The sequence below is a fragment of the Pecten maximus genome, chromosome 15 (assembly GCF_902652985.1).
Source record: "Pecten maximus chromosome 15, xPecMax1.1, whole genome shotgun sequence".
In the NCBI taxonomy this organism is placed as follows: Eukaryota; Metazoa; Mollusca; class Bivalvia; order Pectinida; family Pectinidae; genus Pecten; species Pecten maximus.
Window position 1 is genome coordinate 19110788 of NC_047029.1, and position 72089 is coordinate 19182876.

Here is a 72089-nt window from a genome sequence, read left to right on the forward strand (position 1 = left end):
ACTTCTCTTGGAATTGGTGTACACGTTAAAACAAAGGATTCTGTGTTACCTGGAGAGGAGAATACATTCTGGGAATCAGGAGTGTTTAATTTCAATACGGCGGAAGGTTTATCAAATGAAGTATTTTTTTTACAACTGCAAGGCATTCGGAATTAGAGGCATGGAGGAGCACAAAAACTTGGAAGCGGAACATTTCAAAATTGAAACGGATCGTGAAAACGGACAGGAATACATTCTTTACGAATCCAGAGTAACCAAAAGTACTCAAGGGGGACTGAACCACCGGAAAGTAGCACCAAAAAAGGTCAAACATTTTGCTAGTCCAGAAAATCCTAGGTGTTTGGTAAAATTGTACTCATTATACCTGTCCCTTATTCCTGGAAAAAGGAAACTTTTACAAGAAACCATTACCATTGTCTGACAAATACAGATATCCTCGATTTGGTGCCGCAGATATTCCCGAGAAAGACATGAGAAATATAATGAAAAAATTCTACAATGAGGCCGGTATTGATACAAGTGGTAGATATATTTCCAATCATAGCGGACGTGTCACATGTTGTACTACACTCTATAACCAGGGGTTTGATGATAAAGCTGTAACTTCAAGATCCTGGCACCGCATCTCTGCTGTAAATCTATACCAGCGCGAACTCACGCATATGCTCAAGGATATCAGTAACTCTCTGAATCCCCCTGTTAGAAACACAGAAAACCAGAATATTGAAAACTCTGTTGCTTTACAATCAAGTTCAAGTACAGGTGCTACCCCTAGTTACTCCTCAGCGATAAAGAACCCGGACGAAGGATCTAAGGAAAATATGTTTGAAAATGCAGTGCTAGTGAACTCGAACGACTCTTTAACCATTCATGTTCCGGACAGTGTCGGTATGGTCATCGTCGTAAAGAACGGCAAAAAGGTTAAGATTGAAATGTAAGTGTATGTATTTGTAAAATAAAGTTGACCTGTGTGAAAAAAAGTTTTTGTGTATTTTTATCGTCATGATTAAGATTTGTTTTAAATGTGGAAACCCTTTTCATACGAAAGAAATACCAGGGACTTGGCGCGATTTCTTAGCCTACAATATTGTTTTAACACGCATGTATGGATCGTAAGCTGGGAAATTATGTCCCTGTGAAAGAAATCTGAGCGTCTGCTCGACTGTGATTGGGCTTTTACACCAGCCAATCACAATCGAGAACTCCACCTTTGTATGAAGAAGTTTCCTCATGGTTAAGACTAATCTTCGTCATGAAGATCACTTTCTATAAGATTATATTTGGACCAATACTTGGCTCCGATTGGCTAATATACCAGAAATTTTCCAAATCGCCGTCTAAACCTAGCTACAAATGTATATAAAGAACGCCAGGTAATCTTCTCGACATACATTACAGTACATATATTATTCCCGCATTATTTTATGTCAAATTGTTGTGTCTGTTTAATGAATTTGACTTACGTCAACTCAACTTGTCATGATGTTGTAGAATTTCTCGAAATGTCAAACTCGAATCGTTGATATAGTTGTTGTAAAAACGATTCCACGTTACTCGAATAGCCATATTGCAAGACGATTTCTCGACATCACACATCTTGATGAAACTAAATATGTCACGAAAACTCGATAAAAAGATTCAACTTCAGGGAAAATATATATACAGGTCGATTTCGGTAAAATTAACATATTAGATATAATGCAACAAGTCAAGATAGTGTTATAAGGACTTATACTGACATTATGTATATCGATATATGTTTACTCTAGATAGATGCTTTTATATGTATAAGTTGGATTATTTAACTGTAAAATGTGAAGATAAAGTATGTTATGTCGACATATCTATATCAAGATAACAGTAAATATGTGTGTAAAACGGGATATGATAACTATACATAATGTATTATAAATAAGTATGTCGTGTCCCCTATACGCTTCCGTAAATATCAGTTTAAACATTGTAAATGTGATATCTTGATTTGAGTTGTAAAATACAACTGCGGATAACATTTCTTTACTTATTATCTAAGATAATATATACTGTTAGATATATCTCAAAAGTACAGATATACTATCTATAGTTAATATACTTATAAATGCTTAAATACACTTAATTATCCGATGATATTTGTTAATATGCATTAAGAACAGATATCATGACTGTAGTTTTTTTTAGATATAAGTATATAATTGATGGCGGTAATGCTCTTCCGTACTAAACAAATATATATAGTACTGCTGATGTTACTTCTTGGCAAACAGTTGTAACTTATCAATCCTTATCATAAATCTTGTACTTACATTAATCGTCTCAGAGCCGGAAGAGTCATAAAAGAAATTAGCTATGTCGTAATAACGACTTAGTATCTCGTAATAACGACTTAGCTATGTCGTAATAACGACTTAGTATCTCGTAATAACGACTTAGTATCTCGTAATAACGACTTAGCTATGTCGTAATAACGACTTAGTATCTCGTAATAACGACTTAGCTATGTCGTAATAACGACTTAGTATCTCGTAATAACGACTTAGCTATGTCGTTATAACGTCTTAGTATCTCGTAATAACGACTTAGCTATGTCGTAATAACGACTTAGTATCTCGTAATAACGACTTAGCTATGTCGTAATAACGACATAGTATCTCGTAATAACGACTTAGCTATGTCGTAATAACGACATAGTATCTCGTAATAACGACATAGTATCTCGTAATAACGACTTAGCTATGTCTTAACTTGCAGCAAGTCATCTGTTGGGACATGTGACTTCATTGGATTGATCAGTTTCAGCTTTTGATTGCTTATTATCAGAAAATATTGCACATAACTTTTTCAAATCCCATTTTAATTTAGTTGTACATTCTAATGTAGTAGAATCTAGTCCTTGTGCATTTTACTGTTTGGGACTGACCAGAATCACAATATCGCCACCAAGAGGCCATCTCGGGTTTTAAGAGTACACAAAAACTAGTAATGTTAAACTGGACTCTACAAGTTTGGTACATTATATGCATGCATTAAAAGTTCATCTTGGAATATTGCAGCGCAGTGTAAAATATGGCTTAGTAAGTCATTTAGTATCTAAATATTATATACGTTGTTGGCATTTTGGCAAGGAACAATTTGAAAGATCATAATTGGTGAGAGGTAAAGGTGAAGCTCTTTGTTCCAGTGCCACTTTCAGACATGATTTTAGGTTGCCCTTTGTCCATCGTTTTCCTTTGTGCGTTTGTAAACAATTTACCTGCGACAAAATTCGATGAATGTTCAACCAAAACTGTGAAATATGTGGCCCTCACCACCAGGAAGCCTGAGAGGCGTTGCCAGAAAAGGTCAAAATGACATATATTTCAAAAATCTTGTACAAACTTGTTATGACAAAATATGTAACTACATTTTGTATTGTGTTCCTTATTTCTTTCAAAATGTAACAGTTAGTTACTGTAGCATCAACTTGATCGGTTTAATGCAAACATCGTTGAATTTGTAAAATGTTTACACACTAATAGCTACAACCACTTGACTCGAGCAAACGTTTTGTGAAACGGCTCTTACTCTTTGAACATGGATTGAGTAATGCAACAATGAGACCGGTGTTTGGGACTCACGATGAATGCACTTGACTATAAAGTGATTGAACTATCATTGTTTAAATTTACGTGAAATCAACGAAATGATTAAAAGTAAGAAATACATGTTAGCTTGATGTTCATTATTGGTATTGCTAAGCATGGGATTGCGTACTTCAATAAGTTTGTACTATGGTGTTCATGGTAAGCACACTCAGAAATGAGTAGAACGAACATATTGCAACTGTTGAGACATGAATTCTGCTTAGCACCGACAACAGTGTTACTCACCACCTACTATTTCGATGGTTTTACACAGCAAGTGTATTAAAATAGATTATACGTACAGCCATAAATATGAGTTTCAAGGTATTATCATTGTCGGTAAGTATTTCATGGTCCTCATTAAACCAAGACGGTCACGAAGACCCGAAGTTTTTAACCTGTTACCTGTATCTTAATGTTTTGACTTTTTGTATGGCAAGTCAAGTTGTCATCCAATAATCAACCAAATCACTGCATTTCAATCAAACTTCACCTATCTAAATTTTATCGAATTTTTGTTGTATGCATGTTGCTACATTAAAAAACTACGTATCTAAATGTAAACTATGTTTATCTTGTTCAGTTATTACGCGAATATTCTGTTAATATGTTTAAATGAAAGCATTATTAGACATACATACATACATTTGTTCATGTATGCTCGATATGTGAACGGCCATGTGTGTAATTTATGTGCAGTGCACGTTGTTATACAGATGTAGTAGCCTCGTTCTCGGCTCCGTGACAAATCTCGCGATAAATATTTTGATACACTGATGTCTCAAGGACTCCCCCGGTCAAGCGTCCAGGCCAGTGGTCATTTTAATGTTAGGAGAGAGTGAATGAGCATCTTGGAATGCTATTAATACATGTGTGCAACTAGAATTTTAGATTGTTTGGGAGTATGTTGCTTTAACCCCAGTCGTTGTTGATCTGTTGTATATTTGTACACGCAATAATACCACACATGACTTGCTCCAAGTTAAGACATAGCTAAGTCGTTATTACGACATAGCTAAGTCGTTATTACGAGATACTAAGTCGTTATTACGACATAGCTAAGTCGTTATTACGAGATACTAAGTCGTTATTACGACATAGCTAAGTCGTTATTACGAGATACTAAGTCGTTATTACGACATAGCTAAGTCGTTATTACGAGATACTAAGTCGTTATTACGAGATACTAAGTCGTTATTACGACATAGCTAAGTCGTTATTACGAGATACTAAGTCGTTATTACGACATAGCTAAGTCGTTATTACGACATAGTTAAGTCGTTATTACGAGATACTACGTCGTTATTACGACATAGTAAAGTCGTTATTACGACATAGCTAAGTCGTTATTACGAGATACTATGTCGTTATTACGACATAGCTAAGACGTTATTACGAGATACTAAGTCGTTATTACGACATAGCTAAGTCGTTATTACGAGATACTAAGTCGTTATTACGACAAAGCTAAGTCGTTATTACGACATAGCTAAGTCGTTATTACGAGATACTATGTCGTTATTACGACATAGCTTAGTCGTTATTACGAGATACTATGTTGTTATTACGACATAACATATTTTTTCGCTGTGACCCTAACTGGCTTCCGTATGTCGGTATGAAAACCCTCTTCAGTCCGTAGACTCGAAGACCATATTTAGCTTAATGAAAGACAATGTTCTATTCTCTATAATCTGTTTTAACTTGCCTTACCATAGTTTATGTTATATGTATCACATATTTAGCATCATCTATTTGTTATCTTTTTTGATAATTTAACCCCATTTTTCATTTTAATTGTCTGACTGCCTTCAAAAAAGGGAACTTTTTATCTGATTTTGTCTGCCCTAACCACTTGCATGTGTGTCTTCAAGAGCATCTGTACATTATTGTGGTTCGCTTGACAAATATCGACTGTTACAAGAGCAATGCGGTATTTTGGTTGTCAACAGTAAATCATTGACGGATATTCATGCGATGAAATATCAAGTCCTTCCTAAAAAAATATTTGCCTTTCCACACCGATGCATCTTTAAGCAGTAGTACGATACAATTTCATTTATTTGGCAATAATGTATAGCATTATGAAAGTGCTTCATTCTCGATACCTTGGTTGCGTTTTGTTCATCCCGAGGACACTTGACGATACTGCATCGACTGTTGGTTTCTGAGCATATTCAATCAGACATAACACATTTGAAACAAATTATAGAGCAACAAGAATGTGTTAGTTATATTATAACATTTTATATACAAACATTATACATGGAATACAAGGAAACAATACACGAACAGTATCATGAAAATAAGGAAAATGAAAATTGTAAAGTAGTGTAATGATATACAAATATACCAAGGATAGCCCAGAATATTTGACACGATGTACTGGTAATCGACCGAGGGCAATAGAGCAGCGGTCGATTACCAGTACCGAGGATCAAATATTCTGGACTATTGCACAGACACCAATGATATACTTGTCTTATTACATAATCACCAAAACACACTTAAAATCACTGAAATCTCGACATTCCTGTAGGCCTAAAAGTCACTGTGACTATCGCCTGGCAGTGTTGACATCTGGGTGACAAAGACGCTGGAAAGGGTATGATTAAATTCCGAAACGTCATAGGTGTTCAATAGTTCGCACGTGACCGTGCAATAGTCGTTTTGGCCATGGAATAGTACATGATATACCATACGCGTATAGTTAAGGAAAATCAAACGCATTATGTAATAAATATACTTATTGAATATGTATTATACTTTTGTGTCCTTATCTTTTCTGCAGTTTTCCCCCTTAAACAATGCTCTTACTCCTTCAAATCAAATGCAATGGCAGCCTTATACATATTAATGTGTTCGTGTTCTTTTGGAAGTGTTTTGTCCTTTAAAACATCAAATTTGTAAGTGATTTTCTGAAAGAATTTCAGTAATTATTCATAGAATTTATTTTTGCTCATTCCCAGTTTATACATATTCAGACTGTTATACAACACCCGGAATTCCAAGTGGAAGCGTTGTTTCTACAGACTCTTACATTACTGTCATAGATTTATTTACATTCATGCAACAAGTTATGCAGTAAATCGTTCGATGCATACATAATCCATGGAAATATCCAAAAACATAACTCTCACAGCATACATCTTTCATGAGTAAAATCGAAGAAATTGTAAATTTGAAGGCATTTGTTTCTGACAATCAAAATTATCTATAATTATGATAATAAGTGTGCGTGTATTATATGTATTAAGTTCCAAATAAAAAGTTCTTGATACATATATGCATCCATGTGTGTTTTGTATATTCAATCTAACACCATGGTGACTAGTATTAAGGAAATGGATGTAGTTATTTTTTCTCTCATAGGTCAATTGTAATTCTATCATATATTGTACCTGTAGCGGATTGTATTTGAAGCATGTTAATGAAAAATTATTTCTACTGCAAAAAGGGATTATATCAAAAATGTTATTTACAAGGAATGTAATGCTGTGTATTTGCGGGTTGTGATACATATTCAACAGAAATCCGCAAGGTGATACATTGCCACATATAGTTCAAACATGACGTATTGAGTTGAGAATTGCACTTGATCAAAATCGGAAGTAATCAGAAAACAGCGTTGTAGTATTATATGATACATTACATACAAATACAGGTAGGTACACTGACAATCGATGTTTAAGTACAATCATTTAAGTAAATGCCATTTAAAAGGTAAAATGTGCACAATGTAGTATACTTCACATCAGCGTGGTAATTAACTGTTCGGGGCAGCCGTCGTCTACCTTTTTCATTTCATAAAGTAGACATGCAACAAATATGTGTATATGAACACGATGAAAATGACATAAAATAAGGATAAATAGAGTCTATATTGACGTCAACATTTATATACATAATAGATGCATAACACGGTTATACCTTCCTAGACCCTGTAGAAACACGTATAGTTTATCTTCCCTCCGCAACATTATCGTCGTAGTAGAAGGTGCCATACTGCATCTCCTTTCGTACTCTTAACATACCACCATTCACCAATAATCTATCTCTGTTTTTTTAAACCAAGATCTGATGTTTCAAGTTTTTTTTCTAGTTTTGCTATTTTGGCTCACCTTTCTTGAATAAAGAATATGAACTGCGAATCACTTAAAACACGACAATATATATATATATATATATATTTATAATTTAAAAGAACGACACAATGCAAAAATTGCACGGTAGGCACATTCAATGAAGACAATACATCGTATGTTTTACCTCCATAAAGGTATGAAATAACTCATCAGCACAATGCGTGCAGCGGCTAAAATCTCAAATTCAAGAGCTTATGTACTGGCAAAGTATTTACGGTTATCTCTACACAATTTCACCCCTCATTGAATATCGCTTCTGAATTAAATATGACGTCACAAAAATGGCATGCCATATTTGGAAAACGTCATATATTTGGATTACACACAGCATTGGAGCATTTACACCAGGATGGCTGTCATTATTAGTAGAGATAATACGACAAGGTTGCCTCCCTTTATCTGTTCTCCAGCTCCGAATTCATTTCTTTTATACATGACGCTTACTTGAGTTAATGACGTCAGTGGCTGATGAGTATGTCTTTCCATTTTCCCTCCTAAAAAGAAATATTTTTAGAATAAAACAAAACATGTTCAAAGGAGTAACAATTACATAAAGGTTAGATATTAGTTTATGCTTAAATATAGTAAAACAACAAAAACCTATCGACAGACTTACTATATATTTTATCAACCTGTGCTGAACTCGTCAGGTTAGGTTAATGACGTCATAAGTATAGGTCGTCACACTACGTTAGCGCCACAATGTACAGCGGACATAGATTTTATTGTAGCCTGTTGAGAGCATGTTTCTATTATCATAAATGATCTTGTTTACTTTCATTTTACACATTGTCATATGATTGTAATTCATAAAAAGGTAATACAATGTATTGATCACCACTTGAAATCATCGTCATTTAAACAATATATTCTATGTCATAACACTATAATGAAATGGTTATTAATAGTAGCAGAAAATAAAGAAATCTGTTCTTGCTGTTTGTCCCTTAAGAAGTGGAGAACTTGAAAACAGAAACTTGATCTAGACAATAACAATGCTGCACTTCTCAATTGTCCAACTTTATCTCGGCCCCTGCAACATTCACAGTAAATTGGGCCTATATATCTTGGGTCCCTAAGGACGTTCCTACTAGTAAGTGCAATTGACATATGCGGGAAAGAAACAAAGACGAGGGTTTAATCTAAAGGATTTCAACGGCAGCAGGGAGTAAACATATCATACAATAGCTTATACTTGTGTAAAGCACGCAATATTTGTTTCCGATATTCTATATGTCTAAGTCTGTAGTTACGTACCTGTTCCAACGTTTCCCCATGCATAGAGCTGGTACCAGTCGTTGCTGAGGTCTACGTAATTACCTGAGCGTTGTTTGAACGGAACCTGAATATAACAATAGAAATATCCGTCTACCTCTTCGAACCGGGTCAGGTTAGAGAAACTCTCCTTTTCTGTTGGGGTATCATGGTAATAAGAAGTACTGAAAGCTGCTGCTCTGAATTCTGACGAGGCGACGTCCTTTCGAATGCATGCAATGATGTCGGCTCCACCCTTAAGACAAAAAATATACATTATACACACTGGTTGCATTTGTACCATGAGGATTTACAATATCCAAACTATCTAGATATGGACTTATCCTTGTAAGAATGTTATACACCTACAGACATTGTATCAGGAATTGCCACAGGAGAACACCGCTGTAATTTGTATTGTCTGGGGTCTAATTGGTTTACGCGTGTTGCCTTTGTTTCGGGCTCTGGATTTTCGTACCAATGTACAGAGTTATGGTTGCTGGCAAAATAGGAAATACAGTGTTGAAGTGGATTTGTAATGTTTTTTATTGAATTTATCTTTGTCCTTGCAACAACCAAGATACCGAAACTATACTTTGTCCGAGGCTTCCAGTTATCAAAATATTTACTCTTTGACTGTCGCTATCTGAATATTTGACAACATAACAATCAATAACATCCTTCCATCACAAACAACAACAACAATAGTCTTGTTTATAGTGACACCTACATATGGGAAATGTTAGATATGGAAAGATCTAACATTATTTCATCCCTTTTTCCATATACTCGATTCTTCCATATGCTCGATCACATACGTGCTAATGTTTAACAGAAAATGAAGCTGTTTATACTCACGAACTACCGCCTCATTTTTCATTATCATTTTTTAATGATATACCAATCACATTTACGAATGTAACAGCTGGAAATCAGCCAATCTACACGTGACAGATGAATTTTGAAAAAAATAGGCTGTTCCATTTGTCGAACCCCATTGACAAAGTCGCTGAATATTGTTTTTATCGATGTATGTCATATTGTTATAACTGTCATATATCCTATTGTTATAACTGTCATATATCATATTGTTGTAACTGTCATATATCCTAATGTTATATCTGTCATAGAGCATATTGATATATCTGTGATATATCCTAATGTTATATCTGTCATATATCCTATTGTTATATCTGTCATATATCCTAATGTTATAACTGTCATATATCCTATTGTTATATGTCATATATCCTATTGTTATAACTGTCATATATCCTATTGTTATAACTGTCATATATTTTATGGTTATATCTGTCATATAGCCTACTTTTATATCTGTCATATATCCTATTGTTATATCTGTCATATATCTTATCGTTATAACTGTCATATCCTTTATATATCCTATTGTTATAACTGTCATATATCCTATTGTTATAACTGTCATATATCTTATTGTTATAACTGTCATATATCCTGTTGGGATAATTGTCGTATATCATCGTTCTTACTCTCATATATCCTAGTTTTATTAATATCATAAATCCGATTGTAAATATCGAACATGTATATCATATTGTTATATCTGTCTTATTATTATTGCAATCATATATCCTATTGTTATTGTTCTCAAATATCGTATTGTTAATACTCTCATACATTATATCCTATTGTTATTTATATCATTTTAAAATACACTTTGTCAAGTCATTGACAACAACATGTACATTACATGCGAAGGCTGTCGAAATTTATATTTGCAGTTCTCGCTCAATCAACCCTACCTATCAATTGGGGTAACATTTATCATTTTAAAACTAACCATTTTGTTGTCGGAGGAGAACCCCATTGCTAGCCATCCTTGTGCCTTGCCGCTGACTTCCAGATGAATAGTCCTGCGGTTAACAATGTCGTCAACTCGATAGGAGACGAAGTATGTACATTCCATGTGTTGACATGATGATTCTCCGTACCTGTAATATACATCAACTTTATCCTGTCGCTGTCTGTGCTTGTTGATTCATTTTATTTCATAAACCATACTTTCTTACCACCATCCGCTTTCTATTTGATATATAATATATAATGAGTGTTTTATACAGAGTATAATATATAATGAGTCTTATATATAGCATATGCTGAGTGTTTATATAACATTTAATATTTACATTTTCACTTCGCTCCGCCTCAATGAACATAGTAAACTCAGATCACTTCATTTCCCGTTGAAGATTTTGGGTCGCGTGCTTCTGTTCTGAGAGACGAATCACTTTCTTGCCGGCGTGTGAATACATTCACTGAGTTTACAATGGCGATCGAGTTCTGTACCGCCTCAGACTTGAATGCACTTTCATGTTGTGAATTGTGTAACATTGTTATAAACGTATATGAACACAAGTGGAATAGCCGCTTTATGTGCTAATAAAAATGCCAGTATAATGCAGACAGTTTAGAAAACAGGATCTGACAGAACACTGACACTCTCGATAGCACCGAGCTCATGACCTACGTAGCGCAGTAGGTCTAACGTTAGCTGTATCTCGAATGCCATGCTTAATACCATTTCAGTGGTCATAGAAAATAAACCTAAATTTAAACACTATTTAACAACACAAAACAGACTGGTAGCAGAAGTATGCTATATCGAGAACAGGGACACATTATTGTCGTAATTTGACTCAATCTAAACATATGGAGGACACAAGTTTCCGGCCGTCGAATACCGCCAATTTTCAAATCAATGTTTCTTTACTTACTATTATCAGAATTTACATCCCAAAACGCCAGTGCGACAATGAAATCCAATATTTCAAGAACACCATGTACATCACCAGCTAACCTGCGACTAAAATCCACATTGTTACACTTTTTCTCGAGCTCCGAATATCCCGGCTAGACTGCATCACATCATTTTTTTAACCGAGTCCCTGTGTCTCGAGTGACCAAATCACACACATACTATACTGTCAACACTGCACTTAAAATTCGTATCTATATGGGTATTGCTAAGTTTGTATTATACAATATCATAAATATTTGTTATAAATGAATATTTTACCTTGAAAATATCGTATCTATGTGTATCAACATCGTAATAATCAAAACGTGTATGGCACTATATTTTGTGTTGCCTTGGCGACGAGAATAGTTGACTGTCTGCTGTTCCACTACTGTGCACACATGTACGATAAGTATAACAATGTTACAAAGTGACGCACTTACGTCACACTGTTGCGACCGAATTTTGCAATCTGGTGGCGAAGTTTTAAATTTGGTTAACGTAAATATAAGGATTGACTGTCAATTTTGTTGCTTGCATGGACTGATGAAGGGAAGTGAACCTCGTGCAAATGGTACATGAACTGCTTCGCAGTTCACTTCATTTGCACGAGGTTCACTTCCCTTCATCATGGACTGATGAAGGGAAGTGAACCTCGTGCAAATGGTACATGAACTGCTTCGCAGTTCACTTCATTTGCACGAGGTTCACTTCCCTTCATCAGTCCATGCAAGCAACAAAATTGACAATCAATCCTTAAATGACTGTTATATATAACATATAATGACTGTTATATACAACATATCATGACTGTTATATATAACATATGAGTGTCATATATAATATATGAGTGTTATATATAACATATACTGACTGTTATATACAACATTTAATGACTGTTATATATAACATATGAGTGTCATATATAATATATGAGTGTTATATATAACATATACTGACTGTTATATACAACATTTAATGACTGTTATATATAACATATAATGACTGTTATATACAACATATAATGAATGTTATATACAACATATTATGACTGTTATATATAACATATGAGTGTCATATATAATATATGAGTGTTATATTTGACATATACTGACTGTTATATATAACATATACTGACTGTTATATATAACATATAATGACTGTTATATACAACATGTAATGACTGTTATATACAACATATAATGACTGTTATATACAACATATAATGACTGTTATATATAACATTTAATGACTGTTATATACAACATATAATGACTGTTATATACAACATATAATGACTGTTATATACAACATATTATGACTGTTATATACAACATAGTATGACTGTTATATATAACATATGAGTGTTATATTTGACATATACTGACTGTTATATACAACATTTAATGACTGTTATATATAACATATAATGACTGTTATATACAACATATAATGACTGTTATATACAACATATTATGACTGTTATATATAACATATGAGTGTCATATATAATATATGAGTGTTATATTTGACATATACTGACTGTTATATATAACATATACCGACTGTTATATATAACATATAATGACTGTTATATACCACATATAATGACTGTAACATATAACATATGAGTGTCATATATAATATATGAGTGTTATATATAATATATACTGACTTTTATAGATAACATATACTGACTGTTATATATAACATATGAGTGTCATATATAATATATGAGTGTTATATATAACATATACTGACTGTTATATATATATAACATATACTGACTGTTATATATAACATATAATGACTGTTATATACAACATGTAATGACTGTTATATACAACATATAATGACTGTTACATATAACATATGAGTGTCATATATAATATATGAGTGTTATATATAATATATACTGACTTTTATAGATAACATATACTGACTGTTATATATAACATTTAATGACTGTTATATATAACATTTAATGACTGGTATAGATAACATTTAATGACTTTTATATATAACATATACTGAATGTTATATATTACATATGAGTGTTATATATAACATATACTGACTGTTATATATAACATATGAGTGTTATATATAACATATACTGACTGTTATATATAACATATGAGTGTTATATATAACAAATACTGACTTTTTTATGTAACATATAATGACTGCTATACATAAGATATGCTGACTGTAATATTTAACATATAATGACTGGTCAAAATTTCCTTATGTTAGGAACCTTGCCCTTAATTCAACCCAAAAACATAGTTATCAGTATATGAAAAAGACTAGCAATGCCAAACGATGATAACAATTAGAATACATTATACGTACCGGAAACAGCTATGAGTTTCTCCGCACATGGCTTGATCTGTAATATTATAATAAAGTATTCTTTTACAAAACGTTCCATCATTACTTTTTTAAATTAAATGCAATAACAGCATGTGTATACATGATATGCCCCCTACAAAACCTTCAGACCAGATTAATTCCGAAAAAAATGGTACACTCGCTGACTATATGTGAGTGTGTATAAGCATCGATCATAAATGATACCTGATAATGTGACATATAGTCGCTTTCATGTAAACACAAAAAGGTACATACTTTGTCGGTTGTGATATAATGAGATTCAGTTATTATAGAAAACTAGCCATATATAACCCATTACCTACAATATTCAGAGATTAAGTCATTGTAGAAAACTAGATATATATTACCCATAAACTACAGTATTCCGAGATTCAGTCATTGAAGAAAACTAGATATATATTACCCATAACCTACAGTATTCAGAGATTCAGTCATTGTAGAAAACTAGATATACATTTGTATATTACCCATAACCTACAATATTCAGAGATTCAGTCATTAAAGAAAACTAGATATATATTACCCATAACCTACAGTATTCAAGATCCATTCATTGAAGAAAACAAAATATGTATTACCCATAACCTACAATATTCAGAGATTCAGTCATTGAAGAAAACTAGATATATATTACCCATAACCTACAGTATTCCGAGATCCAGCCATTGTAGAAAATTAGATATATATTACCAATAACATACAATATTCAGTGATTCAGTAAATGTAGAAAATAAACAAGTAACAGATAACAGTTTGAGTCCCAGCACGGAGGCTTTTTTTGTTTCCTTGAACAGGAGACTTTTCTTCATTGTGCCCCAGTCGACTCAGCTGTAAATGAGTAGGTGGTAGGGCCAGTGCAAGAATCGTCGTAAGTAAGCTGGAATTGGTAGCTCGGACTATATACCTCATAGGGAGTTTAGAAAGACATTGGCTGCTAAAGGACCAATAACCATTGATAATGATTTGTGAGCCGCTTTCAGGCAGTTATGTTCCTGTAATATTGTCAGCTACTTTAATATGTTGAGTATGAAACTTAAACAAGAGCAGTTGGAATACAACCTTGATTATTGGTATCAAAAAATAGGAATTATAGTTTGTTTAACGTCCTCTCAACAACAACAAGGGTCATAGGAGAACAGGTTTCAAGGAGACACTAATAGGCTCATATGAGAACTGGTTGTCAAGAGAGACACATATAGCATAAAATACAGAGCAGACACTAAGAAGATAGAACAAAAGTGGAGGAGATAAAAAAATAACCCACAAATATTGGAATGGGGAGAGTAGTCTATTCTGGTCGCTCCAATGTTCCCTGCAATAGAAGACATCACCGACGAACTTTCCCGATTATTAGGTCTCCCAACAACAGATGCCCAACAAGATAACGTTATTGTTTACTACAGAACAACATTTGCTATCTGATACTTACCAGTAATGTTTGTCTTATCAATATTGGATGTGTCACGTTCATAACGTCGTGAGTTGGTTGTACTTCGATATTTGGAACCTTCTTTCCTTTTGGTGTTACTCTCTGAAACAGGAAAGTAAAAATATGTGTTTCCTTTATTGAAATATATTTCAGCGTAAAGTATATTAACAAAGTGTACATTTGCTGGGCCCGACTTGAAATTCATCGGCGATAGAGAAGTGTGAAAATGCAAGAGAGAAAGGGGAAATTTGGTAATAACTTATCCCACGGAAGTCAGTTTATTGTCATACGTGGCTTGATCAAAACTGGATTAGCAGTGTTATCAGTTAATTTAACTTTACAGCCCAAAGCTAAAAATGCACTGACATCCTCTGGGGTCTCTGCGTCTCTTCTGCTAAATTATAGTCAGTTCAGAATTTCGGACTGGTGGTATCACGTTTTTTTTTCTAATTTCAAAATGCGCTACATAACATCTTTTTGGGGCATGCCACTAGTCTCCAGTAATTCTGGAGGGTCAACAACTTGCAAAATACAGATTATGATCCAAATAATGCAATATAATACTATTTGTGATGCCTTAATAATGGCTTAGGTTTCGGTGATTGGTGAAGCCCGAAACTTTCTTAGAAGAAAAGAATATATCATTTTACCTCAATATTGAATTGGTACACCTTTTTGCAATAAGTTTGCCCTTAAAATAATTACCTTGTAATCTTAGTTCAAAATCCTCCATTGATTCAAGCGTATCACCACACTGAGCATACATCCTGAAATAGGACATTATAAGTCATTTTATCAATCTTTTAATGTATCAGGATTCAAAGAACTACTCCGTATGAACATGTAGTAAACAGCAACATTCAGATCTCCTCAGACGTAGGTTGCAAAAGAATTCACCTCCGACTTCTTCATGATGGGTTAAGTGGCGACTGAATTAGATATATTTAAGTAAATAAATAAATAAATGATTTGAATACATAAGTAAATAAAATAAAATAAATATGATCATTGATCAAGTGAAATGTAGGCCAGAAAATACTGCGAAAAATAATAAAACAATCTGAGAGTCCAGGCAAATTGATGACTCGGATCAGCCGCCATTTCACTTCCTATCGTAGTACCAAAGGAATGTCGTTCCCAAGCGTAAGGTATAACACATGTGTGTGTGATGTAGAGTTATTTCACCCAAACGTTGTGTTCAAACTGCCGTGAAATGTAACAGTCGAGGTCGACTGATGACGTGGAGCATCTTCAACATTAAATCGTGTCGTAGTAATAAAGAGATGTCGTCCCCACTGGCAGGTTTACACAACAAAGAGTGGCTACAACAGGTGTGTTATAAAATAAAGTTATGGAATTTTATCACATTTTTACCAGTGAAATACCAAAAAGTATTCATTCTATAAAATGATATGTTTTCACTAGTGAAAAATGTCACTTTTGCTGATTTGACCAAACAAATTAATGATTAGAAAATACCAAAATAATTGACCAATCAGAAAGCCCGACATATATGTCAGCACCTGGACAGGGGGAACTACTTTTTTGTTTACAAATTATCGCTGTAGGCCTAGTTAGCATACGGGATAGGTTTTTCGTTGATAAAAAATGTAATAAACAGAATATCTAACAGTGTCTTCAGTAATACCAGATATATTTCACTCGTGTGGCTAATATTTTGATATTTTTCACTCTTGCTGCGCTGCTAGTTATCCTCTATATATTAAATGACAAAGGCGGTAGTCATAAGTTAAATGATCGGACTACTTTTAAATTGTATAAGCAACAGTTATAAACCGTTATAAACCAATCGGACAAAATGATCAGTTAACTATTCAAGGAAGAGACTACTCTTTATTGCATTTCTGTCCGTGAAAAATAGCAATTTATCAAACTGATGAAACTTCTATTTTCAGTGCAGTCATGAGCAATCAGGGTGAACCTTTGTATTCACTGCATCGAAGCAAAGACATTTTGCTGTATTTCTGAAATATTCAGACTATTATATTTACAAAATACTCTCTTGACGTTAGCTTTCCATGCACAGATTCTCTGATAACAGCAGAAAACGCTTAAATTGCGTTGATCAATCCATTAAAATGGCGCCGTCAGGTGTACCAACGTCACAATGAAGTTATGAATTATGTAACTGATATGTTTTTTAGCATAAAAATGCAATAAAAAGAAAGTGGATGGTTTCTCGTTGAATATAACATATATTTCACTCGTATGACCATATATTTAGAATATTCGTCACTCGTGCCTAGAACTCGTGAAAATATCGATAGTCTACCATACTCGTGCAATATATGTTATATATTCAACGGGAAACCATTCAATTTTTTTTTTTTTTTTTTTTTTTAGAAAATACTATTGGCCACTTCTGTCTCACTGCTTTGCCTAATATTTTTACTTTCGTTGTATTACATGGTGTTGCTGAGACCGGTGTATCTGGGACATGAACCCCTCCTTAAATCGCCAGATTATATCGGGCACTTCATCATGCATAAACAGCTATACAGATGAAATTTCAATTTAATTAGTTCCAAATGAGTACTCTTATCTTATGGGTATTACAAATATAATACAGACATATACGTGTGTTGTTATCCAGGTATAATTAATGGTTTGCAATCGTTTGTGTTTCACTGTGTGTCGTTTAGATGCCTAATAGCCTTACCGATTCTCTCATTTAATCCACGCGCCATTTTCATCAATATTCCTAACTTAAGGAAATTCATTAGCTTTAAATTTCCTATTGGAAAGCATTACAGGATTTAAAGAATGTTTTTTTTAACTGAAATTCTTTCCTGAAATTCTGTTGTGTTTTAGTATGGGAAATTTTTAAGATAATCGATTTAGTTATGTCAAGGAAAGTTGTTGAAACCGGTACCAGATATGAAAAACTGTTCAAATGTGAACGGGATTAATATCAACCGAATTCGAATTTCATTAATTTGAAGTGCGGAAATTAGTTTTGCTTTTGCAATGTTGTTGGTTTGGAAAGTCTAAATGTTTCAAATGTTGCTGATAAAAAAGCTCCATATGTTATCGTGAAACGATATATACACATCAGGCTTCTGAACATCTCTACAATGTATGATAGATGTCCCGAAAACTTGTTTCTGGCATGTACATGTACCACATTTAGTCTTTATCAACCATAGTATCCCAACAGTTTAGTATTGCTGAGTTAATCTGAAAGTTAAAATGCCTTTTGTCCGTTTTGTTCTGTATTTGTTTTTGTTTTTGTTTTTTTTTGTTTTGTTTTGTTTTTTTATTTATTTATTTATTTTTTTTGTTTTTTGTTTTTTTGTTTTTTTTTTGTTTTTGTTTTTTTTGTACTTAAGATCAAAATGTCATTATCACTCTTCGATGACCTATCTATCCTTCGTTTGTCTAAATAAAGAGGTATTTGGCAAGTGATGTGCAAAAGGCACCTAATACCAGAGGACGTCTATGCTGATAAATCGTTTCAAGCTACTGTATTGCATTTACGAGATCTGAACATTATATTCGGGATACATTAGCAAGATTCTATCTCGTGATTAAGCGATATGAACACCTTTTAGTGTGCTCCCCATAACCACTGAATATGGCTTATTATACATTAAACACCATGGTTCTGCAAGATTTGTCGTCTAAGATAGCAGACCACAAAGACTGTCTGGGCATGGTGATCTTTTTGTTTTTTTTTCTGTTTTTTTTTGTTAAGCAAATAACTCCTGTATTATGATATGCATGAAAAAGGAAAAATAAATGTACACTGTATATAATTGGTATATTCATTATGAAGTAGTACACACAGGTTTCATATTTGTTAAAACTAAAATAAATAAATTGGTTCCATATTTTAAATGTTAATGGTATTCACAGTTCTGAAAAACATAGAAAAAATAAGTACATTTATACTTCAGAGCTGTATTATAATTGCAAATGCTGTATAGATTACAAATATATACACTTAAGTATAAGTAATATATAGGGTTAACGGGCTATGTTTACATATCTAAAACATGTGCCGTATGTACACTGTTATTTAATGAGAAAGGTAGTTTTAATAGTATAACAAAGTTGATTATGGGAAACAAGTTGACGTCGGACGCAAGTCGGAGCATCGCTTAAGGTCTCTGCTTGTTTTTTACGCAAGGTGAATCACATGTATCACCATTCAGCTCTAAGGGGGGAATAAAGTTATGGCGATTTTTAAGAAGATGGATGTCACTTAAGAAAGATTATATGAAATATGAAGGACTTTCATTTCCAATGCTGTTTATACATGTATATTGTGATTGGTAGGGATGTCATACCTACGAGTACAGGTATTAATATTATGGCTTAAAGGGTTATGCTTGAAGAGTTCATTGATTGACCTTAGATTCCCTAAATACTCTATCTTTTTAAAAACTCCAAATATTGATAATACGGGACTCCTTGTGAGATTTTGTTATTAGTTACATTGTAATACCTTCCCAAGTTGAGTTTGCCGGGGAATCTCCTCATTTGTACGTATACTTTTGGAAGGACGGTTGATATCGTAGTTGACGGTTTCACGTGAACCTGGACAGAATTACTGGGGAGACGGGAGGCGACCACGCTCCCATCATCATCACTTGTACTGAGGCTGATGATTTTTCTTTGAAAAGCGACGGTGATTTCCGGCACTTCAGTGGATGGACAAAACAGGACAGCTGTAAAATAAAGATAGAATGCAAATATCATTATATTGACTATATTATTATAGTATTCTTAACTGTCGAGAACACACAAATTGTTCATAGGGGTCAGGAAATAGTCAATAGGGTTTCACCATTAAACGCGAAAAAAATGCACTGTACAGACCCCTCATTACTAATAGGGTAAAGCTACGGTTTTCGTCAGCCGGTGGATAAAAAAAGTAAGTTACAAAATCGGTACTCGTTGCTGTTTGCTATACATTCAGTTTAGAAGTTTCCTGTTCTCAGTATTATGTCACTTGTTAGATTTTAGTGTGATGACGCTATCTATAAGCTTTCTTCAATAACTACACGTCCGTGGACATCGTCTGCGAACGGACTTGTACTGTTAAATCTTCCAGTTGCTTATTAACATAGCAATAAGGGTGATTTTGTACTTAAATCCTACGAGGTATGGTCAGGCGATGGGGATTCCAATCATCCCGTCATGTCGCCCGAGCGATGTTGCTGCGGGAGCGATCTCGTGGCGACATCGCTCCAGTGGCGACATCGCTCCCGCAGCGACATCCCGGCGAGATCGCTCCTGCGACAATGACGTGAGCCAATGGGATTAACGATACGTGTGCCGATGTTTTTTGACCGCTAGAAGTCTGGACGATCGGTAGATTTTGTTGAGACTTACATTACATACAAGTGTTCATTATTCCAAGGAAAACGTAAGTCTCGCATTCGAAGTGATACGTTTCTCAGTGATCACCATACGTAAACCTCAAGAGAGAAATCCGGGTACATTGTAGTCTACGGAACTTGCTTAACATCTTGCACACGTGTTTTTGCCTATGGTTGTTTTTGTCCGTAATATACACGTCTCTGGTTATTGTTTGAAGAAAATCAAAGAGGTATGGCGCACATTGGCCTGTTTCGATCTAACAGTGACCGTTTTCAAAATAAAAAATATACATGTTTAAAACTCAGTTTTTGAATACAAACCTTAAATCTATAACATATACAAATTATTATTTGCGAAAATTGTGTTTGTTCATTGCAATGGATATTTCATCAAATGAGCTTAAAGTTGCATCATCGAGCTATTTGCAACTTTCGAGAGGGGGGGGGGGGGGGGGGGGGGGGTCCCGCATTCGTATCATTTTTTGACAAAGAGCGCATCGGAAGACCAACTTTTACAATGCCTTATTTTATTCCATGTACCAAAATACAACTAAAATCCTGTGTTGATAAAATATTCTAAATTTAGCATTAGCTAGACTGACTATAAGTGATAACATAAACTTCGCGTTGCCGTAAGATTGTTTAGCAACCCGAAGGTTCGGAGTTCGAATCACCAATATGTATCATATTCATATTTTGTTATATTTCTAAAAATAATACCATTTGATTTTTTTTTTATTGTATTTGAAAGATATTTTCAGCTATAAATGCATATTTGATATAAAATATTTAGTATAAAGATAGAAATGTTGAGATAAAAAAAATCACTTAGATTAAAAAAAAAGCCTGAGTGAAATCATAAACGATTTAATCCGTATCATTCAAAGTAATATGTAAATGAAATGCGGCTTCGACAACAGGCATATAATTATTACATGGATGAGTAGTGTAAAATTTCTATCTAACATGTCAATTTAACTTTATGCCATACGGTATTGATTGTCTACATACATGTAATCCGTTCACAACACAGCGCGCCAATTGACCATGACGATCTATTTTGGTACTGTGGGAATCACTGTGGTCACTTGATATTTTTCGGCACAGCCATATACTTTTCTTTTGGCCCCGGATATGACGCGACAGGTGGCGTAACTGGTCAAGATGAAGTATGTGATTGGCCAATGTAGCGGTAAATGCAAAATGCAGATTTACAGTTAAAAACGAAACAAAGTTAAGATTGAAACTGATACAATTTTGTTATCCGTGCTAAAACACATTAGTTCTTTAATTTATTTCACCATCAGTTTGACATTATAACGACCAGAATTAAAACGATGCCGTTTATCTTTATTTAAAGATATTTCTTGTTTACCTGTATTTTTAGCCCAGACTATCGCTGCACGTGGCCTAGGTCAGAATAGGCGGGAAACGGCCATACCTCTTCTATCTTCATCGCTATATCTTATCATGATTTTGTCTTTGAATTTTTGTAGTGAGTTTCATCGACTGTACAATCATGTGAACATCAGATAGTTTCAAAATCCACGGCCTATAGATATTGTGTTTTTATTACTATCCTTATTTATGTGTCCATCAGGGGCGCCTCTTGCGTGTCTATAATATCAAGGACATACACGTTGTACATGTATATTATCAAAATCCGTGCTAATATTCTCCAAACAATAGTGGCTAATCAGTTTAATCAGAGACGTATATATCACATATGCTGTATACATCTGTGTTTAATTACTTTATTATCAGATAGAAATCGTCATAACACTTACCATTTTAACAACCTAGTACATAATTGATTATGTGAGATATCGAACATTGTTGTAAAGGATAATCGATTACAGATGATTTGCCTTGTTGATCAGTTCTCGTCAGCAAAGAGATAAATGATGTACGGACTGAAGATTGGAGTAATATGTTGTATATATATTGTTAAAAGGAAATTGTCAAAAGAAATACAATTTAAACTATATAGACCACAAAATTATTGTGTGTGTATAATCCAATAAGCTCCCTGTATTGTGAGAAAAACAATACATTAGTGTCATCTCTCATGTATACCCCTGGTATGTGATAAAAATATCAACAAACAAATAATTTTTTAAATATCGTAATTAATCATAAGGATAAAATGGAAGTTTTTCCATTCCCCTTTATTTGGGGATTAAAACGAAATAAGGTACTGACCATGGACCTATAATATTATGATCAAGACCTAACGCCCAAAACAATGTGAAATATGTATTTTGTCCTTCTCCTAGCTATTGACCACTCCAGATTATGTAATCATTGAAACTGGTAGGTAACAAAGAGTTGCAGAAGGAAATATGACCCTGTCGTCCATTAAAGGTCATAATCACAAAATGTATGAATGAGATAAATGGTGTATCTTTTTTTTTAAAAGAAACTATCTTCTTTTTTAATTACATGTATGTTTTATGAAGATTATAATGTTGTACCTGGGTCGGTTTCTCATATATATGTGTGTCATTCACATATTTTTTTCTCGTGTACATCAGAGACCTATATACTATAGGTTTCTGTGTACATGTAACATATTTCGCGGTGTTTGATTATCCAAATAAGACTGTGTACGGAGACCACGTGGTTGAAATCGCGTATAGATAAATCCTCTATACACAGTGCAATTATCGTCATCATAGAAATATTTTTACCTGTGGTTAACACCTGTCAATCATAGATTTTACTTACAATAGAGAGTATATCTATCTTGCAGTGGTTTGTTCTCCTTTCGCCCACTTTTTGGAGTTCAAAAGAATTATATAAACACTTGAGAACAATGGCCCACTAATTATAGTCTGTTCTGGGAAAGTCCGTAAATACATGCAGATATTTTATATGCACACACAGTTAGTAGTTGTCTTTGTCCACTTTCCCTCGAGGTTGATGTCCTGGATCGTCTTGGGTAGTTGCGGAGTCTGGGTACGTATGACGCTATAAAGTGACTTCTTGCTGGACTAGAATGTGGGTAGTTGTTGGACAGTGGACAGTGTGTCGTTGTTCCAATTGTTGTTGCGTAGCTTGGTAACCTCTTCATCGTAGATCCTGGGTATGGGCTTTACCTCCTCCACGCAGCGGGTACGGATCGTCTCCATGATCTCCTGGGCGACGATATTTGCATTGTCCTGTGGGTGGTGGTGGGGATGACGGCCACTTTCAGTAGGGATGTTGTTGCGGGTACTCATTGTGGCTGGGCAGTTTTGTACGGTACATCTCCAGTAGGTGCGCTCTCCTCTGTTGTTCTTCACACGGTAAATGAATCCATTGTAGGCGATGTTCTGTCTACCAAACTTGTTGCGAAGAAATAGCACCCGAATCTGTGCATTTGCCATGCTGGTGGTTGATGGGAAATAGTGATAGACTTAGCCATCCGATGTCCTTATATACTAACAAATCAAACAGCTTGGACACTGATCTCAATAGATTAATCGAGTCACCAGCATCAATGAAAGTGACCAACACTTAAGCTGTAAAGTGTATTCATCTCTAATTGCCACCTAGATAAAAGCTTAAATGTTCAATTACAACGCAAATTTAATTTATTGCTGATTCTGTATTCACCATATTAATTAGTGGTCAGTTGATGGACGCAAGCCAACAGATGATAATTAATTAAGTCAATTAGTATCAAGAGAAATACCAGGGATACCAAACCATGTTGGAAAAAAAAAACAGTAGTCTCCACGAGACAAATCATATTAAAGATAAACATATAAAAATATAAATGATAATTAAGTAGATATTATTGAATTAGTTCAATCTTATGTTCTTAGTTCTTCCAAAAGAATGACCTAATATGATTTTGTTTTACAGTATTTAATCACTTAAAACTGTACAGAATCTTAAATATATATACATATTCGTACTATGGCTGTCTTTTGCCAATTTAACTATGAAAATGGTATATGGCATGTAAAAAATAGTTAAATAATGATGAAATGAGATGAATTTACAGTTGTGTACAATACAGGTAAAACCATGTAAAGTGGGAGAATACAGGTAAAATACAGGTAATGTGGGAAAACACAGGTGAAGGTATATATGAAGCAGACTATAATGACTGTCACAACATACCTGCCCCAATGTTATTTTTAAAAAGTGGGCGAAGGAGAACACACCCTTGCAGTGACCCCATCAATTTTTTTTCAAATTCATTTTATTCTCTCTTCACATATTGACATGATGTATAGAGAAAAACATATTTACAATATAATAGATACAATTAAAGTAGTGTTCGTAGTTGATACATGGCATCAGTTTCACTAACAAAATATTTTCATTCTTAATTATCAAGGAGGACAAATCATGTTGTTAATTAATCTGATAAAAATCCACATTTTCATTAGTTTTTTAACATTAGTCATATTCATTAATTTGCTAAATTTATAATATTTGGTGTCATCTGCCAGTTTCAACAATAAATTTATGATTAGTAGTGCGAAATTTACAAAAAGTTACTCTATCTTTATCAGGTAAAATATCTAAATAATTTTCAAAATTACAATTATCCTTAAAAATTCTATAACATATAGCCTTTGAGGAATTGTGTACATCACTCTGCCATTTCTGTAAGTACTGGTCATAACGCCTTAACTTAATAAAATGTTTTAGGCATACTGGATTACATTCAGAAGAATATTTTCTCTCATCCCTACCGGTATCATACTGGTCTGTCCAGGTAAATACACCCATGCTTGCTGTGTGTGTATTACCTCGCTTCCGGTGTAGGATAGCCACGCGCGCGCAATGATACAAAAGTAGGTCGCCGAACCGAAAGTAGATCTATCTATTAAACATTTCAACAATACATTGAATTAAGATATGTAATCAGATAATAATTTTTATTATTTATGATATAAATTATGTTAAAAAAAAAACACGTTCTTTTATTGTTTTTGTATTAATAAAACATGGAACTATATTTTCACGCAAAAGGACATACTAGCTTGGCCGACATCAAGTGATTTGGCTTCGCTTGCAATGACAGGGCTGTTGAAACAACGTTAGACTGTGGAAATGAATGGTTTGGTTTCCTTCGTTTTTAGAACAACAAACGTCGTTTGCATATATGGGGTATGGTAAATCGATTGGCGCTGTTCTTTTTTTATTATATGCAGTAGAAAAAAGTTTGGATTGAGAAAAAATGGCGTCTATCTGAGAAAGCTATCGACAGATAGTGCCTATTTTTGCATATTTTAGGTTGGGGAATGAGAGAAAAATACTCAATCATATGTGGTTCATGTAGGATAGGGATATTTCACCCTCTGGGTCACAAAATGTGGTAAAACCCTCGAAGGAGCCTCGGGTTTTACCACATTTTGTGACCCCTCGGGTGGAATATCCCTATCCTACATGACCACATATGATAGAGTCTTATAGTATATCCCACAAGTAACTCATCCCACATTCATTTAAAATACTTTTAACAAATCTTATGTAAGGAACAGGTTTGTCATCAAAATTATGACAATAACAAAGAAGTTTATACAATTTAATATTAATCTTACTTAATTTAGAATGAGTCAACTGTGACCAATATGTTATTATTCTTGTTTTTACCGTAATTTCTAGTGGAGTTGTACCAAGTTCTCCATATACCATATAATTAGGAGTACTATTTTTAATCCAAGTAATAATTTACAAGATTTTCGGTGGACACGTTCAATTATTTTGAGGTCAGTTAAACCCCAAATCTCGCATCCATACAGTAAAACTGGTTTGACAATCTTATCAAATAAATCATATATACAATGAGTCGATAAGTTGTGTTATCTACCTTTCTTAATAACATCATACATTGCTATAGTAGCCTTTTTGATATTGTATTTTTTCGTTTCATTAAAAGAACCTGTACGACAAAATATCGAGCCGAAATAGGTGAAGTTATCCACGTACTCTATCACCTCATTATTAAATAAAAATTCAATTATATTGTTTCTACGTCTTTTATTAAAAACCATATATTTTGTTTTTCTATATTAACTTTCAATTTCCACTGTTTACAGTATTCGTTAAAAACATCTAGTTGCCATTGCAAGTCAGCTGGAGAGTCTGAAAAAAGTACGGTATCATCAGCATAAAGTAGTATAAAAAGCTTTAAGTAAATATGCAGGTCAGATTCTAATTTAGCACTGATACTTTTTAAACCACGTATGCTATTTTGGGTCATAAATTCCTCTAGATCGTTCAGGTATAGACTGAATAAGAATGAAGATAGATTTTCCCCCTTGTCTTAAACCATTTTCACATGGGAAATAGCTAGAAAACTCACCATTTAAAATTACGTTTGATTTAATGCCTCGATACATATTAAAAAACTATCTTAAACATTTTCCCATTAATTCCACTCATTAACATTTTGTTCCAGAGACCTTTTCGCCACACTTTATCGAAGGCTTTTTCGAAGTCAACAAATATATAATATAACTTGCTTTTCATCATTTGTGTCAAACTAATGAGAGAGTTAAGAACAAAAATATTATCAATCGTCGAATAATTTTTACGGAACCCCGACTGGTTTTCACATATTAGGCCAACATCATCAGAATATTTCTGTAGCCTTTGATTTAGTATACTAGTAAACAACTTCCCCATACAACTAACTATTGTAATCGGCCTATAATTTTTAGGTTGCGTCGGTGAGCCTTTAATTTTAAAATTGGAACAATACTACCTGTAACTCATTTTGCTGGGAAATTGTCACTATTAAATATAATATTAAATAGTTTTACATACAAATCGGTCATTTTCACAGCGGAATGTTTGATATATTCGTTTATAATATTGTCATCAGAGCATGACTTGTTATTTTTCAGTAATCTAATAGCGTTTTCGACCTCATCCTTTGTTATATCAAGATTTAAAAAGTCATCAACACCGTCATCATAACCTACAGGTACATCAGTATTACCATCATCAACACTAGCATTGAGGTCTTTATAAAAATTGAAGAAAACATTTATAGGCATTGTTCCTTTTGGTTTTCTTTTCCCAATCATCTTTCAGTAGCTTCCAATAGTGTCTTGGATTTTTACTTTTCATAACTTTCAACTTTTTACGAATGTCATATCTAAAATTTTTAATACTTTTATTCATAGTATATTTATAAGCTTTTACAGATTCTTTATAATTATTTTGAAAATACTCGTTTCGATGCCGTCTGTACTGGCCTTTACACCGTCTGTATATTTTTCTTGCATTTTTACAATTAAAATCAAACCTGGGTTTCTTGGAAGCAACTGATTTCTGCTTATTTACATTGTATACATTAGTGCCAAGTGAGGTTTTAGCTGCATGCAATAATATATTACAACAGTTATCAATCAACTGATCAACGTTAAGTTCATTAATATCATTACGGTTATCAATTAAGTCAGCGACATGTTTGATTGAATCATCATCAATATTATTGACAAAATCAACTGCTTTCGAAGAGTTCCATTTATTAATTCCTTCCTCCACTATTGAGGGTTGATCATACACATCATTTGTATTTAAAATATAAGGAAATTGTAGGGTTAATGATATTGGACAATGAGCATCGGACAATAGGGAATTTAAGTCTAAGATTTCAAATTCACCGACATTTTTAACAAGTCTTGATGAACAAAGTACATAATCAACAACACTAGTCGTTTTTACATGTAAGTTTACCAACACTTCTGTCACAGCCTGTTCGACCGTTACAAATGAAAAGGTCATTATATTTACAAAAATCTATTAACCTATTACCTGAATTATTCTTTTTATCATCACAGTTTGATCTATATTTGAGAAAAGTAAAATCATTAAAAACGTCAGTACCCTTAGTGTCATTTAGAATTTCAGCTGAAAAGTCATCATTATTTTCTATTTCACGTGCATCAATAAAATCATTTCGTCAGTCCGTACATTAAAATCACCTAGGATACAAACATAATCACAATTATTTGAAAAATGTAAATACTCATTTTCAAGTTCTGAATATGGGTCACCTATATGATACTTTGAATTTTCAGGTGGTATATAGACTATACCAAACAGCAAATCTTCATCAGAATGACAAATGTTACCATTTATCTTAAACCAACTGACATACTTACTATCACTTTCTATAGTATTGATATAGTTTTCCATGCCACACTTAAAGGCAAGCGTTATTCCACCAGCCTTGACTTTTCTTATTTGAAAACGATTTTTCATGTTAATTACAAAACCAGGTAAATTAATAACATCTAAATCATCAGTTTTTGTTTCACATAGACATACAATTGTAATATATCAAAATTATTTACATGATCAAGAAAGTCTGGGTATTGCATTCTTCTCAATATACCACCTACATTTAAAACTAATATTTTTGTGTCATGAACTTTATAAGAGTCCACACGTGAGTCTGTATTGCCATTACTGACAAAAGAACGTGTACATGTGCGGTCAGCTCGGGCTTGCCCTCCGGAGTGTTCCTATTGTGAGCTCGAGTGTTCACGTCTACGTTTTCTGGTCTGTTTACTTGGTGTATTCGATGTTTGATTTGGGGTCACGGGGTTCACATATAACTGTCCATCAATAAATAATTTGTCTCTCAGTAAAACTGCTTTCTTCCAATCTTTTTTTGCTCGTTTTTGGACCGGATACAGCCTCTTTCTGATATCTTCAATTTCCTTTGGGTATTGTTCGTTTATTCCAAATTGGGTTCCCTTTAATTTCACTGCATTTTTTTCACATTTGTTAGATCTCTGTAATGGACGAACTTAGCTATGATGGAGCGTGGCCTCCCACCCCTGGTGCTACCCTTGTTTTCAATGCGATGTACATTTGCCATGGGGATATCACAGGCATTTTTCAATTTTTCAAATTTTCATGTATAAATATTTTTACAGTTTCCTCACAGTTTTCACTATTGTCATTTTGGACCCACACTTTTTCTTGGATACCCGAAAATATAAGGTTATATTTCATGCTCCTACATTGAGCCTCTAGTGCCTTTTCCTTCATTTCCTCCATCGAAACTCTCATATCGTCAAGTTCATCGAAAGTTTCATGATCGGTTTTGTCCAATGAGTCAATATCCTTTTAAATGTTCACGGCATTCCGCCTAATGGTATCATTTGCTGCCTTACTTTGTCCATGGTATAACTAGTGCCTTGCATGTCACTTTCTATAGCCAGAATTCTTTTATTTGCCACCACCAGCTCATATTCAGTTTGTTCAAAACGTAAGGTCAAGGAACCAAGTTTTTCATTAATTTCTTCCAAATTTGCAGTATTTTTTTCTATAGCGGTCAGACGAGTGTTCACCTCATTAATCATTTTCATCATGCTCTTCATCATTTCTGTCATATTTTGTTCTTCATATAGAGTCTCTCTACATCGGACCCCTACGGTTTTCTGTACCTTTGGGCAAAATCTTGTTACAGAAGGATTTTAGCCCGTGGTTCATGTTAAATAGATTACCTGTACCTCACTTCCTACATGTAGGTCTTTTAAGAATAGTACACTCGTCCCTTTTTTGAATTTTGAACCCGTAATAGTGGACTTATAACCCGTTTAGTTAACAAATGAATAAAACGTTAATTTCCGTATGCGATGTTAGGTCTTAATGATAAAATTATTTCTGATTCAGGTTCGTTATTTGTATTGTTGACAGCTATATATTATGATATTTACGATATTTACGTATTGGTTTGATGGTTGTAACTTGCCCAGTCATCCCTTGAGGTCAAATTTGTATACGTTGATGCTACATTTGTATTTCAACTTATATTCGTCAAAAAATTATATCTATTTGTGTACGTCGAAAAATGTCTCCGGGCTGAAAACTGGTTATAGTAATATAAATGGAAACATATAAGCTTGATAATAATTAAATTAATTTCATCAAATAATTGACAAGCCGTTTTTGAACGTTCGATAAAAGGAGAAACTTTTGCTAATTGAAAACAGACACGTTAAAATAGATAAATCAAAATACAAATTACACATCTCAACAATCAGTGTTCAAGTTTTATTTTAATAAGTAATAACAAATAGCCGCGATAACAGCTACTGCAAAACATATACATTTTGTTTGTTTTTCTTTTCTGTAAATATATGTGAACTTGATATTTGGAAATTATGCATTAATGGCTTGGGCAACCTTCTTATACTTCCTAGCATAAGAGCGTATTACAACCAATTAATTAGAAAAGTAAATTGATATAGATACTGAAAAAAGTGTATGCATCTGTTGGAGATGACTGACATTTCAGTTTACATTATGACACACCATAATCAGGCACAACCTGTTATAGCTCCGCCCTCTCCGATCTGTTGCCACAGGTGTGATTGACATGTCAAGTCGATTTCACAAAGGTGATGTCACTGCATAACAACAGACGTAAACTCGTTTGTTGCCGTACATGAATAATGATATTTGATAAATTGAGGCACAGTCGACAAGTACAGTACATGTTCAATCCAAAGTCATGCGCGAAGTCAAGTTTTTTTGCATGTGTATGCAGAGAAATGAAATGAGGGGTGGGTACTGCATAATGATATACACTGTACAGTTAAGTGTTTGGACAATTTAAGTCCGTCATTTAACCTTGTATTTAAGTCGCGTTAACGTAACACTACGTTTTGGGATGGGTATAATTTATTTATACATTTAGGCATCAAAGTACAGTTGAAGTTATAAACGTTTCGAAGAAATATTGATATCAAATTTCAGCTGTCAAAATCCAATGTGACCTTCTGTCGGACATTTTTTTTTTTTTTTTAATGGTTCTTGCAGGGCGAATTTTTCTTTGTCCCATTTTAACCGACCGATTGGTTGCGTTTCCTGCTCTATAATGACTAGTTATATCAATTAACGGGTTCGATTAGAACCATCACCTATTGACAGCATGATGTGCATGCACTGTTATGTCAGAATAAGTGGATTTGGGGCTAAATTGACAAAAAAAAAATAACCAGAATAAGTTGAGCAATAAACGATTAAAAATTGGGTCATATTATACCTCGTCTTATTTGAAATTATGTGAAAAACATATTTTAAGAATGTAGCTTTTTAGATTTATTTAATAGTCAAGAATTATCAAGAATAAATTGGCTGCAAATTATAAAATATTTTATAAACTTAAGGCAATTTATTTTAGCCAACTGCAGAAAATAATATTTTACTTCCTCTACAGGAATCAATATAAATTATAGAATCTACAAGACGGAACTCTGTTTAGAGATTAAGATAATTATTTACAGGAACTCCCTCCCAAATTAGCCCAATCTTACTGTAAATTTAGAACATTTGGGTAATTCGAAAGTGGTAGATGGTCTAATATACCGCTTGCATATTAGAATTTGCACTTTATGTAACTTAGGAGAAATAGGCGACCAGTTTCATTATTTATTCAACTGTGATCAACACTTTTTACTCAATAGTAGGGGGGTGGGGGTATGTTATTTTTTATTTATTTATCTTTTTTGATGTCTCGATTATGAAAATAATAAACCTTTCAATTTGGCAAATTTTATGTTATCTTGCGTTGATAAATTGATCTTATCCATACCTGTCATAAAATGGTCTGTATTATTTATGTCAGCATTAATACTAGTACGTTAGTTAATGTACATGCATATGCATGCTTTGAAAGGTCTACTAATGCTCTTTTGATATAATATTTCATTAAATATAAGCTATTAAGTCACTTGTTGTATAAATGTTTCTGGATTTGTATCAGTGAGAGCATTGTTCTATATATGTATAACAATAACATCACTAAATATAATTATCAATAACAAAAAATTCAATTGCCAAAATCCTATATGTTTTAGACTCGTTGATGACCATTTGTTATTCGCAAGATTTCAAGGATACTGTCTCATCCTGTGAGGAAGCACCTGGTTTGAAGACTGTTTTCTGTGGTTTCTATATGATTTTACCGCTTTCAATATACCCATTTAAAAAAAATTAAACACGTTCATTCGATTATTATTCCCTGCAATAATAGTGTACTTAGATTTTCGATGTGCAGGCAACTGCATATTTGCTTGCGTGGCAGCTACGCGCCTGAAAGTCGTGGAGAATCGATACCAAATTCAGACTCTGCAGTTCGTCAATACAGACCGCAGAGTAAGGGGTCATGTGATAATTTACTAATGTCATGTTTCATATCATTAACTTATAAAAAAAAAGACACGATGATGACTTGAACATTGTAATTTGCAGACATCTGTCGCGGGCCGTATATTCAATTCTGTACCATTTTCGTTGTTTAATTTTCATTATAAGCTACACAAAATATGTTATCGAACATAAATATGATATGCAGTTACTAAAACACATAATATCGAAAGTATCATTTTTAATGTTAATTTATATATAACGTATGTGGGCCTCTCAGAGTTCACATTTACAGCGCCATATGTCAGCAAAAGTGTTTTCCTGGTCGTGAAATCTTGCCAGCTTCAACATGGATTGAACGACACGGAGTTAAGAGGTAGCATTGGTGTGTTAAAGTCACGACAATTCAATGAACGTTTATAGCGAAAAAGTTACCACTTGCCTTGAGTACGATTATCTATCTATGAAAGATTGAAAACGAAACCGGTATTCGTGGAAGTCATATTACAGTAAAGTCGTCAATATTCCGTACTGACCTATGCGTTAATTGTTTGCATATTTACACACACTCTACTGAAGACTACGGAACGCCAGAGCTGTCTTATGTGATCAAATATGATTATATTCGGTGGTTATGTCTTTATATGCTGTAGTCAAAAAGTTCCGGGTTTTGTCATCATCATACAGACGTTTGCACATAGTATAATGAAGTTTGCACAACATATAAGGAAGTTTGCACAAGCATATAAGGAAGTTTGCACAGCTATATAAGAAAGTTTGCACCGAATATAAAGTTTCATTTTAACTACCGAATATAAAGGGAAACGCACCGAATATAAGGACATATCTACCGAATATCAGGACATACATGTACCTACCGAATATAAGGACATATCTACCGAATATAAGGACATATCTACCGAATATAAGGCCATATCTACCGAATATAAGGACATAACTACCGAATATAAGGACATATCTACCTAATATAAGGACATAACTACCGAATATAAGGACATATCTACCGAATATAAGGACATACCTACAGAATATAAGGACATATCTACCAAATATAAGGACATGTGTACCGAATATAAGGACATAACTACCGAATATAAGGACATAACTACCGAATATAAGGACATTTCTACCGAATATAATGACATATCTACCGAATATAAGGACATAACTACCGAATATAAGGACATGTATACCGAGTATAATGATATATATACCGAATTTAAGGACATGTGTACCGAATATAAAGACATATCTACCAAATATAAGGACATGTCTACCGAATATAAAGACGTATCTACCGAATATAAGGACATAACTACGGAATATAATGACATATCTACCGAATATAAGGACATACCTACCGAATATAAGGCCATATCTACCGAATATAAGGACATATCTACCGAATATAAGGCCATATCTACCGAATATAAGGACATAACTACCGAATATAATGACATATCTACCGAATATAAGGACATAACTACCGAATATAAGGACATGTATACCGAGTATAAGGACATGTCTACCGAATATAAGGACATAACTACCGAATATAAGGCCATATCTACCGAATATAAGGACATAACTACCGAATATAATGACATATCTACCGAATATAAGGACATAACTACCGAATATAAGGACATGTATACCGAGTATAATGATATATATACCGAATATAAGGACATGTCTACCGAATATAAAGACGTATCTACCGAATATAAGGACATATCTACCGAATATAAGGACATACCTACCGAATATAAGGATATATTTACATCCTGTGTTGCATTTGTCTATATGTCGTTAGTAAATTAAATTGTATTCATGAGACTGTATACTACAATTTACAGTGATTCGGTCAGTGGAGGAATATTACAGCTCAAGGTGTTGTAGGTTTAACAATGGCCGCCAGTTACTTTTGGCCTAGAGATCGTTCGAATGCTAGCATTTATTAACAGAAGCCACAACAAAAAATAAAGCAATGTCACAAATTATGAGAGTATAATTTTATAATACTAAAAATGTAGTCAACACGAAATTACTATAAGCGCCATTCTTGATCTATACGAAATGTCGTCACACTCACAGGGGCTCGTTTCCAAATTTTCAGAAATGAAAGACACAACAACATTAAAAGTCAAGTATTTATAAAAAAAAAAAAAAATCTTGTAAAAAAAATCGGGAGTATCGACATAGTTTCCGGTTGTGTATGTATATGCCTACTGGATTTTAGTTTTGTGATTATTCACTGATAGCAAAGGCCTACCTTACAAAATCGAGCCCCTGTGAAGTTGAAAATCGTCTGCTAAGTTAGCGACACTGATGTGACCGGTTAGACTGGAATCTGTTTCCAACGAAATATCCTTGGAATCGTTTTCACCTACTATCAAGACAACTTTCATTAAGAATTAAGAGCTGTTATTCTTCTGAAAATAACGTAAATCCAGTCAATACCAGAAACATAAGTGTTTCCGAGGAATCGAGTCTGTCCTGTGCAATGCCCGTTCAACGCCGCATCACTTCTAAATGTTAATCGTACATCATTGCGCATAAAAATGGTTTCGATTTTAAACAATCAGAAATTATGTAATTATGAACAATTTGACGATACCTACACACGTATATGAACTATAAAATAAAGCCAAATTTGTGCAAAAACCACTTTATGTGTTTGCTATTAATAACGTCATGAGGGACTATATCATTTCTTCTGGAAATTTCGCTGTTCCGGTATTTGAACTTGATGACGTCAGTGATAGGGTAAGCGGCAAATTTAAACGCGTCATAACCTACAGTAAATAAAAAATCTTTATAAATGTAAATAATATGAAACAGGCAATGCCTGAAAAGAGCGAAGCTAGCTAGTATGCCAATGTAAACATAAAAATATAGTGATAAACGTTTCGCTGTTTAATAACGAGAAAGTAATAATAACCGGAAACCAGAATGACTTTTCTGAAGATGCTATTTCTCAGAAACTTGTGAAATGCTTTGTAGTATGTAGATCTATGGTCAATATCAACATGCAAAGGATTTTATGAATTTGCAGGAATGTTTGTGAATTGGTTATCTCCATTGCTTTGTGCTGACTTTCAAAACCCAACATTTTTTTTTTATTTTCTGTTTGGGGTTGACCATTTGGAGTTGTTGTCGCCCTTGGTTTTGCATAGTACAGTATGTGTGATCATTACCAGAGACATGTGTGATCATTACCAGAGATATGTGTGATCATTACCAGAGACATGTGTAATCATTACCAGAGACATGTGTGATCATTACCAGAGACATGTGTGATCATTACCAGAGACATATGAATGATTTATTGCATATTATGTGTTTATATACCAGACATTTATCTCTGTATATACCAAAAATGAGAGTTTTCTAAACAGCAGTTCAACTGTAGGTATATGGCCCCATGTAGTTGAAGGATCAAAGCATGACATTGAATACATGCCAATTATTTCCATTGCTTCATTTCAACTATACTTTTATGTGAATGTCCAAATGAATTGCTGCTGCTTTCACTTCAGAAAGTGTAGCCCAACCATTATTGAATAGTGTACAATCTATGCGTCCTGTATGTGGAATTAGAAATTGATGTGTTTTGAACCAATTTTAATATTTTTTTTAAATCTTCCCAGAAAATCCAGTTTTTATACATATCTGTACAGATGTACTTTCTCAGTCTTTGAGAAAAATCACCATGTGATGATCATGTAATGATAAACATAAAATTGCATCACTTCAACACCAATGGTGAACATGTAAACTTGATTCACAGGAGCATATCTAGTCTTCTATTTAAAAATAAATACATTTTGTAGCCAGAAATAGCTATATGTTAATTTATATAGGTATTTCTAGCTATTTTTTTAATATAAGACAAGACATGTCCCTGTGGTTGATTAGAGGAACAATTGTTATGTTCCAATGTAGACAGAGCTATAACCAAGAAACTGGACTGTTAATTGTCTTTGATTATTTCCCCTTATTAGCCTTGATACAAAGTAGAATAATCAGTGAGCTTAAATGAGTAATTTCAAATATGTAATACCCAAACCTGTATAGTAATCAAAACTATAAAGTGCAGTACAGTACAATACAGGTCTGACAATGTTATGTCTAGTTATAACCAGAAGTGGATCCAGGATGGATACAAAATCTAGACAACAGTTACAATTCAGGATGTCAATCGATTTTATTTCTGATTAATTATATCACTATCAATATAACACTTGAGAAAGATGTAGTATTTTGTTGTTCATGGTGCAAATTCAGCAGCTCATATCTATGTAGTTGTTGTTCTAGCCTCTTTATTTCATCTGCTGCTGACACAACTTCCAAAGCTGTATCTGAAAAAATACAATAGTTACAAATGTTTTTTTTTCTTCATATTTTTCATTTAATGACAACACTCTTAAGCTAAAGCTTTCATTTTTTCTACATGTCCGGAGTATGCTTTACACTATCTCAACAAATAGGATGTATATATTCTATGTATGTGCTGTTCCCACCCTATACATTAAGTCTTTTGACATGCTTGCTGTTTACTTTATAGACAAGAAAATAGAAAACCTATGTACATACATTTTACATGTATTTTAATTGGTAAATTAGAAAGCTCAGGATTCATATCAGGCAAGGTCATGGATGTTAGAATACTCAGGGGGTTGGGTCGGATAAGATATTTTTACTGATGGTGGATAAGGTCATGGATTGATAACACTCAGGGATTAGAATAGACAGTTTCAAAATTTCACTTGTATTATATTTTAGTTACCGATGTTTATTATAGAGGAAGGAAAATCAGTCAAGCTGTCACATCATTATGTTTGACTGGTTTATAGATTCAAATGTGGTTTATTAAATATTTAGTTATAGAATATTTTCATTTTCACTCAATGCCAATATGATAATCAACAGGAAAGTGTTTCATTAAAAAATATCACATTATCATTAGATATCCCAAATATTAGTGCCAAATGGAGGCATTCCAGTAATATACACATTTCATGTGGCAGTACATTTAGTAATCTGTGAGGGGAAAATAAGGTGTGAATCAGATGTAATTTTGCAACATTGATATTGTTGGTAACAGTAACATAGCTGGTAACTACAATGTAAACTTAATGTCTCTACCAACCTTATGTATATACTGTGTTCTATAGTAGAATTAGAAATACAGTAAGATTTGAGAGATCATCATTTTTTAATTAAAACTGGTATTGGGCACCATTGAAAATTAATAGCTAATGCATTTGATATAACCACATGGACATGTCTCGTCATATATTTTAAAAATAGCCAGAAATACTTATATATAAAGTCTTTATATGGGTATATCTGGCTATTTTTTTTTAAAATAAGGCTAGACATGCCCCTGTGGTATAAGTTAACAGTAATAAAAGCATGCATACATGATGAGTGTGTTTCAAATGGTATCAGATAGCCCGAGTTTCCTCTGGCCCTAACACTACACCAGACATACATATCAGACTGCAGTATAACGTTAGGCAAACCTTACCACGAGAAAGTGAAAGTACACTGTTGATGACTAAATACATGAAGACAAGATTCCAAACTTTCGCAGTAAATACATGTACTACACATACATGTACTTCGTTACACTAGTCTTGCTGTACAGTACACAGCGATGACATTACCTTGTAGCTTCTACTTTCGTTTTGACATGGTTTTGTACGCCTTCACCCACCTCCAGCTCATTTTTATATCGCTTTTACTTACGTTTTAGGTTCCATAAATTGTAGAATATACAACACCGCCCTCCAATCTATCAGGGTATCGGCCGTAACTGTTGCCAGTTCCCCACGAGCACGTTTTTACCATTTTCTGTTTACATATGTATTCTCGCGGTGTTCAACTGAGGTCCGACAAATTGACGGAGGTAATGGCGGACAATCGACCTCGCGATCTGATTGGCTAGATTTATATAGCAACCACGTTGCCTAGGAACGACATATAAAAATAATAAAAAATACAAAAATAATTAGTCAACATTATGAACACACCAACTGGATTTACGTAACGTTCGACTTTTTATAGAGTTTCTGCAGACAACTGGAGCGGGTTGCACATCGCTCTCTTCCGGCAGAAAATTTTCAGGCTGTACCATCCCGTACGACGTTATGCGAAGCTGGACTAGAATACTGTACATACGTGCACGTTAACGGTAGGGAGCTTCGCTCGGGCAGCTTCGCTGCCCGAAGAGCTTCGCTCTTATAAGCACTGAACTGTTACCAAATGGTAGTATACAGTCGATAGGAATACAATTTGGGTGACAGATAAATATTTCATGTCGCCCTAACGGGCGACATTCTATTTATCTGTCATCCAAATTGTATTCATATCGACTGTATACTACCATTTGGTAACAGTTCAATGCTTAAGTGTCTACCGCATACAAAGACATAACCACCGAATATAAAGCAAAAAGCACCGCATATAAGGGCATAACTACAGCATATACAGACATAACCACCGAATATAATCATATTTGATCACTTAAGACAGCTGTGGCGTTCCATAAAAGACTGTTTCTAGAAAAATAAGTAGGTGTACTGGTAGCCTAGACTTAAACTTAATCCATTTCGCCCGTCCTCGGAGGTTGTCGAGCGGATCCTCCGCGAACTCACTGCTAGCACCCCGTGAACAACCCGCGACTACGAACGACAGGGATTATTTGTTTCCCTCCTGTAGCGTTTGAGTACCGAATCACCATCCCAGTACTGTAACTGTTGGAGATATTGTTTTATTCAGCTTCTTCCGTATATTTTAACAAAACAAAATAGCAAATTAGCAGTAAGTCCATTGTTGACCTGTTTGATCATAATTTAGGTGATATACGAGGTGAACTTTTGTAACAGCCAACAGGTAGTTATTACTACTCAAGTCACTCCGAACGAAGTCCGGTCACTTGTTATTGTTCCGTTTCTTACTTATATTTCTTATTATTATTATCATTATGCTTTCCACCATGTTTTCGGTCGCGGCATATCTCAATTACTTTTTGATTCAATTACATGTATAACCAAACTTCACACACATAATCAGTATGATGTATAGTTGTGCAATGTGTTCTTTTTCTAGGTAGACCATCCAGAAGGCTGCCGTGGCCGCTGATTGGCTGAAATTATATCCAGCAATAAGCCTTGTTTTTATGAATCGCAATGAAACTTTGGTTGACAATTAAACAGGAAATTCAAATCCGGTCAGGGCACGAGTCATAAAGTTTCTTCCTTCGTCATTTGTGTTACTATGTTATATATCAAATAATTAACACAATGTATCATATGCACTATGTGTTAGTGATCCGAATGTAAATATTCGAATTTCCAGTCGTAGTTGTACTGTGATGAAAATTTATAATATGCGTACAATTCGCATCCATGTATGTAAATACATTGCGATCCAGTTATTCATTCATCTAATAACCGACTTGACACTACGATCATGTCAGGGTATCGGTTTTGGACCCAATGAAGTTGTGTAGCTCAATCATTTTTCTTTCGCGACGAAAAGCAAATAAGCTTCCTAAAACCAGCATAAGGGGTCCTCTATTTCGGTCCAAATAAGGTAGAATCAAATACTTTTCATAGATGGAAGGGTCCTAGGGCTCTTTACCAAAATTGTAAATTTCATGATCCTTATGTCTCAAGGTTGCCCCTGGGGAGGGGGTAAACTTTACTATAGTATATATATAGGGAACTCACATTTTTGAATATCATTTGTTTCATTTCTACTGTGGAATTCATTCGTAATTGGTTAACATTATCAGCGATGCATGGCAGTTTGATGATATGCACATGTTGGTCCTGACTGACCCCCAGTGGATGATGGTCGGGTTAAAAAGTGCGAAATTGGCAAAGTATTTCCAAACTCAGATGACCGTTTACATCGTATTCCATGCTTACTGATGTTCTACATTACATTCCGTCTTTATTAAGTTCCCATAGCATCCCGTTTTGATTGATGTTCCTATATCATATCGTACGTGTTTATTGCTGTTCCCATCACATCCCATGTTGATTGCTGTTCCCATAGCATCCCGTGTTAATTGATGTTCCCATATCATCCCGTGTTAATTGATGTTCCCATAGCATCCCGTGTTAATTGATGTTTCCATAGCATCCCATTTTGATGGTTTTTACCATAGCATACCGTGTTGATTAATGTTCCCATAGCATCCCGTTTTTATTGATGTTCCTACATCATATCGTACTGGTTTATTGATTAAAATTGCAAAATATCCGAGTTCGAGTTGTATATCCTGCAACAATACACGAGTCAAAGTTGATTATTTCTATTCTACCATGTACTGTTTAGTTCTGAGATCGACCTCTTTCTAATAGAAAAACAGCAAAGAAACCCCGAGAAAACCTTGTCATTTATTTTTTGAGTATTGCATTATTTGTTGATGAAATATACAGGCAATACAATACTACGATCAAAAGCATCAATCATATGGCATTGATTTTGAAAATTAAAAAAAGGATAAAAAAAGAAGAAGAAAAGAAAAGAAAAAAGGGGCCTCCGTAGGATTCGAACTCGTGTCGTGATAAAAATATATTGAATGACTAACCCATTAGCCCAATCGGCTATAGTAACCTTTTATAAAAAGGGTGAATATTAGATATATAAAATTGTAACAGCCGTGACTCACGACACCGTGTATTATTGGCACGAGCGTGTATTATTGGCACGATCGTGGGTTATTGGAAAATAATACATGGTTTTAAACCAATCAAAACTGGCGTTGCATAGCAAACATGGTAGAATCCCATATCATACCGTTTTAATTGATGTTCCCATAGTATCCCGTTTTGATTGATGTTCCCATAGTATCCCGTTTTAATTGATGTTCCCATAGCATCCCGTGTTAGTTGATGTTACCATATCATCCCGTGGTAATTGATGTTCCCACAGCAACCCGTTTTGATTGATGTTCCCGTATAATCCGGTGTTAATTGATGTTCTAATATCATCCCCTGTTGATTGATGTTCCCATGGCGTACCGTGTTAGTTGATGTTACCATATCATCCCGTGGTAATTGATGTTCCCACAGCAACCCGTTTTGATTGATGTTCCCATATAATCCGGTGTTAATTGATGTTCCCACAGCAACCCGTTTTGATTGGTGTTCCCATATAATCCGGTGTTAATTGATGTTCTAATATCATCCCGTGTTGATTGATGTTCCAATAACATCCCGGTTTGATGTTCCCATAGAATCCGGTTTTGGTTGATGTTCCCTTAGCATCTAAGTTTGATTGATGTTCCAATAGCGCCCTGTGTTTATTGATGTTCCCATATCATCTCGTGGTGATTAATGTCACCATAGCATTCCATGTTTATTGGTTTTAAAAGTGTTTTCAATCAAGTGAAGCACACATGGAAATCAATCAAATCAATTGCTAAGATGAAAATTTACCACAGAACAATGTCATCCTTTTGCCCCAGATGACAAGGTTTTCGTTCGGAGAATATTTCAGTCCATATTTCATATACGGATATAAAACTCAATATAATTATGCTGAATACAAAATGAGAAAGATGCATGTCTCAGCCTAAATGAGGTCACTGTGACATCTATAAATTTTATCTTTGGTCATGGCGGCCGTAAGAAATGAAAAGGCGACCTGGCTTATATTAAAATGAGGTCACTGTGACCTATATTTATGCTTTTTCTTTGACTTCAGGTTTCCGGAGCCTATCCCCGTCATCGTTGTTGGTATATGAAAAGGCATTGTGCCGTGTATACGTCAACTGTACCCTGTAATAATAAACCCTGACCGAAAGTTCATAGCCCTTTCTTACCGCCGGGCATTTTCTAATATGAAAAACGAAATTATGAAACGGTTTCAAATTTGGTCTCCGGCGTGGTGATCAACTCCATGGAACTTTGAATTCCTTTATTATTATTTTTTTCAATACATGATCTAAATTTGATTCTATTTATCGGACTCTAAATATATATATATAGCGAGAAAAAATTCCTTGTCCATGTAGAGTTGGTTCCTGAGGAGCAGCAATAGCTGTGAAAGCGCTAGAAAGTTTGTCGTTAAGTTTTGTCTGTTTTATATACATTAAGCTTATATTTATAGATCCTGCTTGCACGCGCGCATTTGGCACATTTTTATTCCCCCTCTATAGTACACCTTATAAAAACAAAGTGGCAATTTAGCAGTAAGTCCATTGTTTGACTGTTAAAGGATTTTATATCCTCGAAAAAGCCCGAGTCATATTGGAAAACATTCGACTGCCGAGTGCAAGTTTTTCTCTCGCGATTACGCAGAGGCCATTAACTACACCAAAGTCGATTGCACTTTACGCATGCACAATTGAGTTTTTGTAATACTCTTGAGTTCCTTCCTGCTGTGAGAATATAAACACAAACCGTGACCGATAGTTTGGTCAGTATGGGAATTTGTCCTTAGAGTTTTCTTTGTCATTGATATTTGTCTTATATACCGTTTTGTTTTATCATTATTATTATTTATTAACCTTTTTTTTTACTTCTTGAAAATATACTGACTTGAAGCGGTGTGAAATGGTTTGTTTTTGTTTAACGTCCTATTAACAGCCAGGGTCATTTAAGGACATGTCAGGTTTTGGAGGCGGAGGAAAGCCGGAGTACCCGGAGAAAAACCACCGGCCTACGGTCAGTACCTGGTAACTGCCCCACGTAGGTTTCGAACTCGCAACCCAGAGGTGGAGGGCTAGTGTTAAAGTGTCGGGACACCTTAACCACTCGGCCACCGCGAATTTCAAAGTCATAAGGTTGACAGAATAAGAAATTGGAACTGATTAAACTGAAATAGATATGGTGATTTTAATATATAAAACGGTATTTATGTTTCAAGTAGGTATCAACAATAGAGCGACTAATTATCGCGGGGAAAGCGGACATTCGGACACGGGAATTAAGGAATTAAAATAAATACAAAAGAACAAAATTTGAAATGTAATTTGAAGCAAAATGAAATAAAATCTGAAAGATGTAATCAACTGTCCTCGTTAAATGAAGGTTCATTTGCACAGGGAAAGTAAAAAAAAATAAATAAATAAATAAAATGCTCTGGCAAACAGATTTCTGAAGTCTCCTTTGTCACACTCCCTAGGTAGGAAAATATTATTTTTCTCCCACAACTCTAAATAAATGCATATCCCATCAGTGATCAATGTCTGTTTGTAAACATCCTCATTTGGAAAGTACCCATCACAGTCCAAAACAAATGCAAACCAATATCATTACACAAAAAAAACATAGGTCTAGAAATAATTTACAATATCTATTAAAGCAGGTACTAAAATAAGGTATCAGTGAAACTATTCCGATTTTAACCAAAGTGCAGCTCGTCCTTTCATAAAACTGTGCGTCGATTACGCATATTTAACATTAAATAACAACGCTTCCGGGAACCATAGTGACGTCACTCAGAAAATAGTTCCAGAAGTACTTCCGGTTCAGGAGGTTAGCGCGTGCAATCTGTCATACCCTAGGGGTTGACAGAGAATTATCTCACCCTGGACAGGGATATTCGCAGTTTTATCCTGCAACTGCCACCGCATTTTCGGAATACACCCACTATATATATTTTTGCAGTGACGGAAAACAGCTGTGTTTTGGAATCATAGCACGTGCGTCAGTTCGACTGACCTACTTCAAAGTGAAATTACGTTTAAAAGGCGAATATATTTCTGTCATTTTTGCCGCCGTTTCACTTCAAAATGTTTACTTTTGATGACCGTTGCAGAATAAATATAATACATTTGTACATGGGAACAGAAAGACAAAAGTGGCTCGCCAAGGCTCGCCACTTTTGTCTCTCTTTATCCTCGCCAAAATACAGCTTATATTTTAAGACACTGACCATGTATTCTCTATTTACCGAGGTGAGATTTTCTTATCTCACCATAGGGAAAAGTCAAGCTACACGTGCTCTTCTTACGTTCTCAACAATTGTATTTCGTCACGTCAACAATACCATGACGTCGCGGCAACAGTACAACTGCGTCACGTCGACAATTCAATCATGTCACGTCAACATTTTCTTGCATTGACGTAACGTCAATATCAAATACAACCGGTTAAACAGAGTAAGAGTAAAATAATCATTCACCCCCTTGGGGATGAGACAGGGGAATCTCAACCCTCGGGGTAAGATAATTAAGCTGACAAACACTCGGCAAACCTAGTGTTTGACAACTTAAGAATCTTCCCCTCGGGTTGAGATCCCCCTGTCTCACCCTCAAGGGGGTGAAAGATTCTATTAATCTCTCACGTCTAAAACAGGAGTTAAATCTCAACCCCTTAAGTAAGAGTTTGGCTAGTCAGCAGTGAATATCACAATCAATACAAACATTTATTCAAGATTGAAGATATCGGTGACATATTCGTTTTCACATGACTTGTGTGGATACCTATATCCCAAACCTCTTTCCTTTCTTTATGGTTATTTATTTCAGTTTTAAAGTATTATTTGCCAAAACCTCGTTGTTATTTCCTTTTTCACCAAAGTTGTCATTCCGCAGGTTGTTGACAAGATCGATGACGGTGTCAGATTTATCTTGATCTACCAAACTGTGATATGCAATTAACAGTCTAGAAAGTACGTGGAGAGATCTTATGTATGATGAAAGGTTGAAAATTAAAACCTTTAATGTTCATTCAGTTTTGTCCTGTTCTTGTTTTGTATTTGATAGATTGAATCCGACCATTGCAAGTTGTTTGTTCCTAAATGGCTCAGTTGTCGATGGCCGTTAAAACAAAACAGATCACATTGTTTTGGTGATTAACTTGGCGTTGTGCTGCTTAACGTTGTCCTAGCGCCAAATGCAACCACATTTTTGTTTTTGATTAAGGACACGAATACGGCCAAACTAAGTCTGTGCTGAGTCCATCAAGAGATATGCAATGAATATCTTTAATTTCAACATACCGTTTTCTTCGCCGGTTCTTTGCTTATTTTTTAATGTTTTAATTTTGGACCTTCATTCAGGAAACGGTTGTGAGAGTATGATTATTGATTAAGTCCTCTCAACGAGGCAGTTCACAGCAAAAAAAGGGAGTAATTAATATCCGCTGCTTGATTTTAGCAGTGAGGTAATTTCGATAGGGACTGGTTCGGTCTTTGTTAGTCTATGGCATTGTAAGTGTAATATTAGCGTGTAAAAGGTGGCGTGGATTTCAATATGACGACACTTATTCTGATCTGTGCCTATGATGGCCCCATAATCCTTGGACGTTTTCATGACACACCAAACAAAAAGCCTTAAGTTTTCGCTACAGCTAAAATATCTCACAGCTGGCGATTACTGAGATTTTCTATCTATTTATGATATTTTAATGATGTCGGCAGCTGTCTTGTCGTGAAGGTTGCCTAGCAACAGACCATCGACTGCCCTAGGGATGTGCCGAGGACACAATTTGTGAGACAGGAGAAACGAAATTAGGTAAAACGCTTCTAAACGTCGAACTTACATTTATAATAATGTGCAATCCAGCCGATATTACGGATTTATTCACAACGAAATATTCAGCTGATATATGTGTACAAGGATTTCCTGTCGTCTTTTTGTTGGTGTAATTATGTAACACGTTTATCTTATGTATGGAGATACGTATGTATAAGCTGGAACATTACAATAGATTAAATACATAACGTGTCCCGGTCGACTATAGCTAAACTGGATGGACGTGTTATTTTGAGAAAGATGTTCTCCCTCGGATTTTAACTTAGCTGGATCTTCATGCCCGATTTTCCATAGAAAAAACTTTATTGCATTAAAGAAAATAAGAGTTAAGGAAGTTTTCGAAAATTCTGTAATACTTCCTAAAATTTTCAGTTAAGAAATTTCGCAATGTTAAGGAATATTGATAAAACTGGTGCGTGTCAGGGAATAAGATCAGTTCGAATATTTCCCGCCCAATTTTGAAATTTTGAAAAGATGTAATACACATTTCTAAATAGGGATGTTTATGTATTCGGTCGACAGCATTTGCTCAGGTTCTGATAGGAAAGTATGAAACCAAAGCAAATTGAGATTCACTACTGCTACCTTTATCACATTTGGTTATCGTGTGCAGAACGCTCGAGAACACATCATTTCCTCGACGAAAAGATCCGTTTTCGATGAACTTGATTGAGACAGATTATTATCGTTATATATAGGAGTGATCGATCTATTCCTATGCAATGCAGTATTTAACAATATATGTTCATAAATATCACACTGATCAAATAGCAAACTGTTAATGACTGATACCGGAAAGCTGTCCACAGAGACTGTGGATAAAATGGCGACGAGGACTTTTTTATGTTTGGTATGCATATCATTCACACTAAGTGGAAATTTGTGCTAGCTCCGTGTATCTTGATCAATATCATATGTATAAAATGCTATATCTAAATTTAAACATAGGCTGTTTATGTTATGAAGAATTCAGCGTGTAATATTTGTTTCCGGATACTGAAAAGCATAATGTAGTAAAATATGTATAGAAACTCCATAGCTAGATAGTTTGCACTCATTTCCACAGAACATTGTCCTGTCAATATTGCTAATGATGAAGCAGGAATTTCATTCTAAACTGAAGGTTAGTTAGTTAATTCTTAACGACTCAACAGACGTATAAACAAACGAAAAATGTTAATATATATAGGTACACTCACGTAAAGTTTAAAATGAAAAATTATTATGGTTACTTATATCTTGTGATATAGACCAACAGCTTTTCGATAGCTCAAAAATGTGTATATGTTAACAGTTCTAAAAAGACGTTTTAGTCTTTTAATGTTTGCATACTATAATACGTTGTAGATCAATCCAGTAAGTTTTAACGGTGAATGGTTCATTGCCATGCGAGGTATAGAGGTCGGTCCTTACATAAGAATAGTCATTTTTGTCCGTTTGCTGTCAATATCGAATGTACAATCAACGAATTTGTACTGCGTGTAAGAAAGGTATATTATTTGTATCTTCTGTGTCAATAACATGATTCGTAAGATGATATAATGTTGATGATATTGTTACTTCCTTTTTCATAATCCTATGTTAACAAATATCCCCTATCACCATTGCTAATACAAGGTATCCACCTGATACTGTACTTTATTGCATACTTACCTGGTTACCTAAGGGTAGTATCTACATAAACTAGGACAAGAGATGCTAGAACGTGTCCTTTCCAGACCAGGGGTTAGAATCCTTAACGCACCTCAAAGAGGCAGATGCTTAAGTAAAGGCAATAGCAACAAATGAAAAAAAAAAGAAACAAATTCACCATAGTCGCCTGTTGCAGATCATTCAATGGAACAACAGGTAAACGCGTTACCTGCAGGAAAAACACCAATACAAAGAAAAATCGAAGAAGGAAAGGAAAGGGAATTAGTGTGAGCATTTTGAAAGCGGCTTTTAATTAAGATACGGAAGAAACCCAAATATTCTATAGAGGAGACTCTTTGAGTCGTCTACTGTGACATGGAGTTCTGTTCCAATATGGGAAAAGATTCTTAATTCCTGATTTCTTCACCGCAGGCTCATCAAAATGTTTATTGTAATAAAGCATCATTGGAAGGAGATGCAAAGAAAGCAGAGCAGACATAAAGATCGCTGCAACCATACTTTCAGGGAGTGGAGAGTCATACTGTCATTCACATGTAAATACTTGTATGTTGTTTACGTAAATATGCAGGGTCACTTAAAGTTGTATCTCACTAATATATTTATTTAAGCTGAACGTAACTCAGGGAGCAATAGGTCGTCTGTGTAATAGGTTATCTCGCTCGCGGAATATAACCTTTATCATTTGACTGGATGTATGACGGAAAAAAACTACCATTCCAAAATAATGTGTTTGTTTGAAGTAATAGAATTATTTTAGTCAGATTCGTGTCATTTGTGTGACATTAAATTGTTGCAAAAACTTCCTTTGCGATTTTGATAAAGATGTACTATACACAATAATTACAGTAGATGTACTATACACAGTAATTACAGTAGATGCACTATACACAGTAATTACAGTTATGTGCAATGTGTAAATTGTAATTTGAGTAAAGACGAACGGAGAGTAGGTTCTCTATGCGCAACATTATAGATTTTCTCTGTTATTGCTCATGTAAGCCTAAACTCGTTGTAGATAGTGTGTGCTTTGTACCTATATGCCAAAACACAGATTGTCGACAGGATTACCAACCCTGGCTTTTTGCTTAAGGATATTACGTTCTATAAATAAACTGGCTTGAGACTACTGAACTACAATTACTTTTTATTTCATCTGCTAGCCGAAATCAAAGTAATGATATGATCTTAACATGTTTTCAACTTTAAACAAAATCGATTAAACGAGGAAAAATTGAATTAAAACCCTACACAGAGTTGGAATGCACACCAAATACGATCATGGGTTGTAAAAGGGAAGAATCTTCTGTTTTATAGACATACCCGGAATGTAAAGTGTGAATAATGGCATGTCCTCGTAGGAAAAGTACAGAATATATATGCCATGAATACAATGGGGTAGCATATCAATGTATATCAAAACCTCAAGATTTACAAAGGAGAAAACAACAAGATGTGACGCCACAGGAACTAAAAATATAGGACACACATTCATACATCCCCTCTTATGCTGACGTATATGTAACCATGCGATGTAATGGTATCAATTTAACACCATGCATAACGTTCACCTCACATTTTGCGGCACTGTACGAGGATTTCGGTTTCGTGGTTGGAAAAACATATTTATTGGTTTACCGTTAAATACCACAAATTTTCCATCTATACTATTGGTATAATCTGCCATACGAGAAAATTATATAATTCAATGAGAAAGTATACAATCATTTATATCATTTTTAAGTTGAAAAATTGAGAAAAAAATATTGTCATCACGAACGTGGTATTTTGATTATGACCACTTATTCCATTTGTTTGCATCTAGATAGATAAAATGGTTTTCAGTGCAGTTATCACAGCGTTTCGTTATACAAACCAAACAAGTGATATAACATGATTTTGCCATCTTTAAATCCATTGATGATTTCATTTATTTACTAGTAAAAAGCAAAACTTAGATTTTTTTTTTATTGCTAAGAGTCATTGACAATTATAATTATTTGGTGCCAGGCAATACAAATAATTATCATAATGTTCAAAAATATATAATAAACACCGAAAATGTCATGAACAAAACAATGATTTGAAATGTTATGTTTAAGAGGAATATTAAAAGCTTAAATTAGAATGTAAACAATGTTTTTTTATCATCGAGGATAGAATGGTTGATTCCTAGACGTTCGCATATGTTTACTGTTTCAGTTGATGTTAAGACAATAATACAATAAAAAGACCACTCGGGTGTGCTGCAGATCAATACCGTCCAATCCCAATTGTTCATACAGAACCATATAACCTCCCATACTTCATACAGTGAAAGGTTTATCGTCCTACCTCAAACTTATCTGATAAAATATAATTACAGTTGAAAATAAAAATATACTCACTTGTCACATTGTTGTTTTCCTCTGAATATTCAGCTAAAACAAATATCTTTACTTCCGCATGAACAACGTCACAAACCTGACGTGCTCTTTGAAGTGTTATCTCCGATACCTGTAATATTCTGTTATTTGTGACCTTATCACTTCGAACGCAATCTGGCGAAGCAAATGTCAGACAAAGTAAAGACAGAAAGACATATGACGTAAAACAGAAGATGTTTTTATCCCGACTGTTTCTATTAAAACCGAAATGGCGAACAAGTTCCATACCTGTTCATTACACACTCGCCAGTTCGGCGTAATGAGTTTTTGTCCTAGATACGTAATCACAGCTTAATTAAAATCAATTGGCTTGAAACATTTTAGGAAGACATTCTCAATTCCTGAACCGCTGTACACCAATTATAGTTGTTGTCCATAGCAATTGCAACACGTTAAATTCCCCAGTCTTTTAATCTGTAGTCTCGAGTTCCATAAGATATGTAATGAATTGGACACATTGACCATTGTCCAATTTGAGTATACTAATGAGTTTATACAATGTGTACATAGATATGTGTCTATATAGCCCGAGTCTCGTTGGTTTGTAGACTAACAACTATTACGCTCGTCGTGGATCCAGCACTATGACGACGCCTACAGTACGCGTGTGTTTGATGATACACAAGTAAATAGAATCGTTATAATTGGACACATCCAAAGTGACAATTACAATCGGGAATCTAACACATCGACTTCGTTTTCACTTTTTTTTCTCTAGAGATCATTGTTTACTCTAACATAGAGTATAGAATCATATATCCAAAATATCCACTGATAACGCACTATGTGTATATCTCGCTGCATAAAACGTTGATAACGAGGAGAGTAAAGAGAGCTCTGCTCCCTGTACTAAGGCTTGACAGCAAGTGCTGACGATTTTCCTTGAAGTGTGGCATGGCCCTTTGGGGCAGTCATGATGTTGAGGTTTTTATGCCTGTAGTAACACACTTATTATTATTTTGTAGTCAGGCGATATTGTCTGTTAACCGTTGCTTAACTCTCGTGGTAAAACGTAATGCGTTGTTGATGTATCCACGCCATAGAAGCTTTGATCAATAGTACAGGCACTGTCACTTCAGCGATATGAAACCTTTATAACAGAACTCTAAAAAACTCTTCCAATGTTTGTTACAAAATGCGAACACGTCACAGTCAACTGCTACCGCGTCATCAAATCTGAAACCAACACAAACAACGCTTTTGTAATTGCTTTTGAATGCACACGCTTATCCACAGTCACCAATTAAAAGACATGAACGTAGTAATGATCATTGTGTGTACACTGACCGACAAAAAAAAATACATTTCGTCATTTCAGTCGAGTGTCGGCCCTGAAAAAACTGCTATGAGTATTTGTTCCCAGGCGGTGACACACTGAAGTAATTAAAAAAATGGTACTCATTGATCTCTGCTTGACGCTCAGCCCTGAATGAGTATTTTGGTTAGCTTTGGCTAATTCAGGTATTGCCATTGTAAACGAATGATGAAACCATTGACGGGCGTTTTTTATAGAAATGTCACACTGAAAACACATCTGGTTATTGTAGTGTTAAATCCCGTCTGGTTATATTTAACAACAACGGGCGATTCCGTCTTTATTGCTAAAAACGGGGAATACCGACCCGACTTAATAAAGGATGCGTAATCCATACTCATTATCGATAAAACAAAGCAATATATGAACAAAAGCCAAATATTTCAAGCTGAAAGTATCGTGTGCTCATTCTGTAAATTCTGGTCCGTCTTTTAACAGAAGTATATATTTTGATTTTATCCCTAGAATCCCGAAACAATATTTAAGTATATATACGTCATATATAACTTATATTTATCACTTTAGTTGGTACACTGATTTAAAACTATTTGTAACACCATTTTTAATATGAAAGTTGCAGAATGAATGGAGTCAGTATGTCGATAACAAATCACATTCGATTAGAACTAGTATTGGTGAATGGTCGGCTTGCTAGAGAGACAATCGTCGGGACGAGATCGTATTTGTCAGTCTTAGGAAGGGTCATACATATATAACGCATTCTTACTGAAGCGTGAGGACCAACCTCAGTTTATCGCGTGCAATGCACCGTTTACTATTACAGACATCTTATTCGATTTTATCGATCTACAGCATACAAGACATAGGTTCCATAACAGTATTCCATGCCTAAAACTTGGATGTGAAACTGTTAATTAAAACAAAATTATGAAATATATGAAAGCCGTCGGTGTATACCATCCGATATGACGAACTATAGCGTGGGCACAAACATATATATCATTGCCGATATATTATTCACTTCAATGGTGAAAAAGTTCAATTAAGTATGAATAGTTGTCTTACGCATTCCGTCTTATCGTATTCATGATTTACATTTTCATAAATGGGAACAATCGGAGGCTAATAAAACAAACTTTTAAGACACTTCCACCAAGTGGTCTAGGGTTTTTGATGGAATTGAATCTCCAAACAAACTTGACAATGAACAATAGTAACGGATAGTACGTCAACATAAACTGGCCCTCACGGGGTGTGATATTTCTTAAGTCATTAAAGGTACACCATGTACGCAGTTATCGTCATGATAATTGCTGCGCGGAAGGCAAACGATTTTCTCAACAACCGTTTCTGAAATGCCACATGGAAGATGACTTTTGGTATTTACATAGTAACGTGAGGAAATTGAAACAATTAGTGATTTAGCAAGCACTTTTGGGGTTCATTAAACGACCTCCATGCTTTTAATTTGGATTGGGAAATAGGGTTCGGAGAGTCGGTCGATAATGTCATCTATGTTTGGAATTTCAACCTGTTGGTCCCGAGGGCACAGTTCATTTGATAATATGGGATTTGCTACTTATGAATATGTTGCTCTTAACACTCATTTGTATGCAAACTTTGCACTCACTAGTATTTAATATAATATCAATATGCTTTGTCTTGGATAAGATCATGGTATATGTCTCAGGAAAGGTCATGGTATACGATTCGCAGCTAGGAACATACGAGATCGCAAAGGCTCAAGACGTTGAATGGTTAAATATATTCGAGCCTTTAAACATTGATTTGATTTATCTGATAAAAGAGTACCAATACCTATCTAGTTTACCATACCAGCCCGTTAGCATTAATATAAATGACAACGAAACGGTTGTGAGCGCTCAACGTTAGGTATTCTGTACATCAGTATGCCCACCCTTTTCTATTAAGCATGAGTGTTATGATTAATTGTCAGAAAGTGTATGACGCAAGGAAATGTAGGACATGGTTGCATGTATTTACAACCATAATCAATATATCAAGCTCGCGACATCGTTTTGCAGGACTAATATAATCTGAATTTCCTATTTGTTGATTCAGACAAAGTTCATTATCTCAAACTCTGAGACTCTGCCTAACTTTAAGTAAACATTCAGTTCCTACAGCAAAAATCATATATAAAATTAATTCGGATACCTTGAGTACTTTGGTTTTTTTTTCATGAGTCAGTGACTTAGAGAAAGTGAGGTTTGACTACACAGAGTATATTTGTATTTGCTGATGTTTTAACAAGACATGTATGCATTTCTGATTGATTTATATTGATTTTAGGCCCGTCGACAGTTGATCGAGTCTTTTATGCCCCAAACGACAATTGAAAACAATCACAAAAACAAATATTTCAAACGCCAGGTAAAATGAATGTTAGAATGTTAAAAATTCTAAAACGTACTCATAGTAAATAAACTAGTTAACCAAAACAATATTGCTTATCGTCAGAACCAATTGCTCTTAAATCATCGCATATGAATTAAACATTAATGCTCATGCTTAAAATGACTGAGTATATAAGGGTATGATCTTCGGTATAACAAAAGAAAAAAATCATTCGGAAGAGAGAGAGAGAGAGAGAGAGAGAGAGAGAGAGAGAGAGAGTTATGATGGTAATAATCGTCGATTATAATGAAAAACATACTGTTAGTAGTTATAGTAAAAAGAAATTGTGCAAAGCCTGCCAACTAATAGTGTTTTGTTGTTCGGATTTTCGCGACAGTCGAAGAGACATTAACACTGATTTAATTATATATGTGTCCGTATCCACGCTAATGTGCTTGTAGTGAAGACTAGCTTCTATTACGGTTCACTGAGGCGCTTATTGATTACAAGATTCTTCGTTCTCCACATCCTGACTATATTCCCATGACAGATTCCTCCCGGCGTTGTCCCCATGTTGGCCGCTGTCGTAGACGGCCAGGCAGTACCACTCTTATTATAAGAAATAAATATATATTAGTAATGCTAAAACTGCAACATCTTGAGCAAGACATATACAAACAGCCATTGTCACTAAGTGTTTTAAAGGAAAATCAATTCAACAAGAGATCCCAGAGAGATTGTTGCATCCACATGATTGACTATTAATTATATCTTTTTTCGTCTTAATTATCTGTTGTGTTGGCAAAATATGACGGTACTATGATCTCCCGAGACCCAACATTACATGTTAATCGAAAGATGAGGAAAAATCCAGATTTGCAAGATGATGGAAGTAAACCTGGAAGTTTTGTATTTGCGATCATTATCTGATTTAAACACTGAATGTCCTAGCCATGTTATTCATAGTATCTATCACATTTACGAGAAAATCGCGTTAGATACTAAAAGTAAAATAATTGGAATAGATCTGCAGAGGTTACTTTGTCAGTGAACTGTTTCCCTCCAAATATCAAAATATTTAATATAATAACGGGTAAGCTATGGATGACAATAGCATGCCGATACCATCCATACCGTACTTTCTCATCAATCCGTCATATCTGTCTTTTCTAGTATAGTGTAATTATTGTACCTACTCGCCCCATCGAATTATTTGTTAGAAACGACAAAATCAGAGTCACATTATTGCAATGAAGCAAGCAGGAATGTGCAGCAGCTCATCTCAAACTACACACACTTTCCACGCACATACAGGACGCACAAACATAAGGTCTTCATTAGATGACCTTTGCTGTTGACGTTAAACTAATACAAATAATTGCTATCATTATACAGGATTTAGTTTGGATTCCAGTTGCATTTCATTGAAAGAAGCGATATAAGTAAATACATAAACATAAGCAATATTGCATAAAAGTATGATAAGACATACTTGCATGGTTCGAGTATCAAATACAAATCATAAAGGAAAATGTAGCAAACCTGCCCTTCACGTGATCAAATATAACGAATTAATTTCAAAATAGGTTTAACAATACAACGTACCACTCGGTTTTTGTTCACCGGAGCGATCTGTCTGCGTCATCTCAGTGTATTCATATGGCTATTGTTTGTCTGATTGACGCGGTAGGAACCAAGCAGACTGATACTGATAGATGTATATATAACGGGGGATTTGCGTCATAGCGTGTCATCGTTAAGACTACCTACGTAGTAACAGCTAAATCGTTGATGAAAGTTTGTTTTTTTGTAATCTCGTAAAAATAGCGAAAATGCAATAAAACACTATTTTTGCAGACGGCATATTGCTATAATATTCTCTGAAGCCTAGCAGTAGTTTTCAGGTGTGACATTTCAATGTTAAGGCGCAATAAAAGCGTCCATCACCCGTGAACACTGCCTTTGGATGACCTCATCTTGATAATAGGACGTAAACTAATTCTAACCAAATTATCTTGCATCACGTTAGATTCTTAGTTAAACGTAGGTACCATCATGGGTCGTTTAAATTACTTTTTAATTACTTATCTCATAGCCCAGGGGTAGTACAGACGATATTCCTAAGAAATGCAAAAAATAACGCTAAACTCAAAAGCCCGGAATGTGGCAGTGTCAAGGGAGAGTTTACAAGGACGTGTGGAGAAAAAAGGCCCTTCCGATCAATACCGGGACGACGAACATAAATCATTTGCTTTCCCTTTTTGCTCAGCAATCATGCTTCCTTGTCCCAGTTTTTTACCTGTTGGGAAATGAACGGAAAATATACAGGATACAAGTATTCGACGCACTAGTCACTATGTCAGTTATTTTTTTTTCTTTTTCAGTAACGGTGACTATAACGCATATCAGTTATGACATAAATAATTATATTTCTTCTTACCGTAGGGCTAAAATGTTACTTTGAAGTTTTAATCGTAGCAGTCTGGATTGGATGACCCTGCAGGTAGGGCGTAAGAATTGTACCTGCTACCCCCATTGCATGATCGTAAGAAGCGACTAAATTTGGGATCTTATCTTTTCTCTTCTTTCTTAACAACTTTCTTCTTCCTAACGTCTCTCTTGACACTGCCTCAATTTTGGCCTTTAGTTGAGCGTTCGCCCCTGTGAGGAAGGCTTTGGGTTCTGTTCCCTGGCCGAGACATACCAGAGTCTTTAAAAATAGTAGTTGCTGCTCCTGCTTAGCGCTCAGCATACAAGGAGTGGGACGACTGGTTCGCCTGTTGTCAGTATACTGTGACCGGGTGGGGTGTCCTGCTGAGTGTCTTCGGCAGTATGCTTCAGTGAGGTAGCACTATAAATCGGCAAAAGTCCCGGCCTATCACAAGGAGACTTAACACGAACATACCGCAGCCTCTCAAAACACACATACGCACTCACCACACGCATGCATGTCGCACGCACGGAAGGCCGTCCTTAAATTACCTTAGCTGTTAATAGGACGTTTAACAAAATAAACCAAACCAAACCAAACCTCTCTTCTTTCTTAACCTTTTTTTCTTCATGGTGTCTCCCTTGATAGTGCATCACTTTTGGCCGTTCACCCGGCTTTTGGTTTTCATCTCTGGTCAACACATACAAGAGTCTTTAAAAACGGTAGTTGCTAATCCGGCATAGCGCTCAGCATTTTGGGAGTGGAAATACTTGTTTCCCCGCTATCAGTATAATGTGTGTGGGGTGTCCTGTTAGGTGTCTTCGGAAATATGCTTCAGTAAGGTAGCACTTTAAATCGGCAAAAGTTTCGGATTATCACCAGGAGACTTAACGCAAACATACCACAGCTTCCAAAATTACACATACGCACTAACCACACGAACGGAAGGCCGTCTTACTTATAAAGAAATGTAGATATCGAAACTCACGAACGGTAATCTAGCGATTATAAGGATCCATTCTTCGTATTTTGGTGATTTTGAAACATTGTTGTGATATTTTAATTTTCGCTTTTGTTTGTTAAGTCTTAGCTGTATTATATGTTAAATTGTCTGCTAATATTCCCTAATAGTGACTCTATATATGTTATACGTTGACTTTATATATTTTATATGTTTTAAACTGGTTGTAATATTATTTTAGAATATCGTACGATATACGTCAATGCATAACGGGTAATCGGTGACCCGTTTATGCAAATGGAAGAGTTAGCACTAAAATTGCCCTTCCAAATGACAAATAGGAAGCGGCCCTATATTTCCGAAATGTGTTGATGACATTCAAGAGAAACGGCCATCTCAAACATCTGGAGAGAATTATTACTGTGATATTGATGTTGTACTTGGAAGCGAACAATTTCCCCTCACTACTACAGCGCAGGTATTGACAAAAAGGAGCACACTGACGACTGTCTATATAAGATCAGAAATCCTATTCAAGAAAATGCTGCTTAAAAGAGATATATTAAGTGGCCGTCTTCCCATTTGTAAAGGTATATGACATCACATGGCAGCCTGAACTAGGAGGGTCGTATATCAGACATTTTAGGACTTTGTTCCTACATCACAAAACGAAATTAGGTATATCCCAGTTGTGTATGCTTTGTGATATACAGTTCAATAAATAAGAATTTCTGCTATTTTCTGTTGGTACATAGATTGAAGATTTATTTATATACAAAATTATGTAACAACTACTGCTACGCCTTGGTCAAATGCACGCGTGAGCAATTTGAAATGGCTTCTGATTATTTGAGTCTAAACCATTGTGCAATCATTACGGGCATCTTAGATAACATCGTGATCTCTGTTAACCCTATAACTGACATTATTCTAAATTCACAACAAACAACATATTTTTACTTTTTTTTTTAGCCGAAAACGAATTTCTTCGGTGTTAATTTCAGCATTGAATTACTTCAAGATGCCTAATTGGCCTGCATCGCTAACCTGCCTCTTATGCAACATTGAAGTGTAGGTAATTAATGCCGATGCTCAGCTGATTCCACGTTTTTGAAAAATATATGAGTAAGAGAGGATAACTGTATTTAATTTTGAAGCCCTTCATTTCAACAAACTGCCGACCCAATATCAAATATCTGTTAATTATCCAGAAGTTGTTGTTTAAAAGTTTTTTTTTTTGTTTTTGTTTTAAACATTCGACTCATGTGACGTGTAAAGTCGATCAAGGTCATTTATTTGAGCGAATATTGAAGCGTTCCATCCTAGCATATCACATAGCTATCATTAGGTATCTATACCTCTTGGTTTTAGCACGTTTGGCCACTAATACATGGACGTAAGTCAAGGTTATTTATTTTGATCAAAATTGGTAACCCTTCATTCCAGCATACTACAGACATAATATAATGTCTCTTGGCCTCCTGGGTATATTTTACATAATTGGCTCCTGTGGTTTTGAATGTGTGTTAAGGTCATTGCTTTGAAAATACTTGCTAACTCTTTATTGGGAAGACGTTGTTTAACGGAGAAAGGTTGACGCCGGATGGCTGGACGTCCGGATGACGGACGCCGCGCAACAGCATAAGTTTACTTGAGATTCGGGCATTGGAGATAAAATATCGCCACTCTATGTATGATTTAGGTTTGTTTTACGTTTCATTAGAAATGGTCACATTCTGCGAATTACATGGTAATCGGTTAACTATTATATCTTACTCTGATAATTTTGTAAGTATTAGCAAGATTTCCGGGCCTGTGCACAGGAGACATAAACATCACGTACAATTTTAGCGAACGGTAAGCCTTAGTCAGACGAGACGAGACCTTTAGGCAAAAAAGAAGGAAAGTAAAAACCCATTCGCCTCTTTAGCTCATGCGATAGTCCTGTAAATCTTATGGCCTATTCAAATGGATATCGATAGGAAGTTAGATGCTAAAATTAGTAAGGTGCAAGAAAAACAGACATGAACTATATAACAGTAATACAGACATGCCCAGATAGTCGCAACTGACAAAAATGTGTGTGGCACAAGTTATCTACATTCTAGTTTTCAATCCCCGACACGTTGAGGTGTAAACCTTATGTAGATTGTACATGTATCTGCCTAATTGTGCTGGTATGGCCGTCCTTTGTTATAATTTACCAATTCGTGGTTCGTAAACATCACTCATTCCCAGGTTGCATGACAAGAAGCAACTTCTTATATTGGAAAGCCGGACATTGGATATTAGATTACCTGAAGCGAGTCTCTCTTTCTAGCAAATAATTGTAACATATATAGTATAGGGTAGGTCAGAAATGGAGTAGCGATACTTCCAAACACACATGGTATACATATATTTAATATGCATAATTATAATTGATGGCGCCTGGTGCTGTTGCTTGTCTGAGTGAAACACAGATGTAAGGAATGGGTACGGTAATGGTTCCCTAGAGTACGCCAAGAGTGTTCCAGAAGAAAATGCCAATAGCAATACAACGGTGCTTTGTGCTAATCAATCAGTAGATGTTCCTTCTGACTAATGGTTTGAAGATAATCAATACTAGTCGATTTGCTGATACCGATGGGTATTATTTTGATGTTCGGCCAAAACATTACTGGTTTGTTGGGAGGTTACTTAACCGAAACAGCATCAATATAGCAGTAAACCTATATGTCCTATTAAGGCTTGAAATATAAGGAGCCTAAGTTTATTGTTTCTGGTTTAACGTCCCATCAACACATTCTGGTCATTTATGGGGCAGCTCATTGAAACGACACAAGTGAATCGGGATGGCCCATTTGTGTTGACAGTGTTTTCTTTTCGGTTATGAGTGTCAGTCAGCTGGCATGATGTATCAATTTAAATGCAATGGGAAGGCCACACCATAACAAATAAAAAACACAGTAAAACTGCACCATAAAATGTATAGCCGTGTTGTTAGCGAGAGGCCTATAGTGATGAGATCTAGGAAGCGACTGTAGAAGCTCTACCTAGGACGAACGAAATGTTATAATTTGGAGCGCGCGTTGAATAAGGGATAAAAGTAAGAGATTCTTGTTAATACAGCGTGTTCCGAAAAACATTGAAATATGGCATATATAAGTTTAAAGAGTAATATCATAAAATTTCATTATTTTGTTTTTCTCAATGAAATCATGCAGCTTTGCTAAATTAATGCAACATTTAAGATATCATGTGACGTCATTCTTACTAATCATGCAGCATGCAACGTAATTTTATGCTACTCTTTTGTATAACAATTGCCTTTCTTCTGTTATCAATTGTTCCATTTTGCTCAAGTTTGGACACAATACAAAATACCGTGGTAAAGGTTTAACATCAGGATATTTTTTTGTCAGAAACGTATTCACTAGTGTTGACGATTTCCCATTTCTAAACTAAAGTTTTACCATATCAGTTTTCTTATTCTTTTAGTAAAACACCTGTTAGTTACCAGATTTTGTTGATTCCAGGATTGACTGTATTATTTTCAAGCACCTTTCAATAAAACATCGTTATAACTACTTGACGAATTATATATGTATGTGTATAGAGACAGATCTTGTTCTTATTTGACTATAAACTAATTTGAAAGTCAATTGGAGAAGCAATAAAAATGTTGATTTCTCATAACCAAGTCATAATCTCTAAAGTGTCTAACCCAAAACTATTATAATTAACATACTCTATAGGTTGTGTTAAAATGTCCATACTACACTAAGGTTTGACTAGACAGCACTTAAACTTTTTTGTTTTGAACTGAGGTAAAACACAAAGTCCCGATACCAATTATCCATTTTCCCAGACTAACGTAAAATGTTGATGATGGAAAAGCAGCAACATAGTCACGCGCCTTCGCGTCGCAGACGACACAAAACTAACCGACAATTGGTCATCATTGATGACAACTGGACACTGGGCGTTCACGTTTTAAGGCCATAGCAACATTCGCTCTCCCAATAAATGTTCTGTTATGTAACTTTGGTCCCATTAAAACAGATGAAATAAAGCTGTCGTCAACGAAGGATGACAGAACTTATTTATTTACGCACTTATAGTGTCATGATACTGAATGTGTAGAACTGGAAACGGCAGAGTACCAGTCTATTCAGTAACAAATAGACTGACAACGAGTTCAGTGACAAACAAGCAGAGTACTGATTGTACAGACTTGTTTGTATAGGCCATATAATAACATTCATAACCTTCCTTACAAGGGCGAACGCTCAACATAAGGGCATATGTAAGACAGGGACACATTTGACAGATTTGTTGGGAGGTTACTTGACCGAAACAGCAGAAATATAGCAGTAAACCTATATTCCTATTAAGGCTTGGAATATAAGGAGCCTTAGTTTATTGTTTCTGGTTTAACGTCCCATCAACACATTCTGGTCATTTATGGGGCAGCTCATTGAAACGACACAAGGGCAACGGGATGGCCCATTTGTGTTAACAGTGTTTTCTTTTCGGTTATGAGTGTCAGTCAGCTGGTATGATGTATCAATTTAAATGTAATGGGAAGGCCACACCATAACGAGTTCAGTCACAAAAGAGCAGAGTACCGATTGTACAGAATTGTTTGTATAGGCCATATAATAACATTCAGAACCTTCCGAACCCTCAACATAAGGACAAATGTAAGACAGGGACACATTTGAGTCGCAAACTTGAGTATATTTAACTTTTTAGGCAACTTATAAATGTAAATGCATATTTTTCTGAAGATTACACAGATGGTGTTTTTTGAGACTGGCGTATGCTGCAAAATTTAAAAGTTTGGCTATTTTTCTACTGCAGTTCTTACTTTTGTACTGCTATGCCTGAATCAGATCCCATAGAGTTCTAGGTATACTTCCTAGTGTTTCACGAATGATTCGCTGACACAAAATCCCTTTAATGATGTGATTGTCTGCTTAATACATGGATGGTTGTATCTTACCTCATATTATGCCGTATGATAATGATTTATGAATACTTGACTATACTAGGCGCACGATGTGGCAACATCTGTATTATCCCAAGCTATCTGAGCTATTAGCATTGTAATGCGAGAGGCCGTGCGACTTTGATGCCATCCACTCGCAGCTCAACAGGTATCAAATACGTATTTGTCGCTATAGCGATGACGAAGACCAAGTGTTGCTATGGTGACGATGTCCCTCGTTGTGGCAGATAAAATGGGAACAGATCAATGCGTTGTCAAGACTGTGTGAAGATAAAAATGGAATGAAATATGTTGTTTTTGCTCTAATGGAAGGGGTCGGTATTCCTTTGATGGTGAGGATGTGACTGGCTTATAAGAATAATGGACATGAAAACCACAACCACATATGGTTACATGATGTATTGACATCTTAAAAATAAAATAGTAACATGGCGATATACCTCTTATATTTTACTATTGCTCTTATCATAAGTTTCGCTTGAGATATTTCAGGGTAAGTTTTTTAATGTGATTAAGCGAAAGCATTCTTTGGGATTAATTCTGTGCTTGATACAATTAAAACCCATTGGCGTTATGAAAAGTTATTTCTTCTGTATGTATAAATATATAATTTAATTGCAATGCAACAATGTATCGGACAACCTTAGCTTCCAAAACGTAATAGGGCTTATGTCAATACACTACTGGACATTTTTTACGCTTATAATTCTGTTTTATGCAAGATCAGCAAATTATTAATTATTAAAATTTAAGCCACACATCGAAATCGTGTTTATCTGTATGAGCATATCAACTCAAGAGAAGAAAACCGAAAGTCCAAAAATGAAAGAGTCCCAGCAGTTTAATTAGAGAAAACCAACTAAGCTGTTTAGGAATATACATTGTAGAAGGAACATACTAATTACAATCTCTATTTTCAGGCAGGACAGTCCTTCCTAATTCGCGATCATCAATTTTAACCCTTTTATAAAAGACTGTAGAAAAGTTTTGTATGGATGAAAAAGTGCCGTTAAAGGTGGCTTTGTAGTTTCCGTCACAATGGAATATGTAGCCGTTCTCTTACATTATACTGATAACTGACTAGTGATTGCTTGATTAGTTGATTAAAGGCTAGACGTTCTAGCAACATCAAGAATAAAATGGGGTAACAAAAACACAACAAACAAGAAGTAAATTTAGCCGAATTAACTCTGACGTTTAGAATGGGGTAATGCAGAGTAATTGTTTACTTTGGGTCGGTCTATGTCAAAGCTCATCTTACAGCTCTCCTCGTTTAAATTGTCACTAAAAACCTTAAAGTTTAGTATAGTGCGAAACAGAAAGAAATCTTAATATTATTAAAAAAAAGAAAGTATTTCGTTCTTTTTTTTCTGGCGAAAGCAGAAATCATACTTTCGTTTCAAAAATGCAAAAATCAGCTTTGGTAATATTCAAGGTAAACATTTTCTGTCATTCAATTAACAGTATATATGATAAATTCTTATCAATGACATTTGCTATGAATAAAATTGTTCCACAAAACAACAAAAGCAATGTTTCGCCCGATTTGAGCTGCTTTTTCGTCGGGTAGTTTTTTTTTATCTTGATAATGGAGAGGTCAAAGTGAATGTCTCTTCCATTCAATTCAAATGTACGTGGATATGATAGCGGGCTTGCAATTAAGATTGACGACGGGTTTAGCCTATTCTGTATATTGACAGTGGCAATGATAATGAAAATGATGGCTTACTTCCACTTTTAGTCTCAGGATCTGTCATTATTACATCCTTAACGGCCAGTCATAACGGGGCATTAGGACCAATAAACGATAAAATGGTTGTTGAATGACATAGCATCAAACAAAAGAAAAATAAACCAGTATAAATAAGTTGTTACAGCTACATACAATAATGTATATAGTTTAAATTGATAAATGAGGCCACGGATAGTCATATAGTGTGGTAGTACTCATATTAACAGATTCCATAATAATAGTTTTGACTAGTATCGAAATTATCATTTGTCGGTTGTATATCAATACTATCTTATACAAATGTTTAACGATAAACAGGAGATAATTTGACATTGGAAGCGATGATGCTGATCACGACAACCTATTGTGTCGTGCTGATGAAATACAATCACTATATCTCGCTCTAGGGAGTTATAAGCATGATTGCAAATATTTAACGACGATGGTATTGTTTACCTATGGTTATCATTAGTAGTTGTTATATTGTCTGACAGTTATTTAATCACTCACCACACACATAGTTTTTATTTCAGTGTTTTTTTTTTTGTAACCAAGTTCAAATAACTAACTGAAATGTGACATATCCCATTAAGCGCTTGAAATTTCGCTGTAAACCACTTCCCATGACTTGCTGATCTGTTGTTTATCAATATCACCTTTTGTCATTATTCTAGTCTGCTTTGCAATACATTTGTTTGTATAATTATTTGAGAGTAAATCCATTCTGGAATGGATACACAACTTTTTAATGTGGGTGAGACTCTTCTAAACACCAGCAGGATAGTTTGTGCCGTTTTACACTGTCCCTAGGGACTGCCATCATGCACCAGTACTTTCACTCGAAAGAATTCACAGGTATCTTGTAAGTTGTAATCAATTAATTGGAGAGTTTTGAACTTTGGCTAGACTATTATTACAACATGTATGATTTGGTCTGTTGTTTTTTACTAGACAGACACTTGTCCAGTAATCAGCAATGAAGGAACATCAAATTCTTGACGCATGACTTAGTACACGGATTTATTGTTAAACGGGCATCTCTGAGCAGGCAAGGGTTCGTATCTATCTATTATCAGAATATCTTGCACATCCGTACTTTTATTTCTTCTTTGATTAAAATCTGTTTTAAGATTATGCAACGTTGATTTTCACAGAGTAACGAAACGGTACAATGACATATCTGCATAACGTCATTGTTGTGCTAAATATCTCGCTGGTGTTTAAAATTCGCAGATTTAGGGAAGAACGCGAATATAGCGAAAAAAGGGCAAATGACGCTTATATTTCAGACCATTATGTCATATTCTCCTTGTGACTGTTCAAGGGTCACCATGCACATCTAGATTTGTTGTTGATAATTTGCAGTCGTCTTATCAATGTAGTTTGCATGTCGGTATTCCCTATTGTTTGTTTCAGAAGTGCAATGCGCTACTCTTTAGTTGTTCAGCTTTTAATTCACATTTAGTATGTTCATAAACAATAGTCAATTGCTATTTGATATATTCAATCAGAAACATGCATGAACGTTACATCTTTCGGCGCTTGAACATATTCTTATGTGTAGTTTTTTTTTTATCTCTTAATATAATCCAACAGATGCAGTTATAGTTTGACAATACGAAGTACATTTCCATCTCTTACTTTTTAAAGATTAAGTCATGGACAAAAATGCGTCTGGTGTTTATCGGTGACGGGATTGTAAACGTACAACGTCATATTTAAAAGTAAAATGCGTATCAAATATATATATATATAACTACAAATGAAATTTTATTATCTCATTATCGTGAATGAACAGGATTAAGGCAATTAGAGAATGTTGCGATGAATGCAAATGAAACACTGAAGAGGACCTGCCGCATCAGGTGGCTATACCTACAAAAGACTACTACTACCGTAGGGAAGTGTTGGCATCGCTTAATTGCAAAGTCTGAGTGCTGATACGGCTAATGACAACCCAACTCGAGAACTGCCACATACGGTAAACTGTCTGTTGTTAAATCCTGGGAGACATTCCCCCATTGATCACCAGGCTGTCGAAGTCATTTCTAGAATCTGACCTGAGGTAGAATCAATATTCACAACAAGGCAGGTTCTTCAGTGAGATAACACTATAAAGTTGGCATGTTACATTTGCAAATGGAAGGCCGTCCTTAACTGATCACATCTTTCGGTAGGATGTTAACCATTGGAACTAACCGTCATATCACATCCATGCGTTCATACAGTAGTTTCATAGAAAACCCGCGAAACCTGTCGACCCGGCTGTAAGATATTCTGAATTCAGTCATTTCTTACGAATCGTGAAATTGGGGTACTAGGCTAAATTCTGCGAAGTTATGCAGAGTATTTTACGCCCCCTCCCCCACCCCTTTCCCTAAACAATTCGTCTTATTTTGATTTTGCGTGTCCTATCAATGAAGTCATTTGAAGTCTTCACAAGAGTACTAGATCATCATCATTCATCCAAGAGTACTACAGACATTTTTTTGTATTAATACTTTCTTTCTGAGCAATTATGAATGAATGTAAAGCTTCACTTATTGTCTCTTCTGTTATATAAGACGATCTGTGTATATGAAACTGATCCCCTTTCATAAATAAATGTTCCAAGCTAAAGTTGAATAAACACATGTGTTCAGGAGTACAAGCGTTCAAAAATGCTTACTAGTCTTCTTTGAACGATGTGAGCCAATATTTACACATTTATAATTGAAAATTAGACAAAGGAACTATTTAAAGTACAATTACTATAATGGTAATACAGTAAACATTTAACTGGTGGCGTCTTTAACAGAAGTACGTAAGTACTGTTTGATTTTGACAATATTTTACATACTCTGATAGATGATTGGAAAATCAAATGGTTCCCAGTAATATAAAGACAACACTAGTATCTGTTATTCGCGACGATCCTTCTTAAACGATAGCATGCATTCTTTTCCTCGATTTATTTTAAACTATATCTATCCATATATATTGCGCTAGATCAAACTGATGTGTATCCAGAGACAGTCATCTGAGTTGCAAAAGCAAATCCCAAGTGTATACTGGTACAGGACGCAGACCTAAAAATCGATAAATTCTTTTTATTAGGTCGTCTCTACAGGGTAGTTCACGACATCACCTGAGAAGGGCTTTCGGGAAGCCATTCATATATCAGTTTTCAGTTCTATCCTCAACAATGTGTTAAATTTGCATTGTGATCCTGATACATAACTTTTAATGGTAAGCAGCAGATGTTTCTTGCTTAATTAGTATCTCATAACAACACATTGAGCAATGGAATTTCGGTGTATAATAACATGTTTTGACGACTTCATTTCAGAAATGTCAAACTAGAAACTAGATATCGGTATGTTATGTAACAACGTGCAACAAATATTCTTAACTGGTTATAGTACGACAATAATTGATATTTTTAGTTGTTTGCTTAAGAAACAAACAGTTATAAAAGAGTCAATTAAAAACGATATATATAATGGAACACTCGCAGGGCTAAATGCATGACATGATCAAAATGATTAATATGCTTGCCATGTTCGTACCCACCAATGTTTGATGGTACGTCTATATGGAAACAAAAACAAAAACAAACAAAAAAATCGTCTTGTTATCAACAGCATTTATGTAAGAGGCAAATTATTTGGAAATATTTTATTTGAATCGAAATTTCTTTTAATACCAGATTTTCTTTCTAGCCTTTCTAGCTACTTTTTCTTCTATACTCGATATGGCATTACATCGTTGCTTATCTTTGGTAGTAAGTGTCACCGGTGAAGGAGGTTACTGGTATTGTCTCCAGAATGTGACAAACCAAAACATGGATCAAAGGCCATTCTCTTGTGTAAACAGTGATATAATGAATACTGATGGATTCTATAAAGCGCTTTAGTGCAGAATTTTTTTTTGTGTTTTTGTGTCCCATCACGTTTATACTGATGTAAAAGCATTAAAACGTAACTCAATTGCCATATCTATATTATATTATATTTCCAATATTTTGAAGAAACTATATATCAAATTACCGAGAACACGAACGCCTTGGGCAATGAAAGAGATATTCAACTCCGCTGTGAATGACAATTTTACTGGTAGATGAAAGGTTTTCCAATCACGGATGGAATTACAAGCGGACACCCTAACTAAGGGGTTTCTAGGCGTTATATGATTCTTAACTAGAAGATTAGGAGACAACAGGAAAAAGTCATTACCTTTGGTTTGTGGTTTACTTGATATCAGATCTTTTAAAAGCCGATTATACATCAGAGAACTTTATTAATTACCTTCGTGACTTTGACTTTAGTCTCGCTGTCTTTGGTTATTTTAATATAATACCAGTTCAGTAAAACAAACAATTCTGCTAACGTTGTCTAGTTCTGTTGAACGCGAACCTGCCCAACTGCACAGTGATGCTCAAATCACTTCATGGATCAAAGCCGTTTCTGAGTTCATGCATGATCAACATGTAATGTTTGCACTTTATCGGCATCACTCTCCCCGTCAGCATCAACATCCTGTATATCGGTGGTGTCGATTTAGGAGGAAAAAGTAGATTTTCCCATGATTCGTAAGCTCTTCATATCAAGCTTTTGTCTTTCTCAATCACTATTATTTCTGAAGCTACAAGATCAGTTAGAACGCTTAAAATCATAACAACCATCAAGAGTCGTCAAGCACTGCGTGTCACCCTCATCTATATCTGATTCTGCAACGCGAAATATCCCATGAGGACGTTTTAAAACTTTGTCTCTGTAATTGAGAGCGAGCCGACAATCAATAGAAAACAACATTAAACAAGTTCTTTTAGGTACGTGACTAACTAAATTCAGTTTATAACACTACGAAACAGCCATATTTGAAACCGACATTGATTTTTGTCAAAACATATTGTTATCTGTGACTATACAAAATCATTTAAAAATATAAAAATCTGACGATCAAACTCAATATCGTAGGAAAGACAGTGATGACATTATGATGGTTTTGGTTCGATTGTATGTGTTTAAGTCAAAACTTCTTGTATAAAAAATGTAGAGAAGAAACACTGATTTCCATTCATTTGCGGCCCGTTGGTCTAGTGGTAGTAGGACGCTGTACTGAGCTGGAGTGGTCGCTAATCCCAGATAGGGAAGTGTCAGATATAGCCGGTGTAAGCTGTGAATGGCAGCTCCAGCTGTATTCTTTCCGGGGACTTGAGTAGGACCTTGGCCGGCATTTTGGGAGTGTGACAACTGGTTTACAACTGGTTTGCCCGTTGTCAGTATAGGATGGGGTGTCCTGCCGAGTGTCTTCGGCAGTATGCTTCAGTGGGGTAGCACTATAAATCGGCAAAAGTTCCGGACTATCACAAGGAGACTGAACACGAACATACCGCAGCCTCCCAAAACACACATACGCTCTCACCACACGCATGCATTTCGCACGCACGGGAGACCGTCCTTGAATGACCTCAGCTATTGAAAGGACGTTAAAAAAAAAAAAAAAAAAAAAAGCCTTGACTCGAAGCAAAAGGCCTGATTACGGCGGCTAATAATGTGTAACTGCTTTGAGATGGCCTTATTGCTATAAAGCGGTGTATAAGGGCTTCAACTATTATTATTTTCAATATTATACCTTTAGTCACACTATTTTTGCGTTCGTTCCATTTTGTTTTAAAATAACACGTTTCAACAAAGAAGAAAAATAGATAGTATTGATGTATTTCTTTTTTATTTTAAGCGTACAATTAATTTTTAAGCAGATGACAGAGGTCAATGTATTTTGAAATTCATCATCAATCTTCCCGTGATTATGTAACGTTTAATGGTAGTAAAACCAAAATGATAATCGGCCGTTAATTAGTCCAACATATTCCATGTTTTGGACTTTATCCGAGATGTAATATTATACAAGAAACTTGAACAGATTTAACAATCACAAAATTAAAGCATTATTTATTCATCTTTAGCTACTGCATCACCAGAGCGGAGAGTTAAAGACCTTTGTTATGAAGATATATTTGCAGCAGTGATGCTGTTAACGATTGTATCTGATCCGTGATTATGTATTTCAAATCCGAGATGTTGGAGATAATTCTAGCAATGATTTCTCTTATAAAATACTACAAACATATTGATCTTTCTGTTCAGTTTATAACTTTCTCTTAACAGCTGTAGTTACGCGAGGAATGTCTGTTGTTTTGACCGTTCAGACAGTACTACATGGCATAGCTGTTGATGCACTGTTATACAAGTCATTACAATTATGAATTAAAGGACAACTAAAATACATGCCTAACCTCCCTTTGTAAATGACAAAAATATCAATAGACGAAGAACAAGGCACCACGTCACAAACTCCTCCACTTCTCGACCGGGGGAGCCAATACAATCAAAATGCTTTCTATCCAAATGACATTAACTGACCATGGAAATACAACATCGTTTAAAAGTGTATATATTGTTATCATTTCAAACTGGACACGATGTTTTGGTACTAAACCGATATGCTATGCATTGACGTTAAGGTAATGTCGGGAGCTATTACTGTGTCGGCATAGCAGATAACGTGATAGTCTGATTTTCTGCTCTGTATATTCGTAGAATTTAGATATAATTAGACCCGGTCAGGTTCAATCGTGGCAGCTTTCTAATTGGATTCACTAGTTTTTTTTCGTTTAAATCTGAGAAAATGTCAGTCACTACCTCCCCAGACTCCTTAATCACCAGGTTAGCCACGCAAACTACAATTTTCTAATACCCTTTAAATGTAATACGTACCGAATTTCACATAATACATCACACACAGTAATTTCATCTGCAGAAGAGACTCGCTTGTTTGGCACAATGCCGTGTATACTATTAGTGGACAGGCTGCGAGTGTCAGGACAACCTGATTTAATGCATCTGGCGCGTTTGGGAATCTTGCTATATAACTAGTCTTGATTTTGCGATATATTGATTACAGTATATGTAACCAATATATAAAGATTCTTCTTGACGTAACAGAATTGAATACGTTCCTTTCTTATGAAGATTGTGCTGTCTCTTTATATGGATGTATGCAGTTTAATTGGTTTGTATCTGAATATCGTTTGTCTTTGCCTTTTCCTGAAATCGCTATTTCATACATCAACTGATTAATCAGATAGAAATATGAAAAACTAAGTATCAATACATAATTGTGCCATAAGAAATATCACGTCAGGAAGAAATTAGAATTCAGTAGCTTCACTGCTATATTCGTCTGAGGTACCTCCAATTACATCACCATTAGTGAATGAGACGTATTGACTTTAAACAAAGGCTTAATCGGGCATCAGTCCATCGTCAAAAGTTTTGGGGCTGGACTATTTTAACAATTTCTTTTCAAGAAAAGCTCGATCAGCAGTCAAGAAACTGCTGATTATTATACAGGTCATGCAATGGCAATGGAGTGTAGCATGTACCAACATGCCGAACAATATTTGTCATATTTATAGTGTACAAAAACTGGTTACGAGGACGGTTTTGGTGCCAGCCATATGTTTTTTTTTTCCTTTTTTTTTTTCAAGCTTCATTGTATCACCACTGTTAGGAAGTTGTTGACGTATATTACTGAAGCATTAATATTGATTTTTTTTAACAATACCCTGAAAACTGTTTTCATTTTCTTAGGGCCTTACAGGGGT

The 72089-nt window shown here is 35.0% G+C and overlaps 1 protein-coding gene across 1 annotated transcript; it reads right to left on the reverse strand.

Moving 5' to 3' along the window:
- Positions 1 to 5845: 5845 nt before the first annotated feature.
- On the reverse strand, positions 5846 to 51639 carry LOC117343986. The gene is made up of 8 exons (XM_033906580.1): positions 50649 to 51639; positions 20093 to 20315; positions 16330 to 16391; positions 15625 to 15726; positions 14154 to 14190; positions 10842 to 10992; positions 9023 to 9275; positions 5846 to 8259 (listed from the first exon to the last, which is right to left on the reverse strand). The coding sequence occupies exons 1-8, from the start codon at positions 50911 to 50913 to the stop codon at positions 8105 to 8107; spliced, it is 1248 nt and encodes a 415-aa protein (XP_033762471.1). The 5' UTR covers positions 50914 to 51639; the 3' UTR covers positions 5846 to 8104.
- Positions 51640 to 72089: the final 20450 nt, after the last annotated feature.

What these genes read in the sequence shown, in the direction of transcription:
- LOC117343986 (XM_033906580.1), bottom strand. Translation starts at nt 50,913, where the DNA reads ATGGAACTTGTTCGCCATTTCGGTTTTAATAGAAACAGTCGGGATAAA. An exon ending in GGAAAACAACAATGTGACAA is followed by an intron (nt 20,316 to 50,648) that starts GTGAGTATATTT and finishes TTTATTTTACAG; the next exon opens with CTGTCCTGTTTTGTCCATCC. An exon ending in TCTCCTCCGACAACAAAATG is followed by an intron (nt 9,276 to 10,841) that starts GTTAGTTTTAAA and finishes TTTTGTCTTAAG; the next exon opens with GGTGGAGCCGACATCATTGC.